Source organism: Cryptomeria japonica, chromosome 4, assembly GCF_030272615.1.
Source record: "Cryptomeria japonica chromosome 4, Sugi_1.0, whole genome shotgun sequence".
Lineage (NCBI taxonomy): Eukaryota > Viridiplantae > Streptophyta > Pinopsida > Cupressales > Cupressaceae > Cryptomeria > Cryptomeria japonica.
The window spans coordinates 413,751,604-413,823,692 of record NC_081408.1 but is presented as its reverse complement, the minus strand read 5'-3'; positions in this window follow the sequence as shown (position 1 = coordinate 413,823,692).

Sequence of the window (72,089 nt, the reverse complement as noted above, 5' to 3'; positions counted from 1 at the left end):
CCATCCATGTTCAACTGGATGAACTCCTAACCAAGATAGAGACATCTGGAGTAGATGCATCAGAATATTTGAGCAAGTTAAAGGACAAGGAGCTCACTGCTAAGATGATTGAAGAGGTACAGAAGGCTATAGCTATTGGAAAAGTTAAACTTGTCAAATTTATTGTTGAGTTGACCCCTCAACTCAAGCACATTCTTTATTTATTTCAGAAACTTTGTACATTCTCTTTATTTATTAAACATATCAAGAATAAAATTGAAGTGATTGAGAAAGAGATCACCAATCTCTCTAATAAGTTCACCACTGAGCCTAATTCCATTCAGAATTTTTATACCAAGCTACAACAGCTCATGGCTCAACAATTGGAACTAAGGAATGAAGAACACAAGATAAGGATGGACATAGTGACACTTCAAACATTATTCCTTCCTCATCTTTCTTCCGTCCAAGAGCAGATTAGCAAGGCTCTACGCTATCCACTCAACAAGAGGGAAGCACATTAGATGGACTCATTTCACTATTAACTAACATTATAGCTCAGAATTCACTCATGGACAGTGTTAAGGATGCCCTCTCTACTGCTCTCACCGATGCCCGAACAAAGTACAAATCTATTTTTGACCAGTTGCCACCACCGAATGGTAACTAAATTTTGATGTTTGTCAAAAAGGGGGAGTGATATAGTATCAAAGCATCAAAGTATCAAACAAAAGGAGTGTAGTATACAAGGGGAGTATATACCAAGCAAAATAGAGTCAATTTTGATAAAGCAATGAACCAAGCAGTTATCACAGAACATTGATCACCGAGCATGCAAAATCAAAATTTTGTACAGTATATTGATAAGGGGAGTATATTTGAATATACTATTTCATTGACTAATGTATATACTATTTGTTTAGTCAAATTTTGTAAGTATATAGATTTTTGATTTATGACTTTGAAAGTAGTTTTGTCAAACATCTCAACTAATGTCAAAAGGGGAAATTGTTACTACTTATCAAGTTGTCATTAGTTTTACATCCAAAGTCATTCTATATAGTCTAGTTGGTTATCTCTACCGAAATATTCAGTCGATATGAATAGAACATTCGGTTAAAGAAGAAAGTATTCACAGAGCCCAGTATGCACCAAGTTGTCTACCGAGTATCATTCCATGTCTACTGAGCAACAAAGATGATACACCGAGTGAAACGTGTTACCAGATTCATTGAACCTGGACACACATATGAAAACATATTACAAGATCGAGGAACATAGAACCGTTATCACATTGGAAATTGCACTTAAAGATTGTGTATGATTTGGAGGTCATTTATCCAATGAAATATTTTGTATAGTTATTCATTCGATAAATCATGTTTGTAAGATCGAAGCAATGAATCAGATCACTGACATAAGAGATCTATTTATACAACATGGATTGAGATTAGATATATACATGTAGTGATAGATAGGGATATATAGAGGTGTATGAAGCAAGACATGTGTGATACATGAGAAAGCACTAAGTTTTATGACTATTACAGAGACACATAGGTCACCGAGAAGGATTTCAGAGAATAGTGAAAGAACAGAGTAAATAGAAGGGTTTACCGAGTTACTTTATGGGTTACTGAGGTATGCTATAAGCAAGGTAATCTTCTTTTGAGCACATAGAATCTGCTATAACATTCCAGATGTAAATTTGTAGATATTTGTAAAGATTTTATTGAAATATTTTGTAGTTGTAAGAGAAACCTTTAACAGGGTAAAAGAATCTAACCAAGTCTATAAATTGTAAAGCCTCTAACTATGTACAACATTTAGTTTAAGTGTTGTAAAATCCTTTAGCAAGGTAGATCTAATAGATCCTGATACTCCTAACAAGGTAAGCTATCAGAAATAGCTAAAAATGTAGCTCTAACCGAGCACTCTTTATTATTGCAGTAGTGAAGTTGTGGGTGCCATCCCCACCACAGTTTTTCTCTCTAATCAAGAGTTTCTGCGTAGCCAAAATATATGTGTTATGGAGTGAATCATGTATGATTGTTATTTATTTGTTTTAGCTTTATGTTATGTTGCAGAAATTTTTGGTTTATGCATAACAGTAAAGATATTGTTGTTAAAAGTATTCCAAGTACTGATTCACCCCTCCCCTCTCAGTACATTAGCTTTCCATATTGGGGCTAACAATTGTAGCAGAAAGAAAGAGAACAGATGGAAATGTTTATAATATGAAGGAATGCTATGAGTCCCAATGTATGTTAGGACAAGTAGATGAAAGTTGGTTGTGGCACCAAAGATTAGGACACATAAATTTTGATAACCTAGTTGCAATAAGCAAAAAGGGGTGTGTGAGGAATATTCCATACATCATCAAACTGGCAAACACATTTTGTGATTAATGTGTAAAAGGTAAGAAAACTAAAGTGAGCTTCAGGACAAAAGAGCACAACACCTCAAGACCACTTGAAATTGTGCATACAGATTTATGTGGTCCAACTTGAACAAGAGCTCTTGCCAGTGAAAGATACTTTATGCTCTTCATTGATGACTACTCAAGAATGATATGGGTCACCTTTCTGCAAGCTAAATCACAAGCATTTGAAAGATTCAAGATCTTTCAGAAGATGGTGGAAAAAGAAAGTGTGTACAAGTTAAAATGCCTAAGATCAGATAGGGGTGGAGAGTTTACATCAAATGAATTTGAAGATTATTGTGAAAAAAATAGAATTAGAAGGCAAGACTCTGCTCCTAGGACACCACGACAAAATGGTGTGGTAGAAAGGAAGAATAGGATAGTCAATGAGATGGCCAGAATCATGTTAAATGAGGCCAGTCTACTAGACACATATTGGAAAGAAGCTATTCATACTGCTGCATATACTTTGAACTGGGTTCAATTAAGAACAAACAACAGGATGACACCTTATGAGTTGTGGTATGATTGGAAGCCATCAGTCAAATAATTCAAAGTATTTGGAAGGAAGTTCTTTATCAAGAAAGATATGGATGGTCTAGGAAGTTTTGACTTGAGGAGTGATGAAGGAATCTTCCTTGGTTACTCATCTAATAGCAAGGCCTACAAATGCTACCATAAAAGACTAAGAAGAGTCATTGAGAGTGTGCATGTAAAGTTGATGAAGATATGCACAAAGTATGTCAACCACAAATTAACCGGTATGATAACTTCGGTGATGAAGATGATGAAGTTCAGTCAGATACTGAACCAGAGGTAGCATCCAAGAAGGCTCCCAACCGGTATGTACAACTGAATCACCCAGAAGAGAAAATTCTGGGAAATAAGAGTGATGGTGTACAGACTAGACGAAGACTTACCCAGAATGATGAACAAGTCAACCTATGCCTCATGACTGAAGTTGAACCCCAAAAATTCAATGAGGCCAACAAAAGACAAGAATGGATGGATGCCATGGAAGAAGAACTGTAGCAGATTGAGAGGAACAAGACTTGGGAATAAGTCCCTAGACCGGAAGATAAGAACATCATTGGCACTAAATGGGTCTATCGGAACAAGATGAATGAAGAAGGTAAGATTGTTAGGCATAAAGCTAGACTAGTGTGCAAAGGATACTCTCAAGTAGAGGGGATTGACTTTATAAGAAACATTTGCTCTGGTAGCTAGATTAGAAGCAATTAGAATGTTTCTAGCCTACTCTACCTACACAGGCTATAAAGTATACCAAATGGATGTAAAATCTGCCTTTCTAAATGGAAATTTGGAAGAAGAAGAAGTGTACATGGAGCAACCAGAAGGGTTTTTGCTACATGATGATGAGACATTTGTGTGCTGGTTGAAGAAGGCCTTGTATGGTCTAAAGCAAGATCCTAGAGCATGGTACTCAAGATAGATTAGTATTTGAAGGAGCAGGGATTCAAAAAGGGAAGTGCTGATAGCAATTTGTACATAACGAAAGATGGGAACCACATGATCATTGTGGTTGTGTATGTAGATGACATCATCTTTGGAGGCAACAAGGACACTCTCTGCAAAGAATTTCTTGATCAGATGCAATCAGAATTTGAGATATCAATGCTTGGTGAATTAACTTACTTCCTTGGTTTGCAGATATTACAACAAGATAAAAGAATCTTTATCTCACAAATCAAGTATGAAAAGGAGATGTTGAAAAAATTCCAACTGGAAGATTGTAAACCGGTAAGTACCCCCATGGTGACTAACAACAAATTAAGAAAGAATAATGAATCACCAGTGGTGGATTAGACTTTGTACATATCCATGATAGGTAGTCTATTGTATCTCACCGTTTCAAGACCAAATATAGTTCAGGCAGTGTGCATGGTGGCCAGATTCCAAGCTACACCAAAGCAGTCACATATGAATGTTGTTAGCAAAATTTTTAGGTACCTACAAGGGATGCTCAACTATGATTTGTGGTATCCTAAACAAGGAGATTTTATCTTAGAAGCATACACTGATGCTAATTGGGTAGGTTGGATTGATGATCAAAAGAGAACAAGTGGTGGTGCATTCTTTCTTGGTGATTGGTTGGTCTCATGGCAAAGCAAGAAGTAGGAATCAGTCTCTCTATCTACTGCCATAGCTGAATACATTGTTGCTCTCAGGTGCTTTGGATGAAGTAGACTCTCAAAGATATACAGGTGGACATCACTGATCCTATTCTCATCTGGTGTGACAATTTGAGTGCAATCAACATAGAAAAGAATCTAGTCATGCATTACAGAATAAAGCACATTGCTATCAAGTATCACTTTCTCAGAGAGAAGGTTGAAAGATAGGAGGTAAGGATGGACTATGTTCCTATTGGCGAACAAGTAACAAACATCTTCACCAAACCATTAGTGGTAAGCACTTTTGAGTACCTCTGAAATAAGTTGGGAGTTGTGTCATCTGTCTAGGAAGGCTTTATGTGATTTAGGGGGAGCTCAGTATGGATCAAAGGGGGAGTGCACAATACCCTTTGTCATTGTTTCAAAGGAAGAGAAATGTACCGGTATAGAGTGTCTTGTGAGAAGTTGACATCAATGCAAAAGGGGGATATTGTTGGCATTTTGGCATTAAGTTGTCATTGATGTCAACCGACATGATGGGTATTCACATGAATGTGAGTAGACAAAATGAAGACTTACTAGTAAGGCATAAACCGGTCTGAAGGATAACTGCCTATTTATGATGAAGAGGCAGAATGTTAAAAGTTGTCACAAACTACTGAAGGGGAAGATGTGTTACCGGTATAGTGTGCACTACCCGTTAGCAGAAGAAGAAGATCCTACTAGTAAAGGCGTGTATCGGTATGAGTTTGCTGAATGATCAAGTTTGAACCGACTGTGTGTCAGTGAGAAAAGTGATTGACTATGGTTATGTCATGTGGAGCCAAGGTGGAAAATAGGTAGAGGTTGGTAAAACCATCATCGACACGGTTGGTGAAATTGTCTGTCAATATAAATGAAATAGCCACAAATCATAGGATTGTATCTGACCGTTGTGGCTCGAGGAAGAAACAATGACAAAGGAAGATCAGGGAGTAGTTGGTGCCAAGATCAATGCAAAGGAAATCCAATTCCGGAAGACCTCGAAAAGGAAACAATTGAAGCATTTTATGTGTCAATGGATTTCAAGGAAGGAGATCTTGTTCGAGATTGGTATTTTCAGCAAATATGCATTGGATAATGGAAACCATGTATAGATGCATCCTTGAAGGAAAAGTGATCGATCCAAGATAAGATGGATTAGATCTCATGAAGATTGTGTCGAGAAGAGGAAACCCTAACCGCTCCAAAGTTTGAATTGCTTTCTGGTGGGAAATCACAGGATAAAAGAGGAGAGCTCGAAATATAGTGTGTTGATGATGTGAAGAAGAGGAAGAGAAAAGAGAGAGTTAGTGAAAGAGAAGAATTGCTAGCCTTAGAAATAATTCTAAGAAAGTTGCAGTGTAGGTGAGCAAGCATACTTGTGAGAGGATTCTACCGACATAACTATAGTCTTGCATTTGAGTCTAACCGACAAGGTGTGGCAGAGAAGGCAACATCCAAGTGTGACACAGTGTGTTGAGAAACTGTGTGAGAGAGGGAGAGAAAGATAACAGAGGCCGAGAATCGGAGACAATAATCTCACAACCGGTAGTGTGAGATTCAGTGGAGGAGAAAAGACTGTCAACCGACAGTGAGTTATTTGATCAAAGAGTTGCATAATTCATTTGCAACAAGAAGCCTTAATTGTATTCAAATAGTATTTCAATATATATCGCAAAGTTGAAGCTTGGTGCAGGGGTTGGTGCCCTAAATATTTGTAATTCAGTGTTTTACCTATGAGGCTGGATTGGAGCAGTAGTCTCCAACAACTTTTATCATCGAGGTTTTTCCCACATTGGGTTTTCCTCATAAATCTGGTGTTGAGAGTTACATTTGTGTGAGTGATCTCTTTGGCTTCCTTTCTTGTTCTACTGGTTTGATTGTTTAGTATTTAAGTGAATAACTGATATTCTAAAGTTTATTTGAAAGTCAAGAATGTTAGGAACCACTGATTTACCCCCCTCTCAGTGGTACTTCATGTTCAACAAAATGGACACACACACACACAAAAAATCACACAACACACAGATTTATGAGGAAAACCCAAGTGGAAAAACCTTGGTGAGAATAGTTGCTGGAGTCTATTGCTCCAATCTATCCTCACAAAGAAAATCACTTGTACAATATGTTTAGGGCACCAACCCAAGGAGCACCAACCCCTGAAAATTTAGAGCACCAACTCCTATTTTGATCACCCACTCAGAGAAATACAATAACATCAAGTTTTTACAATGCAATGATAAAAAATTGTTACAAATTTCTCATACCTTGAGAATGCATTTCCCTACCTGTTGATGTTCTTCCATTGTTTTATCTTCTTCCTCTGTTTGATTGTCTTCTACTCTTTGCCTCTACTTCACCTTACTTAATGTTCTCTACACTCTCTCTTCACTCTTTCTACTTATGTAGCTTCTTAAGTTTTTCCTTAGCGGCAACTCTATCTTCATCTATCTATATACTCATAGTAGTCTTGTTGAGATTTTTATTTCCACCTCTATCTCTGTATTGACAACCCAACTACTTCAATCAAATCACATTTACTGCCTTGCTCAATCATCTCTGCATCAAAGAATGTTTTCCCTCCAAATCTACATTTTAAAATTAATTCATTTTGTCTCTTAGAGATCTAGTCTATAGTAGATTAGATTTTCTTTCTTGGATCAAACATCTACATTAAATTCCTCTTCTTTGATTTCCTGAATGTTCACTATATTGAGTTTCTATTTTTAGAAAACTCAATCTATCAAACATATTTGATTCTGCCTCTATTGATTACCTTGAGCCCTTCAACCATCTGTAACTGAATCACCATTAAGGAAGTCTCCATCTTATTGCAAGGATTGGATGAACTCTCCAGTCGGTTATTCGATCACTTGGAAGCCACTTGTCTTCATAAGCATCATCCAAGTCACCTAGTCGACTGTATTCAACCTTCCACATGGTCCTCTAAGTCTATTGGGCCACCAGCATGTTGACTGAAACACCTCTATTAGTCACAATGACTTTAAAAACTTTTGCATGTATTCTTGCAGGATCAACCTTATCGTTATGACTTTAGATTGCTGGTGGAAGGAAATAATAATCTTGTCGAAGTTTAGTGTTATGTCAAAAAGAGAACCTTCATCAACATGATATGCACACCATCACAATGACATCGACATTGGCATGTTGCCATAGTTTTCATTAGCTGAAGAGAGGAGGTAAAGGTCATACCAATCAACTGAGTTACACTGAAAAAAAACCACATCGACAAGACACTCAAGTAACTACATTGAAAAAGAAGGGTGATATTGGTATAAACCAAAGGCGTAGCCAAAAGAATAAAGGGTCTTTCCAAAAGGGCAAGTCATACCAAAATGCCTTTTTTCTACCATACAACGCAAGGCCCCACATGAACACATCACTGCTTGCATGGACAAATCACCACATCCCAACAAGATTCCTCTTTATTTCCTTTTGTCACTTTTAAAATGAACAACCAAGATCATTGTGCAATAGTGCGATTAGATAAACTTGCACAAAGAGGTTAATGCCGTAATACCACCATGAGCCCCCCACATAAAAGGGTCACATCTTTGACCAGATCAACGACTTGCATGGGCATGTGATTGCATGATGAAAACAAGGTGTTAGATAAGGATAACTCCGCTACTGCGCCTTCCTACTTGGCACTGGTTCCCCCAAGAATATGACATCACCAATGTGGACTATTCAACTGCCACCACCAAGATTTCAACTAACACAAGAGAAAGTGGGGACCATGTGAATTACAACACAACATCATATCAAAGGATTGAGTTGTCGGAGGAAATAGGAAAGTAGGAACAACACAATTGGAATGGGTGCTACTTTTAGTTTGATTTGATATCACGATAGTCAACTTGAGAGAATAAATCCATAGTAGCCACATAGTCATGGGTCCCTCACAACACATCACTACCAAGAGAACCAATTAGAGATAACCAACATGACATCTGTAAATGTTGGAAGAATCATGGGCCCGACTATTGGAGATCGGAGGTTAGCCAAGAATAAAAAACAAGAACAACTTCCACTTTTCCAGTTAGATGCGATATGTCGATAAGAGGATTTTCACTGTGGGGTCCCACTATATTGGTATAACACAAAGAGGCCAATAAGAGGTGAAAAATCATTCACCAAAACACCAAGTCATGTAAAAAATAAACAGCATCAGCAAGACTTCAAGGGGCCACCCGATCATAAAATTAGTCTCCCCAAAAGGAAAACTCAAATCAAAATACACCATGTCGGCTAGACAATAATGTGGTCACACCGAACAAAAGATCATTTTGCCAAGACCATTAACCTGTCATGCCAAAATCTGTAGAACATGAAACTACCTTGTGTACACCTCTACACTCCATTTCATTTCACGTATTATACTGCAACATTTGTGTAGCATAACATGACGTGTTATGCACGATTGCATAACCTTTATGTTATGTGCTTCACATGTCTGCAGTCATTCTCTTGTTGACATCAATGACAATCTAATTCCAACACTTGGAAATCAGGGCTCCAAGTTTGGGGGGAGATTGTGAAGATGGTGGAAAAGCATGTTTGGTAGCTTATGTGAACCCTTCAAGCAGGCCTTGAAAGCCAAAGCATGAAAGTGAGGTCCAAGTGAGGACAAAATTGTAGGTAAGTACAATTTAGGATGCTACACCTAGATCCAATAGCTAGGATATATTTAATTCAAGCGTAAAAATTACTTCCTAATTCCATTAGATTGAAACCCTTTTATGTAACCTGGTTTAATTTATTGATAAGTTAATTAATGCCAAGGTGGGGGACTATGTCATTAGGCACCAACAAACTAAGTTGTTTCTTTATATATGAACGTGATCCTAAAAATTTCAATTGCTTAGTTATTCTTTAATTATAATTATCTATTTATATTGAATTATTATTTTCAATATTTTATAGTAAAATAATTAATTGTCAAGGAGATAAATAATTAATAAATGTTAATTATTTGTTTAAATTTTTTTGATAAAAGTGACCAATGTCACTAATTTTTTTTATTAATATTAAAAGGAAGATTACAAAGTAAGCTTGTATGACAAAAGAGCATAGTACAAAGATGTGCATGCAACCCAGCCAAGTAACAAAGGTAACCCAAAAGAAGCAACAAAATAAAGCCACCCACCAACCCCCATACTAAACAAAGTGAGTATGATGCACAATAGTTACAAAATGATAATATGCTAACAAAGTATCCATAAGCTCGATCAAGAGTCAGAGCCAGAATCTAAGGATGAAGAAGGGATAGAAAAATCTTCCATAGGATCCACCGAGCTAAACTAGTCATTTGAAGAATCATAAATTACATCCAATTCCATACAAGAGAGATCAACTCCCGAAGACAATTCAGAAATAGGTTGAACATCATCCTTAGATATAGAGATATGATCCACATTATTACCCACTGTAAGAGCAATATCTTGCAATGGAGGAATGACCATTGGGTCCACGCCATCGCATTCACATGGGTGATTAAGCAAAGTAAAAAGCCTGAGAAAGCAATCAAGGGTAGAAGACACCATAGAAGGAGAAACAACATCAATTAATTCCCCAAATTCTGTAATAACATTACTATATGAGCCCATCTACACACCAAACCTAACAAAAACAAGAAGCTTATGAAGACGGGTGTTAGCCATAAAATTTTTAAAATACACAAGACCACCAATGGGGGCAAATCCATCTCTAACTTATGAGAATTTAACAATAAATAAAGATCATCTTCATCCACAAGATCATAATTCACATATCTATTAGCAATAAACTAAACCAAAGGTATATCTAATAATAAATCCATGATAACCATAAGAAAATGGGAAATAAATTAAGTGAGAAGAGCATAAGGATTATTTTCCAACCAAGAATTACCAATGAGAGTTTGAATGACCTCTTGAATGTGAGTACAACTCATGGTGAATGCCATTGAAAGTCTCTTTGAAGAATATTTTACCTCCACCCTTACCTTCTAGGAGTGTTGTGGAATGCCAATTCTGTATTCCATATTTACAATCAGAACCCAAAAATTGAAATGAAAAAGACATAATACAAATGAAACTAGAATGCAAGAATAAATATATATCTTGTCCAAGAAAAGATTTCAAAGGAAACCTTATCAATGCCATAATTAATGTTCTTCAGCTCACATAGGTGAAAATGAGCCCACACAAAAGAATACATATTATCAATGACAAAGCCATATTATTTCCCAAAACAAGCTAGTACCAATAAGTAACACAATTCATGTAGAATAATCCTTCTAAGTCAGAAACAAAAGAAATAGTGGCGTTCGAAACAAGAAAGATGATATCAACCATCCAAAAGAATCACTACATGGCAGCCAAGTACATCACAATTAAAATGCTTAATAAGTATGAAGTCCCAATACCAATAGAGGTTGTACCATGAACAAGATACCGACACTGCTAAAACACACATGGAGTACAAGAATAACATGAAACCTAACATGAGTGAAATATTAGCGCATGCAGAGGTCATACCACCACCAAAGTCTAAGTACTACCAAATCATTCCTGAGGCATATAAACTATCAAAGAAAATCACTCCCATACGAGCCCAGATAAAGGCGGTAATCAATACCAAACTACAAATTAAGATATAGCTGAAAATATTAAAAGGACACTCTCTTAAATGAGTATAGTATTCATCATGCCACATCACCCATGCCAACTTGTTGGTCTATTTTTCATTGTTGTCATTGATGTCATAAATATCATTTGTTATCCAACATGTATGTGATCTAATCTAGAAAGTTTGCTTCATTTATTCAATATTGTTTTTTCATGTATGCACAATTTTGACGTCTGATATTCAATGTTATCGGAAACTATTTTTGGGTTTGGTCTTATCTGAACATGGTGATAGCACATGATTCAAGATGCACTAAGATCTGGTCCTATCTAGATGTTCTGGTGTAGACACCTAAAATTGTCATGTCTAATTAAATAAATATTTTATTTATTTAATTAATTTAGCTTAATTCTTCTATTAATTAAATAAATCTTTATTTATTTAATTAATTCATTTATCCTCTTCTAGCCTTATTTCTCATTTAAATAAATATATTTATTTATTTAAATTATCCTTTTCCTAAATTAAATAAATATCTTATTTATTTAATTGATCTCACCCCTTCTATTAATTAAATAAATCTTTATTTATTTAATTAATTCATTAACCTTTTCTACCCATGACACATGTCATTCATCTCTTAATTCCTACACTACCTACCCCTTTCATTATTTTATTATTTCTTTTACCTACCCTCTAATCATAGCCGACCTCCTTTTACACCTCTCAATCTTATCCCTCCATTTCATATAGTGTCTTCTATATAAGGAGATGCTTCCTTCATTATCAAACCCTAATCGTTCTATGCATTCTAATCATCTTTTATGCAATTGACTACACTACGATCCTACTTGCAACCACATTCCGTTCTTTGTTGAGCTCTTGTGCACATAGAATCTGAGAGCAAATATATCAAGCAAGATCAATGGAGATAGGAAGAATGGAGATCCAAACCCTATTAGACATGTGATGGTATAATCTTTGTGATTTCGTTTGATTTGCATCATCTTAGGCAATCTTCATATGTTATGGTGGATCTTTATTGTTGTTAGGCTAGGGTTTTGTGGTTGAATTCATTTAGCCTTTCAATATTGTTATTATTGTTATCCATTTTCACCATATACATTTTGGCACGCCCGGTGGGACTCTTGTCCCTTTTGCATTTAACATCCTTATTGCAGATTTTGTATTTTGAAGTTGCAGATCTGACGTTTTTGGTAGCATTTTGATATTCCAGCGTTTGCGCACTTTCGGATCGCGTTTTTGTTTTTCTGGCGCGTTTGCGACATCTGGAATCGCGTCTGTGTTACTGGCAATTTTTTTTGTTTTGCAGGTTCCAGGAAAGCGCGCTTGTGTTATAAAGCCGCATCTGAGATGTTTTTAGCTGCGTCTGTGTCCTGAAGTCACGTCTGCGTTTTGTAGCCACATCTGTGTCTCACAGAACCGCGTCTATGTCACCAAGTCGTGTCTATGTTGAGGGTAATCGCGTCTGTGTTCACCAGTTTCAAATTTTGGGTTTTATCGATTCAGTTTTGGAATTTTGCATTTAGGGTTTTAGATCTGGTTTATTTTGAGCTAACATTTTTAGATCTAGCTAACGAAATTGGTGCAGCTTGTCTTGAAAGCAAAATCATTTGGTTGAAGGCCCCTATTTTCACAAATTCTTTTTGGGTTTAAAATTTACCTAACTTGTGTGCTTGCAGGAAGGGGTGATTATTTGAAACAATTCAAACTACTAACAACTCTTTGGTGCAGGTCCTTGGCAAGGGTTTTTGGATTTTTATTGTGTGCCTTGTTTTCATAGACTAGCAAACACTTCAATTGGTGCACTAAAATTGAATCATTGTCTTTTGTGTCTTGAGCAATAGGCTCTTTTTTTTTAATCTTTAGAGGGCCTGTCTTCCCGTATGGTCATTAGGACTACTAGTGAGAAGAGAACGACCCAAGTGGTAGCGAGGAAAACCCACCTCTTTCGAACCACTATAAACAAATGTATTCATGGTGAAAACTATGGATAACGTGTGCTGATTAGTTCATACCGACACTATGTCTCCCCATAAACCCGTTTGATCAAATTTATTTGATCAGTTGTAGGGCGTAACCCCTACCGGCTAGGAGCCTTCTGTATTTATAGAGTTGAAAGTGCCGCATGTATAGCCACACGAGCGGATGCCCTTACTAGCACCTTTTTGTTTTAGAAGCCCAAATCCTTCTAGTTGTTGGGGCAGGAGGTCGGACCTCTGGTAGCGGCCCACACACATACGGTTCTTAGTAGAGATACAAAGTTCGCCACGAAGAGTTTTCATGGGGACTGATGCTTGTCTGACCCGAGAAGTGAGTGCCGAGGGTGGAGCCAGTGAGGTCAAGCATCTAAGTATCCACTCTGAATAGCATAGCCTCGGGGGTAAAACCCCATGTGGGATCAACAACTATTGTTTTGGCCAGCCATAAGAATTGTGCTTGACTTATTTTAAACATTCAAAACATTCAAAACCAAACAGAAAAATATTGTGTCTTTTGTGTCTCCAAGTGTATGCAAAACAATTTTACATCAAACAACACACTTTTATTGGAGTCATTTTTTGAGTCTAGACACTTGCAAAACATTGGGTCTTCATCAATACTATGTCCTTTTGTCACGAAAAACAGTCAAATAGTCAGATTTGGTCACAACAAAACAACTTCACAGACTGGAAAAAATTGCACAAATTTTGCAGAAACGCGTCTGTGTCTGACATAATAGCGTCTGTGTTGTATAACCGCATCTATGAATGACAGAAACACGTCTGTGTTCCCAGAATCAACATTGCAATTTGCACAAAATCCCAGAAACGCGTTTGTGTTAAACAGAACCACGTCTGTGTCAAGAAATCGCGTCTGTGAAGTATACAAGCGCGTCTGTGTTCAGAATTGACAAAACTTTTCCAATCCAGCAAACAAACACAGTCAGTTTTGGAATTCTTGAGCTTCCTAGGTCATTTCTCCAGGGTTTCATTTAGCATTCAACCTATCTTTGGGTATCACAAACTCCATCATTGCTTCACATCTCACTTTACATTCACATATGTCTAAACTTGAGTCAAAAGGTCACTTGCTTGTCCTCATCATACTTTGTCAACACACTACATACAACAACACTTTGCTAGGTGGTCCCTCATCAAGGTTTCTTACCTTTGGGTCTCATTTGGTCTTACTTAGAGTCAAGGTCAACTTACCTCATCAAGAGAAACTATCCTCTCTTTGGAAGTCACACCTACTCTACTACATACATACTTGGTCTTACACTTTGGACATCGCAAATACACCTCAGATTCATTTACATTTCATCCAACTCTTGGTCTTCCATACTTTTTCCATTTTTCATCTAGTCTCACATATCTCGGTCAATACCTAGTTCATGGTTGAAACCCATCTTCAAAAATCTAGGAGAGAAACTAAAGAGGCTCAAGAGTCTGCAAACATGAGTTCTTATGAGTATGACAATGATATCTTTTTCAATTCCGATCATACTACATTACCTGACATGGATGCCTATAGAAACATTCCAAATGTTGAGAACATGGACACTACAAACAACAATGCTACACATAATGACAACATGGACAACTTTTCCATACATTCAGCAGATGTGGAAGAATCCATTATGAATCCCCATTTCAATCGATTGGTTGAGGAAATAATGAGAAGGGATAGACAATACTTCTTACAAATGATGGCACAAAGTGGAGCCAAGATACCTCATGATTTTGACATGTCTCAAATAATGGAACATAGACCTTTGCAACAACCTCACTCCAACATGGATCAAAGGAGACCTAATAGTGGAGGCAATAGAGGACCACATATGGTACTTGAATCACCATCATCTTTGTTTCAAAAACCAGAGGTCCCATACACACATGGTCAAACATATGATACTCACCTTCGCAGACCTTTATGGAAGTCTTATGGAGAGAAATATGCTCAATCACATATCAACACTAAGGATCAACCACCAAAGCAATTGGATATTCAAAGGCATGCTCAAAATTTGGACACAAGGAAACCCCGTGTCAAATTTGGGGGCAACACATTAGAACATGACATGCCTGTAGAGTATGGTATACATGCACAAAATAGATATGGTGTTCCTCAACATGAATCTATACCAAGTGGTCCATATACGTAGCATCACTATAGACCTCCTCCATATGAACATGTGTATGATCAATATCATCTATATATGCAACATGCTCCTCCTCCAATTGGCGCCTCAAACATGGGGTATGGTCCAAGAAGTCAATCTCCACCTAAGAGAAATTTGGAACAACAAATCAGGGACTTACAAAAGAAAATGGAGGACATAAATACACCAAAGCCAACATACACAATGAGAGACATATGTCCTTATCCATTTGACAAGAGCATTCCAATTCCTCCTTTTCCTACACATTTTGTGACACCTAAATTTGATAAGTATAGAGGAAAAGGGGATCCTAAGGCACACATAAGACAATTTTTCATAGCTTGCATTGAGGTAGTAGCAGAAGAGACATATTTGATGAGATTATTCCCACAGAGCCTAGGTGATCAAGCTATGGAATGGTTCTCCCAACTTCCACCTGGTATTAAGTCATGGGGTGACTTAGCAGAGGCATTTATTCAACATTTCTCCTACAACATAGAGACAGACATATCAGTCACTACTTTGTGCAACACCAAGCAAAAAGATGGAGAGTCTTTTGCATCATTTTTACAAAGATGGAGAAATTTAGCCAGCAGATGCTCTTGTGAAATTCCACAAAAACAAATGGTAGAGATGTTCACCCAAAATGTTAACAAAGACATTGGCTATGATCTAAGGAAAGCTTGTTTTTCCACCTTCAAGGACATCATTGAAAAAGGCTTAGCAACAGAGAAGGTCCTAATTGAACAAGGAGTTATTAAGATATTCAAGGAAAACAAAGATGACTTTAAAGGAAAGGACAAGCCAAGATTTTCGAATAAAAACAAGAACACAGTCAATGATGGTGTGGTGGATGCCAACATAGTGCGACCCAAATTCATCTTTTTGGGATCAAGTTCTACAAACAATCAAGTGAATACTCAAACAACTTCCAGATCACGAAGGAAATAAACTCCATTGGGAGAACCACTTGAGTCAGTCTTCAAGAAGCTAGTGGCAAACAAGGTAATCACAGTTCTAGATTTTCCTCCATATGAACCAAAGGTTAAACCAAATTGGTGGAATGATGATGAATATTGTGAATTTCATAAGAGAAAAGGTCATAAGATAGGAAATTGCCATCGACTGAAGAACATTATACAAGATCTCATTGATAGGGGTGACATTGAAATTGAGGGACACTCATCTAATCAAGAACATGAGATGTTTAAGGAACCATTCCCAAAACATGACAAGGGAAAAGCTAAAGCCACAGAGGATCAAACCAACTATACCAGAGCAACCTATAACTATGATTCAACTATCAATCACCTTTCAATGGACAATTACATCTCTACCATTATCATCAAGGACAAAACGTCTGAGAATTCTACCCAGAGACCCAAGATTGTCCTAAAAGGTGTTGGATCTTCTTCTGAACCTACCTCTGAATGTCATGTTACAACCCGCCGAGGTAAAGTCACTTTGCAAGGTGCTCCAACTAAAAACACCACTTCCTCATCAACCAATCCTGAGTATGACCTTGTAGAACAGTTAGGGAAGACACCCGCACTCATCTCCATCCTTGAGCTATTACGCATATCCCCCACACATAAAGCTATTCTTGACAAAATCTTGAGAGAAACTGCCGTCCCTACTAATCTGAACGTGGACCAGTTTCAAGCCATGGTGGGATACCTTTCTATTCCACATTCGCTTACATTCACTGAAGTTGATGACGCCTCCGTAAGTCAGCCACATAATGCACGGTTACACGTTGAAGCCTTCATACACAAACATCGAATAAAAAGAGTCCTGATAGATGGAGAAGCAAGTCTAAACATTTGTACATTGAGCACTATTAAACAATTGGGATATTCTAATAAAGCTGTGAATTCTACAAATCAAATCACCATCAAGGCATATGATGATGAAGAGCGTTCGTCCAAGGGCACAGTCACCCTACCTCTCAGAGTTGGGCCAGTTGCAAAGGATGTGGTTTGTCAAGTCCTAGACCTGGATCTCACTTATAACATATTACTAGGACGTCCTTGGATTCATGAAATGAGGGCAGTCCCATCTACATATCACCAATGCATTAAGTTTCCTCACAATGGAGTGGAAGTAACAGTTAACGGTGATCCTAATCCATTCATATACTGCAATAACCTGAGATCAAAGACTGAGACCATCATTCCCAGTAATCGTGAAGCTATTCCTTCTTTGGCATATATTGATCCTGAGTCATTAAAACCTTCGACATCAGAACAAGGTGAGCTTAAAGGCAAGTTTCAAGACAAAGGCATGGGGGAATACACTTTAAATCAGACCATGTGCTTACGACAAGTCATGAGTTCCCCAAAAGAATATGGAAGACCAAATCCTAACAAGCAAGTACCCGTCATGATACTCAAATGGGACCCTACTACCTTTCAAAGATGGGGTGAACTGGAAGAGGAAGACTTGTACAAAATGCTTTACAAAGACAATGAAGATGACACACAAGATTACATTAGTCTACCATGTGAGAAATATGGCAAAGGCTTCAAAATTCTACAAAAATTCAGGTACGATGGAAAAAGCCCTCTTGGGTTACGAAAGGAAGGCATCATTGAACCTTTACAACCTGAATTGACTTTCAAAAAGGAATGCTCAAAAGGACTTGGTTTCTTAACTTCCAAGGTCCACACCCAAAGGACAGAAGAAGCCTTGCAAATCAAAGCTGCCAAAATTCAACAAGAGGATTGCTATTCCACAGATTCCAATGAATGGGAATGGGGTTCAGACAAGTCCTCCAGTGACTACGAGCTCACCGAGACATTCAGAGAGCCAGATGAACCCACAGAAGAAGAGGAATTCTATAACAAGTTCAGAGTTGGTCAAGAAACAACCCATGAGGATTCCACACAGTCCTTGTCTCAAGGTCCTAGGTTGAAATCACATAGGATGAGAACACATGTCCAAGAATGCGCTACTAGTGATGATAATTTGGATTCGTTTGCGATCAAGACTAATGAGGAGAGTGCCATCGATGACCTCGATAATTACCTTGACATACCTGAATATAACTGCATCTTCACTCTTAGCCCCGCAAACTTCCAAGACATTAAAGGCCTTCCCCTTGTTCACCACCAACTCATTGACTGGGATAATGAAGGACCTGCACAGTTTAACACATTCCAAAATGATGAAGCTTTTATTGACTATCATGGCATACGAGGTGATCTTCCTCTAGGGGACCATAAGGCGGGATACACTATAGAACTCAACAACGTGGCATATTTTGGTGGGGGTGTCGGACCTTCCAGTCGGAAAAATGTGAAAATAAGAACAAATCAAGGGTCTTATGGCGAAAACCACACTGTGGCACTGTCTGACCCCCAAAAAAGTAAAAAGAAAGGACGTATCTAAGGGCGAAAACCTCTCCGAGGCACCCGAAGATGGAAGGCTCGACATTCTCCCAGCATCATATGAGGAAAAGTCATCCATGTTGGTAGAGGAGACTATCAAGACAAACATTGGTACAGAAGAGGTTCCACACAACATATTCCTAGCTCAATCGTTGACAGAGTCAGAAAGGTCAAAATTCATAAGTTTCTTCAAAGAACGACAAATCAACTTTGCCTGGTCATATGCTGATATGCCTGGATTAGACTCGGATTTGGTAATGCATCATTTGATAGTTAAACCGGGGGCAAAACCAGTGAAACAAAAATTAAGAAAGATGCATCCACAAGTGGCATTACTAGTCAAAGCAGAACTTGAGAAATTATTGGATGTTGGATTCATACGCCCAATTGATTATCCTGAATGGATCTCCAACTTAGTGCCTGTCAGTAAACCAGATCGCAGCATCAGAATATGTACAGATTTCAGAGACATCAACAAAGCTTGTCCAAAGGATGACTTCCCATTACCAAATATTGACTTGATTGTTCATCTCACAGCAGGTCATGAAATGTTATCATTAATGGATGGATTCTCTGGTTATAATCAAATAAGGATCGCGCCCGAGGATCAACACAAACATCATTCACTTGTCCTTGGGGAACTTTCTGCTGGAATGTCATGCCCTTCGGGCTAAAAAATGCAGGTGCTACATATCAAGGAGCCATGAATACTATCTTTCATGATCTCATGCACGTAATCGTGGAAGATTATGTCGACGACCTCTTGGGAAAATCAATAGTCAGAAATACACATTTGGACATACTTTCAGTCGTCTTTGATCGGTTGGAAAAATACAAAGTAAGATTAAACCCCAAGAAATGTGTCTTTGGAGTAACCTCCGGGAAGCTTCTAGGATTCATTGTATCCAAAAGAGGAATCGAAGCTGATCCAGCAAAAGTCAAAGCCATCTTGGAGATGCAACCACCAAGAAATATCAGTCAACTTCGCTCCTTACAAGGCAGACTCCAATCCATCCGAAGATTTATAGCGCAACTTGCAGATAAGTGTAATCCTTTTCAGCACCTGCTACATAAAAACATCAAATTCAAATGGGATGATAACTGTCAATAGGCTTTCCAGATGCTCAAAGATTATCTTCTAAATCCACCAGTTCCAAATCAACCTTTGTTACTATACATATCAGCTACTCCAACAACACTGGGGGCACTCTTAGCACAACAAATTGCTGAGGGCAAAGAAAAAGCAGTATACTATATCAGTCGCACACTAGTAGGACATGAGCTAAACTGCACGCCAATTGAGTGTGCATGTCTCGCCATGGTCTTTGCTTCACAGAAATTATGACATTACATGCTCACTCATAAGACTAAGTTAGTTGCAAGGATACTGGGCGACTAGCCAAATGGGTAATGATCCTGAGTGAATTCGACATCAAGTATGTGGATAGAAAAATAATAAAAGGACAAGCCATCATAGATCAATTAACATATGCTCCCATGATAGATGATGTTCCTCTAAGTTCAAAATTTCCAGATGAATCTATTTTAACAATGTCACATGCAAAGCCATGGCAACTGTACTTTGACGGCTCATACGCACAGCATGGGGCAGGAGCTGGCATCCTCTTTATAACTCCTCAAGGGGATTCTATACCAAAATCATACCGCTTATCATTTCCTTGCACTAACAATATAGCGGAATATGAGGCATTAACAATAGGATTACGAATTGCAGTTCAATGGAAGATCCAGGAACTTCGTGTTTTTGGGGACTCCCAACTTGTCATCCATCAAGCAACTGATGATTACCAAACAAAAGATGAAAAATTAATGCCGTACAAACAAATGGTGGATGACCTAAAACAACACTTCACAAAGATAGATTTTGAGCAGATACCAAGAGAGCAGAATCACGCCGCAAATGCCATGGCTACAATTGCTTCACTGATTGATCTACCTCCAAACGAGACCCGCTATGAGTTCTTGGTGGATAACCTTTTGGTTCCTTCATATGAGATCATGCCTACTGAGATGATATGCATTGTCGGTCCCGAGTCTCAGTTATATGGTTCCATTTTCACATACCTACGTGACAATATCCTACCTCCTGATCTATCAAATAACCAACGTCGCACTTTCATTCGCCAATCCTCTCGATATGTCATCTTAGCTGATATCCTATACTGGCGAGGTCTAGATGGCACTCTTCTTAGATGTTTAGAAAGTGACGAAGCTTAGATTGCGTTACATGAAGTACATGAAGGGATATGTGGTCACATGCTAGTGGTCCTACCTTGGCCAAGAAACTCATCAGGACTGGATATTATTGGCCCAATATGGAAAAAGACTCATATCAGTTTGTCAAGAAATGTAAGCAATGTCAAATTCATGGAGACCTCATACATGCCCCAACACAAAAACTTCAACCAATTGTGTCTCCTTGGCCCTTTTGTCAGTGGGGACTCGATCTCATAGGAAAGATTCACCCTCCTTCTTCCAATGGTCATAAATTCATTATCACTGCCACAGAGTATTTTACAAAATGGATTGAAGCCGTGCCTCTCACACAAGTCACAAGAAAACAAATTGCTACATTCATCCTCAACTATATCATTTGCCGATACGGTATTCCTGTTTCCATTATCACTGATAACGGGCATCCCTTCAAAAATCAGGATGTTCGTGAACTCTGTGACCGCTTCCATATTTCCCATCATTTCTCCACACCATATTACCCCCAAGGTAATGGCCAAGCTGAGGCATCTAATAAAACAATCCTCAAAATCCTAAAGAAGACAGTCGACGATGCTGGTCGTAATTGGCACATCCAACTTAATCCTGCACTTTGGGCTTACCGCACAAGTGTCCGCACACCTACAGGAGCTACACCTTATTCACTTGTCTATGGCGCTGAAGCTATCTTGCCTATTGAGGTCGAGCTACCCTCTTTACGGGTCTCTTTGCAAAACATCATCAGTGATGAAGACTATAGGGTCTCTCGCTTACAAGAGCTATAACTACTGGATGAATGAAGACAAACTACTTTTAATCATCTCAAGGCTTACCAACAATGAATGAGTCACAGCTACAATCACAAGGTCAAGCCTCACACATTTGAGGTAGGTGATTTGGTTCTCAGAGAAAACCCCAAAAATCAGCAAGACAGAGAGAAGAAGGGTAAGTTCGAACCAAATTGGCTTGGTCCTTATATTATCACAACAACATATGGATCTGGTGCATATCAGCTATCAACTACAGAGGGTGAACCTTTGGAGGATCCTATCAACAACATGCACCTTCACAGGTTCTACACATAGCTCTTTGGAATATCCTAATTCAAAAATACAAAAAATTCAAAAAATTCAAAAATACAAAAAAAAAAAAAAAGAAAAATTGGAAAAAAGTAAAGAGAAATAATTTCGTCCAATGGTGAAAACCACTTCGGTGACACCCTGGGCAAGTACCATGGTGAAAACTAGGTCACCAACGCCATGTGTAGAGACATTTCTCCCCCCTCCTTCAGGATTCACTTTCATCCTTTCACTTTGCACACACTCACAACCTATTCGTTTATAATAAACTTACCCATTCCCATCATGGCTTGTTATTGATCTACCCAAGATTGGTTCACCATTCATAATAAACCTCCCTTTTCACTTCCCTTTCCATCCATAATAAATCAGATCCTATCTGTGGCTAAGGCAAATTCTACATCTAGTGATGGCTGTGGAACTAAGAACATCACATGTTTCGAGGAGTACAGTCTCTTCCAGCTTCCTTCCGTCTATCCGTGCCCAATCCGCAATAAGGCAGCATTTGCATCACAGATCCGCAATAAAGTTTCATCTTCTCCACAATAAAGTATCAGTTTCATGGATTCAATCAGTTTCAGATAAGACACAGTAGCGACAATGGGCTTGAAAAAATCAAATCTTTCAACAGACTCAGACAACATTATGGGTCAATGCTATCTATCCTTTCTGTGAAAGTACACATTGTGACCACAATCAAATAAGACTTATACAAGTGACAAGAGACACTAAACTTGAGGACTACAGTGGATGTTGGTGTCGAGTCTTGGTTTTCTTTTGATTTCATCTTTTTTGGTGACATGTCTTTTAGCTTTTCCGAGATGTCTCTGACTAGAGATTCTATCTCCAGGATGTGTTTGACTAGAAAGGCGAGGATGGGGTATCGTCGCCTATTTTTATTTTCTGTCTGTGGATTGTCTCTTAGTAATGCTATGACTTGTCCAAGGATATGAGGACACCGTGAGTCTAGTGTGAACTGGGGCATTCCTTGTTTGTGACTGTCTTATCTCCATGGAAACAGGTACAATGACTTTTTGGGTCGAACATATGCCTTGATTGTCATAACCTACTTGCCATAATAAAGCTCAATGATGATAACGCACAAGAAGCTCTTTCACTTTCATATCTTCTATTTTTCATCCCCCTTTCTTGATTGACTTCCATCATCCTTCTTGAGTCCGTGTAGCCTGCTATCACATGACTGAGTATAATGACACACCAAAAACATTTGCATTTCATATAGTTGCACCTGCATTACCACATATAAGCATTTCATACATACATATAGATGTCACAATTGCATCACATCCTGCACACAACACATATTAGCACAATTTACATTTGCATTATCATATTCATCTACATTACATACATTCACATTTGCATCATGCATACACATATAAAACATAAAAGAAAAAAAATAATGCATTGCATCATATACATATTTGCATCCATAACATAAAACAAACATCACATAGAAACATCTCATCACATAGGTACACATGCATATAGCTGCCGCAAAGATGAATCATCTCATATATATATATATAAAGTGTCATGATACAATGATGTCAAAATCATATGGCTACAACGCACTCGCAAGTGTCTACATCATCATACAAAAATGATACAATACTGATACATAGGGAGCCCTCTACGGCTATGATGAACTCCCTCCCTCGGAGCTGCCTGGCCTCGATGGAATCTGAGCCCCTGAAGGACCCGCCCCAGGATCATCCCTCCTGTCCCCTCCATCTGGTGGTGGTGGAGGACCCATAACCCCACCACTCGATGCTTGTCTCCTCCAGCTCCCTCCCGTAGCTGTCGCTGTACGCGACGGTCTATGGAAGCTCCTCGCCCGTTGATCTGCTGGCACTGCACCATAATAGAGATCTCGCTAGTAGGCAATCTCCTCCCCTGCCCAAAGGACATAAGCATATCCTACCCCTGTATCCTCCCACTGCCTGTCTCCTAGCCCTTAGTGCTGTCTCAGCCTCTGTATACCACTGAATAGCTTGAGCCCACTCTCGCTCAGTATCTCTGAGCCTCCTCTTGAGCCTATCCCTCTCCCTCTCCAGCTCCTGGATGTCATCTGCCTATCCTTGTTAGATCTCCCTTAGCTCTATTAGCTCATCCTCCTCTGCATCAGCCCCCTCCGGCTCTGCCTATGGCTCCCCCTGTACGAGTGCCTGCCCCTGTGCCTATGCCTGTACCTATACGGGTGCCTGTACTGGTACTTGTACCTGTCTCTATCCCTATCCCTATACCTATACCTATCTGGGACCCTGTGCTACTGGCACCTGTAGTGGCAATCCACCGCAAGCCCTCACCACTCGAGCCTGCCTCTCCTCTCCACCCTCCCTCCATGGTGCAACCCTCCGCTCTCCAACTGCTCCCCTCCTCCATCGGCCTCTACCCCCATCACCTCCACCATCATCATCATCCCCACCCCCATCTCCATCCAATGGCTCTCCCGGATCCGTCAGGCATGAGAATGGATGCTTCGCCCAGTATGCTAGGTACTCGGCATCCATGCCGACATCCTCAATCTCTGGCCACATGTCCCAGGGTAGTGGCATCATCTCTACCAGCTGCGTAACAACCTGATCATATGATAATAGGGGCCCAAACTGCACCTGATCTCTCATAGTCTATGCATACATGCCTGAGCCCCGTGGCATCCTCTGGATCCTACCAAACTGCCTGCCAACCCTGTCCACTAGCTACCTCTCCAGCACATAGGGCGTCCGCGCAATCAGATACCTCCTCTGGAAGGTGTAAGGAAGCTCAACTGCATCATCCTCCCACTGCTCGCATCCCATAGATGGCCTCCATATGACCACATCAATATCATCTATCACCCGCCGCCAGTGCTCCAACCTGCCAATCCGTGGCTGCGATGTGATCATGTCATACAAGTGAACAAAACTATGTCCATGACCTCTACTTCTGAAGTGTATCGGCCTTGTCACTGGCAGATGCTCATAAGCCCACACCTGCAGCAATGTCACCCTACAGCCCAATCCCACTGATCCATGATATACGAACTGATGCAGCTCATAGTAGAGGTGTGCCAGCACACACGGTCCCCAAGCACATCTCGTGTGTTGTGTCACCAGTGTCTCCAGTGCTCCTCCCCAGCCTACAACCAACCCCCGTGTCGCTCTATCCAGACACAGGAACCCACTGATCGCTCCTCCTACCACTGCTGGCAGCGCTAGCCCTGTAGCTGTCATCATATCCCATGCCACATGTCCAACCCTCATCTCTAGTCCCAGGTCCTGGAAAACTTGTCTCAGGGCCTCCCTATCTCCATCTCGATCATATGGGATCAGCTCCCCATCAATCGGTATCCATAGAATCCTATATACATCATCAAGGGTGACTGTCATCTCACCCATCGGCAAATGAAATGTACATGTCTCAGAGTGCCATCTCTCCGCCAGCGCAGTCAACAGTCCCATGTTTGCCCGAAACTCAGGCACATATAGAACATGTCTCAATCCCATAGCCTTGATAGTAGCTCGCTCCTCGGCTATCAGCTCAGGTCGCAATCTTTGAGTCGATGGGAATCTCTCCCGTGACTCCAGATTGGCAAATACTCCTGTAGTCCAGCAAATCAATCATGTCAGTCATAGTGGCATTCCTTGTTTATCACAAAATGCTACTTTTTATCTAAATGCATATGGCATTCTATCCTAGTGACGCTCACTGTTCATCACAAAGTGTTGCTTCTATCCTAGTGACACTGACTGTTCATCACAAAGTGTTGCTTCTATCCTAGTAGTACTCCCTGTTCATCACAAAGTACTACGTGTGTGACACTCACTGTTCATCACAAAGTGTTACTCACATTTTGCACTCACTGTTCATCACAAAGTGCTGCCTACATTAGTACTCCCTGTTCATCACAAAGTACTCTATCTTGGTACTCACTGTTCATCACAAAGTGCCTAGATCTATCCTAGTCTTCCCTAGAGGACCTGCTTGAGTGTATCCTCTCAGCAGCTTATCCAATCGACAGCGTATGTTCATCACAGAACTGCCGATTTGACCTAGAAGACAAAAATTCACATTTTTTTAAACACAAACGCACTTACCTGACATAAATACACTTAAAGACTGCACAGACGTGCCTGACCAACACAGACGTGCCTATGCTCTGCATAGACGCACCTGGGTGACATAGACGTGCCTTTTTGGCACAGATGCGCTTAAACATCACAAACGCGACTACATTGGACACAAACGCGGTTTCAAGCACAGACGCGCCTGGCACAAACATAGATGCGCCTCGCGAGCATAGATGCGCCTGGACATTTTTGGAACTTTTTTGGACCCTAGTCTAAGCACATTTATTGCCCTATCTACCATGCATTAATGACAATATTAAATGCGTCAAAGTACGAGGAGGTTTGGCGGTACTTACCGGCTCTCCTGCCTCTGTTGGCCTCTGAAATCGGTGAACGCGTTCGAATCTATGAATGAAGGCCATCACTGCTGACTGCTGCTGCTCTATTTTCGCTCTGCACTCTGCTCTCGTGAATGTGTAGATGACAATGAGGATGTTTTTACCCCGTGGTCTATCTTATAGACTACCCTACCCCTAGCCCTCATTTCCCGAGTCAGTCTTCATTATCTCGTGACATTGTCACTTTATCCGGTTAGTCAATTCTATCTCGTCTTTCTTATCAAGAGATTGTCTGTGATCTTTTCAAACATTCTTTCATCCAATCTCTCGAGGGGGCATATCATTCCCATCTTGAGGCAACTCTGTATCAGTTCATCTTATTTTCTTTGAAACAACGCGACAAGCCGCATTGTCTCAAAGAGGGGCAAAATGTAGACACCTAAAATTGTCATGTCTAATTAAATAAATATTTTATTTATTTAATTATTTTAGCCTAATTCTTCTATTAATTAAATAAATCTTTATTTATTTAATTAATTCATTTATCCTCTTCTAGCCTTATTTCTCATTTAAATAAATATATTTATCTATTTAAATTATCCTTTTCCTAAATTAAATAAATATCTTATTTATTTAATTGATCTCACCCCTTCTATTAATTAAATAAATCTTTATTTATTTAATTAATTCATTAACCTTTTCTACCCATGACACATGTCATTCATCTCTTAATTCCTACACTACCTACCCCTTTCATTATTTTATTATTTCTTTTACCTACCCTCTAATCATAGCTGACCTCCTTTTACACCTCTCAATCTTATCCCTCCATTTCATATAGTGTCTTCTATATAAGGAGATGCTTCCTTCATTATCAAACCCTAATCGTTCTATGCATTCTAATCATCTTTTATGCAATTGACTACACTACGATCCTACTTGCAACCACATTTCGTTCTTTGTTGAGCTCTTGTGCACATAGAATCTGAGAGCAAATATATCAAGCAAGATCAATGGAGATAGGAAGAATGGAGATCCAAACCCTATTAGACATGTGATGGTATAATCTTTGTGATTTCGTTTGATTTGCATCATCTTAGGCAATCTTCATATGTTATGGTGGATCTTTATTGTTGTTAGGCTAGGGTTTTGTGGTTGAATTCATTTAGCCTTTCAATATTGTTATTATTGTTATCCATTTTCACCATATACATCTGGAATGTATGATCTACCAGTCTACTTGTTGTTGGAAGCCAACATCGCATGAATACACCTAGTTTGTGAGAAAATTCAAATGACTGGAAGACAATTGAGAGGGGGGGGTGAATCAGTTGTCACCAGATTACTAGAACCTTAAGAAATTAAAAATTTAATACCAGAACACATAAGATCAATATTGGAATGCATAAACCAATTACCGAAATAACAGATATATAAATTAAGCATAACCAACAATAAGAGAATAAATACCATCCACATAACACCAAGATTTGTACATTGAAAACCCGATAAAGGGAAAAACCATAATGGGAAGCCTACCCATAGTCAGATAATACTTCTGCAGTAAGTATGTGATTACAAATTGAGGGGCATGCACTTGCAGGAAGGCCAAAAACCTAGAGCACACTTCTCATTACAAAAGACGTCTCATTGACTACATAAAAAACCAGACTACAATCCAAAAGAAAGAATGAACTACAATGATAGCATCTCCTATGTCTGAATACAGTTCCGGTTAAGCTCAATACCAGAGGACTTAATCCTCTTATATAAACCCAACTCGATCACCAATGATCGACCAAATCCTCTGCATGAATTATTATTACATTATTCACTCCTATACATCCTTATCATTATCCCTTACATTCCATACTAATGATCTACAATGAGATCTTACATCATATATATACAAACCCTCAACCATAAACAATAAGGTCGGGAACTAGACAATAAATCAATTACATAATTTCAAAAAATGTTGGTCTGAGACCAAACAAATAATATCCAACCCATAATACATCCTAGAAACACATTGAGAAGTCCAATCAACACGTTACATTAAGCTGGGCCAAAACCTAGATAGACCCAGACCTAATTTAGGTCCACATACACTAAATCAATGATCCCAATCAGCCAAGTCTCGAACACAATCACCATCAGCATTCTAATTCTCTACTAGAAGCCGTACCAACACCACTTATGCATAACATCAAAATATCTTCATCAAAGCTCTACCGGTGAAACCTTCACTGGGTCAACAAACCAAGCTTTACCAACATATAAGATAGCATCTGATCACCAAATCAAAACCAACTGACTGAACATGAATCTGAGTAGCATGAATAGCAGATCTAAGACAATTCTATAAACCAAAGCATACCAGAGTATATCGGATCATCATGATCTAATCCAACTAGAAACCAAACAACCTACTGGGACCAGAAGGATACTGGTAAAGCAACCAAAACATCTAGTGTTGACATAAATGACAAAACATCAATGCAACACATAATCAATTCCTCCAAATGGCCAACAATCTCCCCCTTTGGCATTGATGGCAACACTAGATGTGAAATGTTGGCATATGTGCAGAATATGTTGACATGATGATATTGTGTTGTCATTGATGTCAATATGCTCAAAGAGAATCGATATGATGTTGTGAACCGACATATGTGAAAAAGTGAAGTGGTATGCTTGTTCATGTGAATCAGTATGATGTTGTGAACCGAAACCAGTATGTCAGACCAAGAACTAATATAAGGAATGTTTTGTATCTAGGGTTCATATGGCATAACTATCGGTTGGTAGTCTCAGCTTCAGGATTTTCGGTTGAAGTGTTTCAAGCCTGTGTGTTTCAACCAATGGCATTTTGTGATGAGTTAGCATTGTAATAGAGATCAGTTCATGATTGCCATGTTAGCCTCGTGCACGTGAAGGATCTTGCATGAAGGAGATTGATCCTATCTACCTCGGGAATGTGTGAAGTCTCTGCAAATGGTGGAGAACGCGTGATGGGTTATCACCTCCAAGGAGTGGCAAAGAAAGAACGATGGAGAATATATTGAGATCTGTTCAAGACCATTGTATTCAAATGAATAGTGTTCAATGGTTAGGATTGAACCGACTAAATTTCTCAACCTAAGTGTTTAGGGTTTAGGGTTTATGCTACTGACCAAATAGTTTCCTATAAGGTCGATGTGATGTTTCATGCTAAGGTTGTTGGCAAATGTTATGTGTGTATCTATGTGCAGAGATACGTGATTCTTGCCAGACTAGTTGAGAGGATTGATACCTGCATAGTGTGTGTGCAGAAGGAAGGAACTAAAGTGGATCTACTTTGGCATTGAGTGCTATTACCAGATCATTGTAATACCTGTTGATCTCTAATCACTTCAACAGTTGAAAAATCCCTTAACAGGGTAGCTTTAACTAGCTTGCTGTAAATCCTTTAACAGGGTGACTCAAAACCATTGAGTTCATAAAATCCTGTAACAAGGTAACCTCTAAAAGGGTTTAACCCTTAACCAGGTATTCTAGCCATCCTTTAACCAGGTGATCCCTAATAGGATTGGTTCCTAATAGAACTTGTTGTAACAATGTTTAACCGGACTAGGCTTCTAACAGAGTGGACTTCTAAAGAGTTCAAACCAGCTTGTGGGTACTCATCACCACCGTGGTTTTTCCCAGTTGGGTTTCCATGTGAAAAATATGTGTGTCATATGTGATGTATTTTTCATGTGATGCTTTGTTGTTTTTTGTCAAGCGGTGAATCATGTTGATCTAGCTAGTTATTGTATCTCTGATGATAGATTATCTATTTATACATAAGGACAAAGTGGAAATGAGAGAGTAGGTTGTATGAAAAGTTAAGAAGATTGATCGGTTCATATCTTTCATAGTTGCACTGTGTTTAACCAGTAGTAATCTGGTATGGACTGGTGTTAAGGATTGCCAGTAGTTTTTAGTCTGTAATCAAACCGGTTCAGGAAAAGTTTTGTGCCTGTACTATTTCACCCCCCCCTCTCAGTACTGGTTTGGTACTTAGTTTTCATCATTGAGTTATCATGAAAAACATCCAAGTGCCAAGAAATACCAAACAAATCTCCCACACAAGAATATAGAAATGAAGTTCTGATCCATACTCTCCCTGTAGATGATATCTCTTTAATTTTTTTACATGAATATCTCTCCCCCTTTGACATCAATGCCAAAAATCTGACAAAAATATCAAAGCACAAACATAAACCACTGAATCACAAGGCTAACTACTCCCCTTGAGTAGTAGCATCACCACATCAATCTGAAATGAATAATATCTTTGGTAATGCATACGGGACTAATGCCAAATAGAATCAATTAGTTTTCCGCTAGGGACAGAAACCCCTAATCTGTCTCTGAGGTACTCAAATGATTCTTTAGGCAAAGGTTTAGTGAAGATGTCTGCAATCTACTCTTTAGTGTTCACATAAACTAATATAACTTTATTTTCTTCCACCTTCTCCTTCAAAAAGTTATACTTGATAGATATGTGCTTTGCCTTAGAGTGAAATACCAGATTCTTTGATATGTCAATAGTAATAGAGTCATCATAGTGAATAACTACCAGTCTATTGCAATGCACATTTATGTCCTTCAACATTTGCTTCATCCATAGAACTTGTGTATAATTAGTAGCATCAACAACATACTCAACTTCAACTGTAGATAAAGAAGTACATGATTGTTTCTTTCTGATCCATGAAATAACTTTCTTTCCAAGAAAGAAAGATCCACTGGAAGTACTTTTCCAGTCATCAACATCACCTACCCAATTTGCATCTGTATATGCACATAAAGTAAATTCATAATCTTTAGGGTACCACAAACTATATTCAAATGTTCCTTGTAAGTATCTAAAAATCCTTTTCATTGTACTCTCATTATTTTCTCTAGGATCACTTTGATATCTTGATGCAATGCAAACAACATTCATTATATCCAGTCTAGTTTGAGTCAAATATAGCAGACCTCCAATCATAGACTTGTATCTTGTAGGATTTACTGGTGCAGATTCATCTTTCCTTGTCAGTTTCTCACTTGTAACCATAGGAGTACTAACTGATTTAGAGTCTTCCATACCAAATTTCTTCAACATCTCTCTAGCATACTTAGTTTAACAGATGAAAATACCTTTATCAATCTGAGTAATCTACAAACCTAAGAAAAATTTCATTTCCCCAATCATAGACATCTCAAATTCTTTCTCTATATTGTTAGAAAATTCCATGCATAACTTATCTTCACCTCCAAAAATAATGTCATCAACAAAGACCTCAATAATCAGTATATCATCATTAGTGACTTTATAATACAGATTACTGTCAGTATTACCTTTAGTGAAACCAAGCTTCAAAAGATATTTGTCCAACCTTGCATACCAAGCTCTAGGTGCTTGTTTCAATCCATATAAGACTTCCTTTAACCTACAAACCATGTTTTTATCATCTGAAAATGAAAAAACCATCAGGTTTCTCAATATAAACTTCCTCATCAAGATCCCCATTTAGAAAAGAACACTTAACATCCATCTGATAAACCTTGTAGTTTTTATGTGCAACATAGGCAATAAATAATCTTACAACTTCAACCCTAGCTACAGGTGCAAAAGTTTCACCATAATCAATTCCTTCCATCTGAGAAAATTCTTTACAAACCAATCTAGCTTTATTCCTTACACCTTGTCCATCTTCATTCAATGTATTCCTAAAAACCCATTTAGTTCTAATAACATTCTTAGTTTTAGGCTAGGGAACTAAAATCCATGTATTACTCTTTTCTATCTGATCTAAGTCTTCTTCCATATCTTTTATCCAACATTCATCTTTACATGCTTCAATTACTGATACTAGTTCAACTTGAGAAATTAAGCAAACCTCATTAGCTACCAATCTCCTTCTTGTCATCACTCCATTGTTCTTATCCCCAATGATCTGATATTCTAAATTTTTTGATACTGTTGGAGTAACTGGTTCAACATTCTGTTCTCATAAAGGTGTTACTGGTTCAATTATGATCATTTTCACTGCCGGTTCTTGCTTATAAATTCTGATTTGATTTCTATTCTGGTCATCCACCTTGACATTAGCACTCTCAACAATTCTCTGCAATCTCTTGTTATAACATCTATATGTTTTTCTTTCATTAGAATAACTAATAAATATTCCTTCATCACATCTAGGATCAAATTTGGGCCAATTAAATCATCTCTCCTGATATAACATTTACTACCAAAGATTCTAAAATACTTAATTGTAGGTGTACTGACAAACCATAGTTCATAAGGTGTCTTATCGGTTTCCCCTTTGATATGAACTCTATTGAATGTATAGACTATAGTGCTCAATGCTTCTCTCTAGTAGATATGAGGTAGATTAGCTTCCATCATCACGGTTATAGCAACATCCAAGATAGTTTTGTTCTTCCTTTCCACAACTCTGTAAGGCCTTCCCCAAACCAGGCTTTGATTAACTTAGTTGATCATGTTTGACCCTATTAATAAATGCCTTATAATTCAATAAAATGGACTGTGTTAGGCAGATAGGTTTGTGAGAAAAGTAATTGAACCAAGTTATAGAGTTATCGCACCTTGTGGTGTACATTTTGATGTGTTATGAATTTGAAATCCTAAAAGATCCATTGATTTGATAATCTTGATTTAACGTATGTCAGCTATGTCTAGATGTAGAACTTATATGATTTCCTGATTGGATAACATGGATGAATGTTGATGCTTCATTTATATGCTTTACGATAAAGAACTCTATATGATTCTAGAATCGGATAAATTGGAGATGAGGTATGTCATTATTGGATTTGCAGGACTTTAATTATGATGAAAGAGTTAAGATGTATGTTTTATGGGTGAACCAAAATTATGAGAATTATGATAATTGCTTATGTGGATTTAATTGCATATGAGATATATTGCATTGTTCAAATGTAAATTGTATGCGAAGTGTTTGGTGTGTATTCTAATTCATGTGTTTAATATTATACGAGGTTATTGGAAATTACTAATGTGTATTTGAGTGGCGCAGGAAAAGATATTCATGTGACCATGGAAATATTACGGAGAACCAAACCTAGACCTATGTATGTTCGTAAAGCCAGGGTTTGTCTATTTGGAGAGACAACACCCCGTTTGTGTTGTATTTTATTCATAACAGTAAATGATGCATGTGTGTTAAGTGTTATTTAATTGGTTTATGTAAAATCCACAAGAGACGATTTCATGTATAAATTTGTAAAAGTACTTTCTTTGTGTCACTTGACACATGTGTGGATTTAAGTTTGAATTTTTAAATTTGTCTCTTGGTGGGAATTGTTTAACTATATCTTTTTCAATTAATGTAATGAGATTCCATAAATGCCTTGGGTAAAGAATCTTTGGGATGGTCAACATAGGTTTGACATGAAAATAAACTTTAGAGGGGTTAAAAAAGGGTTAAATGGACACCTAGGGGTAGTTTAATCAGGTTTCCTAAAGCCCAAAAGGTATACCTAAGGGTTAGGGGTAATTTAAGGCAAATTTCTACTCCCATGTGACCTTTTTGACACCCTAAAAATTGACTTTTCTAAGTTGTGCGAAAATTGAAATTAGAAGACTTGAACCTAGTTGTAAACCTTCCTTTTCGAATGAGAGTTCCCTTTCCCATTTTACCTTACCTTCCTTTTTAGTTTTTAGAAACTTGTGAGAACTCTCACAATGGGCTTCTTAAGCAAGAATTAGAAAATTTGCATGTAATCACCCACTCTCCATTTTTTGAGACAAAAGAATTTTGAAAAGAAGAAGCTAGACTGTTGAATAGAGAATTTTGCTAAGGGTAGAAAGAGAAGTACCGTGGAATTGGGCTGCTCATCCTCAACAAAACTAACCTACCTTTGGGCAGTTTAAGGTTGGTTGTATTTTTCTTATAATGATTTTCTTACTACATGTGTTTTGAAAGTAATGTTTGTGTAAAAGACTAGTTTTCCGTGCATGTTCTCTTGGAAACTTATTTGGTATTTTATGTTTATACATTGTATATGTTTTGGGAGTAATCAAGACCTTCTACTCTTGGGAGAGAGAAGGATCTTGTGGGTGGTAGAAGTGATAGCCCTCAAGTGAGAGACTCTCGTTATGAGAGCGATCACAAGGGAATTTATGTGACCCTTGCTGCATGGCTTGTTTATGCATTGGGGGTCATAAGGAGGGAAATAAGGCATGAATGCCTTGGGGGGCATAAGGAATAAGGGGTTGATTATGTTATACTTGATGTATTTGGTTTGCCATGAGGTGGCTATTTGTTTAACCATACTTGTAGTCTCCTCAGGGTACTTGGTCCACTACCACCCTTGAAAAGACATCACCAATGTGTGGTGTAGTGTAGCCTGGGTTTGTGAGTGTGTTTTGAGTTTGTGTGTATTTTGTCTTCTGTGTTGCATGTTTGTTACCTGTCTAGGGCTTGGTTCTTCGAGCTCGGGGGTGGCTACCAGTTAGCCTAGGCTGGGAGGTGAGCACTCCATGGTCATAGCCTATGATTTAATTGTAGGTTGTTGAAAAAGAAAGAAAAAAAGAACAAGTAGAGGTTGCTGGACTTTTGTGTTGCAGAAAAAGAATCGGAAATAGAATAATTTATATCTTAAATTGCAGCAGTGGTGAATGGAAAACTATATATTGTAGTTAGAAAAGATAACGTATTTATGTTAATTAAGGATCCTCATTTAATAGAAATGAGAGGTCCCATTTGTATTGAAGGCTATAATGTATTTTAAATGTACTCTAAAGAAATGCAGTATTTTTGTAAGTAATATTTTGTTGCAAAAGAAATATGTTTATCTTGAATAAGTTCCCTAAGGTTACTGAAGTATTGTAGTATGCATGCTAATTTTGATAATGGATATTTATTCTACATGTTAATTCTGGAATCTAAACGTTCAGTCTATTTCCTTGTTAAATATCTCTAAGGTTAAATCCAAATAACTCCAGATAAATAAAGTTACTGTTTAGAATTTATTAAATTCTGTCATTTTGTTCATTTGCAGAAAATAAAATCTAGAGATAAATAGACTATTGATTTAAAATAATTTCATGTACCTATAGTTGCTGTGTAATTTTATTAACACTATCATTTGTATATGTACAGAAAATAAAATCTATAGTTAAACAGATTAAATGAATTAATTAAAATACTAGAGTTGCTGTTTTAAGTGAATTAATTCTGCTTTTTACCTTATTTTTGCTGAAAGTAAATCAATCTTTAAATGACTTATCTAGATTCTTTTAGCAATGAAGATTTTAATCAAAAGAAATAAATATAATGTTATCTATCTGAAGAAAGCATCTAATCTATTAATTATGTTTCAGAATAAAAAAACCTGCATATTTATTGCATAGAAAATTTATGCCCTAGTTACAACATATAATTATATTTAAATTTATATATATAATTATAAATATATGTTTATATACATATAGTTATATATAAATAAATTTGCATGCCTATATATTATGAGTAAAGGAAATCATTCTTAAAAATAAGCGAAAATAAAATTATATATATATATATATATATATATATATATATATATATATATATATATAAATATATAAATTCATAAAACATCCACCTACACTTATATATATATATATTTGTTCTTTTGTATTTTTTATTTAATAAACAAAATACCTAAAACAAAAAAAATAAAAAAAATAAAAAAATATATTTAAAAAAAGGGGTTTTATAGGCTATCGACCATTGTGCTAAGCATAGTGGACGGCGGAAGAGCTGAACCACTGTGCTTAGCATAGTGGACGGCGAGGCTGGGAGCCGCCACTATGGGCGACCACAGTGGGCGGCGCCACTGTGGGCGACCACAGTGGATGACCCAAGGGCCGCCACTGTGGGCGTCCACAGTGACGCCGCCAATGTGGTAGTCCACAGTGAGTGGCGCCCAGGGGTCACCGCCGCCACGCTTTCAATCTCTGCCTCGCTTAGATGTATGGCCGCCGCTCCAGGGTTCGGCTGTCCTCCGCCCTGCTCCACATTGACAAAATAAAATAAACCTAAAATACAAAACCCTAGCCCGGGTAGGGCTAGGGGTAGTATAGAAAGGATTATAGAATTAATAAAGTAAGGGGTACTATATAGTACTCATTCTAGGTTAGGGTTGCTGGAAGAGATAGAAATATGAGGTAAATAATACAAGTAATACAATATATAGCTACAGAAATATATTAATATATATTTGTAGTTATATATATATATATGTGTGTGTGTGTGTGTGTGTGTGTGTGTGTGTGTGTGTGTGTGTGTGTAATATTTATAAATGGAGTTGGACATTATAAGAGGATAAAATAGATTTAGATTTAATATTTATTTACGCGATATAATTTATATATGTTTTATTTTAACATATGGTTTTAATTAAGGTAGAAATTGAAATGTTTAAATTTAAAATTCTTATGAAGTTTAACCTTGTAGAAATTTTATAATAAATTGCTTTATAATAGGTCCACCTAAATATAGGTGTTAGATGAGATAATCTTTATAGAATGAATTTTCATTATAATTATGATTGACCCTTTAATCTATTTAGGTTGTTCATAACTTAATTATCGTTAAAATATAACATGGACTTCTATATAACTAAGTGTCAGAACTAATTTAATTAGTTCTTAGGATAAGTCAATTGGCTTTTGGAGATTAAATTTTACCTTTGTTAATTAATTGACTGAATTAGTTCATTTAATAAAATCGATGAGACGATGAAACTAATCAAATAAAATTTTGCATCTAATTGCTACCTATTTTGATTACTCGAGTTAGTAGATAAAGTCAACTCCTAACATAGTTAAGACAAAAACTTGCTAGTGCATTTCGTATTAGCAAATTTAGTGTTAATATTCTATTATTAAATTTTTTTTTATCCCAATCTTGCCCTAAATTTTGGGCATGACATTTTGGTATTAGAGCCCTAGGTTCATACACTGGTGAACATGGGCTACATTCATAACTTAGTTGAAAACAAACTATGGTTTGAAGTATAACACCTAGGTGGAAAACTTGCAAAATAACAAAGTGAAACATAAGTGAAAATTCTTGTCGATCAATAGATCAACACATATCAATTCAAGCGGTTCCAAGGGTCATTAAAAACCCTGGAATTTGAACTTATTAGTCATAATTTTTATGGCTTAAATAAAACCCCAAAGGCTGCGAAATATTCAACTAATTATTCATATGAAGTAATTTCACTATTATTAACGGAATTTAGTTCTTTAGTACGTATGAGGTTACCATTCAATTTGAACCTAAACGCAATGATTTCCCTAGTCAAATCAATATGAGGAGTTAATTCTTCAGTAAAATACCTCAAATGGTAAACTAACAGGATGCCATTAATCGAGATATGTACTTGACATGGCAAGTCAAACAAGATAGTTAGACCTAAGATGAAGGCACCATAAACAAGATAAATAAGAATCGAGATAGTTCAAAATAAAATTTTAAGCTATGTGAAATTATGGTGGTTAAAAAGATCAAGGCCGCCATTGGAGACAATAAGGAAGGAGAGTTAAGAGGTACTCTTGCAAATATTCGAAAGAAGCATTAACCTATCCAAATGACTAGGTACCTTAAGAAAGTGGTCATGATAAATTTCTTATTAAGAGCATTTGTTAGATAATGATTGTAGCAATATAGTGGAGCTAGAGTTGGATAATCCTGCAGGTAAGAACTAAACTGATGTATGACAATCCCCTTGATCAGAAAACCCTAGTAATACTATAGGTGAGTTAAATAAGAAGGGAGGAGGCATGAACTTCTTGGGTAAAAACACGTATTTACAATAAACCCTAAGTTCATCTAGGGTTATATAATTAGGGAACAAGCAAGTACAACCTCAACTAGTTTCCTTTATGAGGAGATAATCTTGAAGAAATTAAATAATGGAAGAGAGAGTAGAGTTGACTTAGGAATCATACAAAAAAAATCCCCATTGAAGTGCAAGGAGTGTAAAAGTATTAGGATCCTATAATCTAGGAATGTGTAATTAGATGTCGTTCAGAAACTAAGAAGGAAAGTGCAACCCAATCATGGTTAGTCGCTAGGTACAAGACAATATGTAACACAATTTAACTACTAGGCACCATCGAAGAAGCTTTGCAATTGATGGCACCCAATGTAAAGGTATGCAGAAAACATTAAGTATGGATGGAGTAACATGCAGATAGAAATGGCTTATGGAAAGTTTGTATAACGATAATATAATACTGAAGTTTTAATGAGAATTAGTTGGCAGTAGAAAATATTTTATGAGAACATTGATAAGGAACCGGATTATGTGGTTAGCAAAGGGAGAGCTAGGAAGGTTACGGGAGTCCTAAGACATTGGTAATTATTGGACATCCTTATGTTATACCGTAAATGGGTAGCTGGATACTAGGATGGTAAGATGGTTTATTTAGATTGAAGAGATCGAAGGTGTGATATGCCAGATTTGGCTAGTAAGTAAATATAAATAAGTAATATGGAATGAGATAACTTCCCTTTTTACTAAATTTTAATTAAAAGGATGGGTGTTGGCCACTTTTCAAGTGCACACCCCCTTGATTTCAAAGTTGCTTAAGTAAAGTAGGAGAGAATAAGTCCACTCTTCGAGTTGTTTGAATTATGTCATGAAATGTGTGGGTTGGAATTGTTGTCAACCATTATTGACCTTACTTAACAATAATTCCACCCCAAATGGCTCTTAACCATAAGTGTCAGTAATTTTGGCAACAAGCTCCCATCTAATGAAGGCAAGTGAATATTAGAGGTGAAAATATAAGGAGTTGGCATAAGATGCTAAGAAAAACAAATGATGTCCCTAGTAAAATTATATGATTACATTATACAAATCCTTAGTGGACCTAAGTAAACAAGTGTCAATTTTGGTACCGAACTATCAACCGAGTGTGAAAGACATGAAAGTGTCGATACTTGAGCTGCCACGTATCATTGAATCAAGGTTTAGCATATTAAGATAATTAATAGGAGCCATAATAAATTAAGTTATTAAGGAAGTATGCATTAACATGATGGAGGAAACTGGATATTTATTAAATAATGGATATTGAACTAAGTAACTATATAAAATGTATATTTAGTAGAAGATGGCCTAATTAAGTACTATTAAATGCAACTGTAATGAAATAGACTTTTGAGTGAAATTATAATTGCCCTTATTAAATTTATTCGATCCACTTGAGAATAGGAGTTATCGTATTTGTTACGTTAGTAATTTTCTTAATCCTATCGCCTAGGAGTTTTATCAAGACCTAAGGTTTCGTTGGATCAGCTTGTTAAGCTTTAACTTCTAATTAAGCATAGATTGCGTATAATTAAGTGTTGAAAAGGATTAGTGCAAGAGGAATGGACGGAGAATGGTAGAGTTAGTGCAAACACCTATTAGAATATAATTAAGGATGTTAATAACCCTGAATAGATAGTGGATTATATCGGAAAGTGTTGCTTGAAATAGTAAGCACACAAAGGTTAAAATGGAACATGATTTATAAAAAAAACCAAAAAAAAAACCGAATGGGATCTCGTGTATAAGAATGTACTTCATAAATTGATAAAGGATTTTAAAGAATCTAAAATCTCAAGCGTCTAATAATCACTTCCTAACACACTCTAGACGCGTGATCTTGGGTGATGTGCTGCAGTTACTCCCTATAGCATGGCTAGAATGGTCATCTTGTTTCAAGTTTGATTCAACATTAATTTTGATTTTCTTTGAAAAGTATATTGTGACACTGGGGCTAGAACTTTCTTTTTATTATTTTGTTTATGAAGAGAGGACCACTAAATTTATGCTTTTTTTTATATGAACTATGGCACTTGCCATGTTTCTAGTTTTAATATTTTTCAATTGCCGGCATTTTTCTTCTTTTTATTGGACTTGGCAGAAGTAACTTGTATTTTTGAAAAGTGTCAAGTGGTCATTTTGATGGTTGATATAACTAGCCCTAGTGATGTGATTTGTGTAATATCTATCATGTTCATGGAACCACTGATAGCATGTCGAGGGACAATACTGCAAGGAGTGAAATTAGGCACAAGAATTAACAAAGAAGGTGATTTATCAAATTAAGATAAAGGAAGGAATATCCTCTTAAGTAAAATTAATTGTGAGTAATCTGAAAGAGAAAATTTATAACAATAGTGTGACCTAGACCTAATGAATTGCGAAAGTAATGATTGTCGATTGGTAAAGTTGGCATGGGTATGGAGATGATTGCATGGATGATATCTTAAATAAGTTTTAATAACTTCCATCTCCCTTGGAATGGGATTGTTGTATACCTTAATGTTTGGAAATGGCGAATGATGCTCCCTATAAAACTTAAACCTTGGAGCCTAGAAATATAAAAACATTTTAATCCCTAGTGGTAGAAAACTACCCTATATAAGGGCGGAATTGAAGAACATAAATTTGTTTTTGCCTTGTCACCTAAGAAAGTTGGAAGAAATTATGCACCTAGGACGATTTTGCGAATATTATATTAACACCCTAATGAGGTGCCTCGAATGTAGAATAAGTAGATTCGTTGTGGTTAAGTGTGATGTCAATTTTCTTAAGTAACATGCATGGATGAGAATACAATAGGATAAACATGCTTTTAAACAAATCCTAATCAAAGTAGAACTCCTAGAAAATTCTATATGTGTAACCTTGAATTATGATTTGGAGGGTGCAATAATGTAAGTCGTTGAAAGATAAAACTTTGCAAACACCTACCTGAGATCGAAGGGAAATGTAATAAAGATAATAAGAATTTAACCTTGTGAAGATAGTAAGTTAATTACAATAATAAGTTGATTTTGGTATTTCATCCTTCTAGTAGGCAAGTTAAGATTCTGAGTAACTCATAGAAAATGTGGGAAATGTTATGTCCCTACTTCATAATTCTACTCATGCGACTTCTAGGAGTAAGTCAAACTCTAGGGGAGGAGGATGTAAGGCCTTCTCCAAACCAAGCTTTGATTAAATTAGTTGACCATGTTTGACCCTATTAATAAATGCCTTATAATTCAATAAAATGGACTGTGTTAGGCAGATAGGTTTGTGAGAAAAGTAATTGAACCAAGTTATAGAGTTATCGCACCTTGTGGTGTACATTTTGATGTGTTATGAATTTCAAATCCTAAAAGATCCATTGATTTGATAATCTTGATTTAACGTATGTCAGCTATGTCTGGATGTAGAACTTATATGATTTCCTGATTGGATAACGTGGATGAATGTTGATGCTTCATTTATATGCTTTATGATAAAGAACTCTATATGATTCTAGAATGGGATAAACTGGAGATGAGGTATGTCATTATTGGATTTGTAGGACTTTAATTACGATGAAAGAGTTAAGATGTATGTTTTATGGGTGGACCAAAATTATGAGAATTATGATAATTGCTTATGTGGATTTAATTGCATATGAGATATATTGAATTGTTCAAATGTAAATTGTATGCGAAGTGTTTGGTGTGTATTCTAATTCATGTGTTTAATATTATACGAGGTTATTGGAAATTACTAATGTGTATTTGAGTGGCGCAGGAAAAGATATTCATGTGACCATGGAAATATTACGGAGAACCAAACCTAGACCTATGTATGTTCATAAAGCCAAGGTTTGTCTATTTGGAGAGACAACACCCCATTTGTGTTGTATTTTATTCGTAACAGTAAATGATGCATGTGTGTTAAGTGTTATTTAATTGGTTTATGTAAAATCCACAAGAGACGATTTCATGTATAAATTTGTAAAAGTATTTTCTTTGTGTCACTTGACACGTGTGGATTTAAGTTTGAATTTTTAAATTTGTCTCTTGGTGGGAATTGTTTAACTATAGCTTTTTCAATTAATGTAATGAGATTCCATAAATGCCTTGGGTAAAGAATCTTTGGGATGGTCAACATAGGTTTGACCCGAAAATAAACTTCAGAGGGGTTAAAAAAGGGTTAAATGGACACCTAGGGGTAGTTTAATAGGGTTTCCTAAAGCCCATAAGGTATACCTAAGGGTTAGGGGTAATTTAAGGCAAGTTTCTACTCCCATGTGACCTTTTTGACACCCTAAAAATTGACCTTTCTAAGTTGTGCGAAAATTGCAATTAGAAGACTTGAACCTAGTTGTAAACCTTCCTTTTCGAATGAGAGTTCCCTTTCCCATTTTACCTTACCTTCCTTTTTAGTTTTTAGAAACTTGTGAGAACTCTCACAATGGGCTTCTTAAGAAAGAATTAGAAAATTTGTGGGTAATCACCCACTCTCCATTTTTTGAAACAAAAGAATTTTGAAAAGAAGAAGCTAGATTGTTGAATAGAGAATTTTGCTAAGGGTAGAAAGAAAAAAACCGTGGAATTGGGCTGCTCATCCTCAACAAAACTAACCTACCTTTGGGCAGTTTAAGGTTGGTTGTATTTTTCTTATAATGATTTTCTTACTGCATGTGTTTTGAAAGTAATGTTTGTGTAAAAGACTAGTTTTCTGTGCATGTTCTTTTGGAAACTTATTTGATATTTTATGTTTATACATTGTATATGTTTTGGGAGTAATCAAGACCTTCTACTCTTGGGAGAGAGGAGGATCTTGTGGGTGGTAGAAGTGACAGCCCTTGAGTGAGAGACTCTTGTTATGAGAGCGATCATAAGGGAATTTATGTAGCCCTTGCTGCATGGCTTGTTTATGCATTGGGGGTCATAAGGAGGGAAATAAGGCATGAATGCCTTGGGGGGCATAAGGAATAAGGGGTTGATTATGTTATACTTGATGTATTTGGTTTGCCATGAGGTGGCTATATGCTTTGGTTTTCCATGAGGTGGCTATTTGTTTTACCATACTTGTAGTCTCCTCAGGGTACTTGGTCCACTACCACCCTTGAAAAGACATCACCAATGTGTGGTGTAGTGTAGCCCGGGTTTGTGAGTGTGTTTTGAGTTTGTGTGTATTCTGTCTTCTGTGTTGCATTTTTGTTACTTGTCTAGGGCTTGGTTCTTCGCGCTCGGGGTGGCTACCAGTTAGCCTAGGCTGGGAGGTGAGCACTCCATGGTCATAGCCTATGATTTAATTGTAGGTTGTTGAAAAAGAAAGAAAAAAAAACAAGTAGAGGTTGCTGGACTTTTGTGTTGCAGAAAAAGAATCGGAAATAGAATAGTTTATATCTTAAGTTGCAGCAGTGGTGAATGGAAAACTATATATTGTAGTTACTTAGAAAAGATAACGTATTTATGTTAATTAAGGATCCTCATTTAATAGAAATGAGAGGTCCCATTTGTATTGAAGGCTATAATGTATTTTAAATGTACTCTAAAGAAATGCAGTATTTTCGTAACTAATATTTTGTTGCAAAAGAAATATGTTTATGTTGAATAAGTTCCCTAAGGTTACAGAAGTATTGTAGTATGCATGCTAATTTTGATAATGGATATTTATTCTACATGTTAATTCTGGAATCTAAACATTCTGTCTATTTCCTTTTTAAATATCTCTAAGGTTAAATCCAAATAACTCCAGATAAATAAAGTTGCTATTTAGAATTTATTAAATTCTGTCATTTTGCTCATTTGGAGAAAACAAAATTTAGAGATAAATACACTATTGATTTAAAATAATTTCATGTACCTATAGTTGCTGTGTAATTTTATTAACACTGCCATTTGTATATGTATAGAAAATAAAATCTATAGTTAAACAGATTAAATGAATTAATTAAAATACTAGAGATGCTGTTTTAAGTGAATTAATTCTGCTTTTTACCTTATTTTTGCTGAAAGTAAATCAATCTTTAAATGACTTATCTAGATTCTTTTAGCAACGAATATTTTAATCAAAGGAAATAAATATAATGTTATCTATCCGAAGAAAGCATCTAATCTATTAATTATGTTTTAGAATAAAAACACCTGCATATTTATTGCATAGAAAATTTATGCCCTAGTTACAACATATAATTATATTTAAATTTATATATATAATTATATATATATGTTTATATACATATAATTATATATAAATAAATTTGCATTCCTATATATTATGAGTAAAGGAAATCATTCTTAAAAATAAGCGAAAATAAACTTATATATATATATATTCGTAAAACATCCACCTACACTTATATATATATATATATATATATATATTTGTTCTTTTGTATTTTTTATTTAATAAACAAAATACCTAAAAGAAAAAAAATATAAAAAATATAAAAATATATATAAAAAAAAGGGGTTTTATAGGCTATCGGCCACTGTGCTAAGCACAGTGGATGGCGGAAGAGCCGAACCATTGTGCTTAGCACAGTGGGCGGCGCAGCTGGGAGCCGCCATTGTGGGTGACCACAGTGGGCGGTGCCACTGTGGGCGACCACAGCGGACGGCCCAAGGGCCGCCACTATGGGCGTCCACAGTGAGTGGTGCCCGGGGGTCGCCGCCGCCACGCTTTCAACCTTCGCCTCGCCTAGATGTATGGCCGCCGCTCCAGGGTTCGGCCCTCCTCTGCCCTGCTCCACATTAACAAAATAAAATAAAACTAAAATACAAAACCCTAGCCCGGGTAGGGCTAGGGGTAGTATAGAAAGGATTATAGAATTAATAAAATAAGGGGTACTATATAGTATTCATTCTAGGTTAGGGTTGGTGGAAGAGATAGAAATATGAGGTAAATAATACAAGTAATAAAATATATAGCTACAGATATATATTAATATATATTTGTAGTTATATATATATATATATATATATATATATATATATATATATATGTAATATTTATAAATGGAGTTGGACATTATAAGAGGATAAAATAGATTTAGATTTAATATTTATTTAAGCGATATAATTTATATATGTTTTATTTTAACATATGGTTTTAATTAAGGTAGAAATTGAAATGTTTAAATTTAAAATTCTTATGAAGTTTAACCTTGTAGAAATTTTATAATAAATTGCTTTATAATAGGTCCACCTAAATATAGGTGTTAGATGAGATAATCTTTATAGAACGAATTTTCATTATAATTATGATTGACCCTTTAATCAATTTAGGTTGTTCATAACTTAATTATCATTAAAATATAACATGGACTTCTATATAACTAAGTGTCAGAACTAATTTAATTAGTTCTTAGGATAAGTCAATTGGCTATTGGAGATTAAATTTTACCTGTGTTAATTAATTGACTGAATTAGTTCATTTAATAAAATCGATGAGACGATGAAACTAATCAAATAAAATTCCGCATCTAATTGCTACCTATTTTGATTACTCGAGTTAGTAGATAAAGTCAACTCCTAACATAGTTAAGACAAAAACTTTCTAGTGCATTTCGTATTAGCAAATTTAGTGTTAATATTCTATTATTAAATAAAAAAATTATCCCGATCTTGCCCTAAATTTTGGGCATGACAAACTCCATCTGCTAAGGTGTCCGGGGAGCAAAAATTGTCTCCTTATACCATGCTTCTCACAAAATTTATTAAACTCACCGGATGTGAATTCTCCACCATGATCTGACCTTAAGAACTTAATCTTCAATCATGTCTCAGTTTCAACTTTAGCTTTAAAGATTTTAAAAGGTTCTGAACTATTTTCCCATTTGACATTGTTTACATACCTGATCTTTACCATGCAATCAAAATTCACATGACATAGCCTTTTATGTCATAGACAACTCTCATCAATTTGTACAATCAAACATGTCTTCTCACCCGAATTCAAATAAAATATATTACCTTTTGTCTGTGTACCAGTTGCAATCTCCAATCCAAACTTATTAATGATTTTGCATTTTCCATCCTTGAATTGTAATTGAAATCCGTTATCCACCAATTGTCCTACACTCAAAATATTATGCCTTAAAACTTAAACATAATAAACATTATCAGTATTGTGCTTACCATCTAATGATATAGTTCCTTTTCCTTTGATCATGCATGCTTTGTCATCTCCAAATCTAACTAGACCGCCATGAAATTCTTGCAAAGATAGAAACTTCCTTTTATCTCCAATTATATGATTTTAACATCCACTGTCAATTACCCATTCATCCTTATCTTCAATTTTAGCAGCAAGGGCCTTCTCTTCAGGTACATTCTCTTCCAATTCTAGATCATCTTCCTTGATAGCCAAGAACACCCATTCCTTTTCATTGTCGAAAACACTAGCAGAGTCTTGTGCCGGTTCATCATCATAATCAGTCACACCTTCCTCATCCGCAAAGTAGCATGACATGTCTCTGTTTTTCCTATATTTATACTTGTTCTGATATCCAGGGTTAGGCTTAAAAGATCCTCTATCTCTTTCTTCAAATCTTGAATTCCTTTCAGGACATCTAGATGCAAAATGAGCTATCTTATTACATGCAAAACATTTAAAAGGTTCTTTTCCTTCATACTTACTTCCTACCGGTCCTTTAGGTACTCTTCTAGAAAATTATTCATCTTCTCTTCATATCATCCAATTCCTTTGCATACAAAGCTTTCCAATCTTGCTTGTCAGTTGAAGGTGTAAATGCATGAAAAGTAGGTTCAGACTTCATAGCTCCAGAAGGTCCAAATTCTTCAAGCTCAAAAGAAGATAATTTCCCAACCAAGGTATCTCTATTGACAAAAGTATTAGCCATTGTTATCAATTCATTAATTGTAGTAGCCTTCATCTTATAAGCCGGTGGCAAAGCTCTCAAAACTTTAGAAACTATTTCATCTTTACTCAAAGATCCACCACAATATTGAATTCCCATGACAATTTCATTTATCCTTTCCATGAATGCAGTAATCCTTTCATCTTATTCTATCTTCAAATTTTCAAATCTCACCCAATAACAATCAAGTTTAGCAATATTAACAGTAGGGTCACCCTCATTAAGAGTCTCCAACTTGTCCCATATAGCCTTTGCTGATTAGAAAGTGCACACAAGAGGGCTTCACTAGCTCTACAATCATTCTCAAGCTCCTTATCCAAGTTTTTCAGAGGAGGATTACTAGATGCCGGATTAAAAGGAGTAACTCCATTCTCAGTGATTTCCCAAATTTCCTTATCAAGACATCTCAGATGAGTCTCCATTCGAATTTTCCATACTATGTAATTTATTCCATCAAGCCTAGGAATTTCTCTTTGAAAGACAACAATAGATGAACTAGATGAACTTGAACTATTAGTCACCATAGGATCTTCCTCAAGTAGTTAGAATTTTGTAGAGGGACTAGAGCTCTAATACCAATTGTTAGACAGTTCAAATAACCGGAAGACAAATGAGAGGGGGGGTGATTCAGTTGTCACCAGATTACCGGAATCTTAAGCAATTAAAAATTTAATACCATAACACATAAGATCAATACTAGAATGCATAAACCAATTACCAAAATAGTAGGTATACCAATTAAGCATAACCGATAATTAGAGAATAAATACCATCCACATGACACCAAGATTTGTACGTGGAAAACTTGGTAAAGGGAAAAACCATGGTGGGAAGCCTACCCATAGTCAGATAATACTTCTGCAATAAGTATGTGATTAAAAATTGAGGGGCCTGCACTTCTAGGAAGGCCACCAACCTAGAGCACACTGCTCATTACAAAAGGAATCTCACTGACTACATAAAAATCCACTATAATCTGGAAGAAAGAATGAACTGCAATGATAGCATTTCCTATGCCTGAATACAGTTCCGGTTAAGCTCAATACCAAATGACTTAATCCTCTTACATAAACCCAAATCGATCACCAATGATCGACCAAATTATCTGCATGAATGATTATTACATTATTTGCTCCTATACATCCTTATCATTATCCCTTACATTCCATACTAATGATCTACAATGATATCATACATCATATATATACAAACCCTCAATGATAAATAATAAGGTCGACCACCAGACAATAAAGAAATTATATAATTACAAAACATGTCGGCCTGAGACCATACAAATAATATCCAACCCATAAGACATGTCGAAAACACATCGAGAAGTCCAATCAACACGTTACATTAAGCTGGTCCAAAACCTAGATAGACCCCGACTCAATTTCCCAATAAGCCAAGTCTCGAACATGATCACCATCAACATCCTCAATCTCTACTAGAAGCTACACCAACACCACTTATGCATAACATCAAAAGATCTTCATCAAAGCTCTGTCGGTGAAACTCTCACCGAGTCAACAAACCAAGCTTACCAGCATATAAGATAGCATCCGATCACCAAATTAAAACCAACTCACTGAACATGAATCTGAGTAGTATGAATAAAAGATCTAAGCAAATTCCATAAACCAAAGAATACCAGAGTATACTAGATAATCATGATCTAATCCAACTAGAAACCAAACAAGCTACTGGGACCAGAAAGATATCAGTAAAGCAGCCAAAATAGCTAGTGTTGACATCAATGACAAAACATCAATGCAACACATAATCAATTCCTCTAAATGGCCAACACGATTGTTGTAGTGTGTGGATAAGTCCAGTCACATCCTTTCTGGTTGAGCCAACTTGTTAATTAATATGATGCGGACCTATATATTGTCAATAATATTATGTGTTAGAGGCATGGTTGTTGAAAACCAACTATTTTGTGTACTATATGTAAAAGATTGTGGTTGTGTATTATATGCAAATTGGGTATAGAAAATTAATGAGACAAGTTATGCACTTCAAGGGAACTGTATTCCATGCTTATGTTAGATGTAGCTACAACAATTCAATTTTATATACTTTGTAATCCAACTGTAAGCCCTCTTTTGTATATCGGACAATGAGCCAAACCGGTGGTGAGCCAAACTAGCAGTGAGCCACCCCTTGTACTATGTAACCGGTTACATATTATACTATTCCTGAGAGTGTCATCTCTTTGTGGTTTTTCCCATATTGGGTTTTCCACGTACAAAATCTGGTGTTATGTGTTATGCCTCCATTTTGTTTATTGCATTAGAATTATGTTATGTGATTGGTTGATTAGAGGTTTAAATAAGTTCAAGGGAATGTTGATTCACCCCTCCCCTTTTAGTATTCTGGTTATTCAACACAACTTACATCTCACTACTTTAGAGAAAACATGCCATATTTGTTAGATAGTTCAAATAACCGGAAGACAATTGAGAGGGGGGGTGAATCAATTGTCACTAGATTACCAAAACCTTAACCAATTAAAAATTTAATACCAAAACACAAAAGATCAAAACCGGAATGCATAAACCAATTACCAAAATAGAAAATAAACCAATTAAGCATAAACAATAATCAGAGACTAAATACCATCCCCATGACACCAAGATTTATACGTGAAAAACCCGGTAAAGGGAAAAATCACAGTAGGAAGCCTACCCATAGTCAGATAATACTTCTGTAGTAAGTATGTGAATTACAATTGAGGGGCCTTCTATGATGTGACCTGCCAACAACCCCAAGGAATTACACTAACATACCCACCAAAGGTGGACTAATTTTTTTCTCTTAACACTAGGTTTTAATTACATTATGAAAAGAAATCCTAGTAAATGTAACCATAAGTTATGTAGAGGATATCACTTGCACATGAGGTAAACCTATGATGCCATAAGCTATTCTATACTTTCCTTGGGGTAATTGGTGTCACTACGCGCCTCCACGAAAAATCTGCTAACCAAGATTTGATGCATTGAAGGGCATTATACCCCAAGGTATAGGGTATGTTTTAGGATGTTCAAGAGAGTTAATCATTAATTAATATAAGAGCATAGGTTGCTGCCCTATACTAAATTATGGTTAAATTTAGGCCAAAAGTTATCTTAATGAGAATATGAATGGTCAAGAAGCTTACTAAGGCTTCCTTAACAAGTGGTTGATCTTTTAATGTTGTTTAGTTAAGTTATTATAAAGGGGCAGATTGTTGCCCTCATGATTTTGATTTCATTCATCCATGTTTAAAGGTTGTCTTATAGGTTTAAAGTTCTTTATTTTATTACATGTATAGGTATATCTCAAATGAAAGTAAAATTTTAAGTTTAAGTATTGATTAAATGTTGGTTTAATTTCACTATATGTTGCCATGAAATACATGTTGTAGTAAATAATCCATAAGGTACACTTAAGCAATCGAAGATACACCAAACACATTTTACATCTCTAAGTTCTCATATTTTTCTTCTTTCACCACAAGGAAGTGATTGTACATTAATTACATCCCAAACTTTCACTGGTAAAGATCTATACTGAAATATACTTACATATCAAGAGTACAAGTACTTCAACTATTACATGGCTTCATCAAATTACAATATTTCTTGCTAACTGACTCTCAATGAATTATAATGTTGAACAACATACAAGAGTACATCATGAATGTATACAATAATGACCAAGAGGTCAATGAAATATAACATATCCAACTAAATAAAGTACAACATATAAGTCTGCAAGAATGATCAAGACTAGTTGTTCCATGAATCCAGAAGATAGACTGAACTCCAACCACAAACAAGAAGAATAATCAACATCAATAATGGAAAACCCAATGGTGACAAACCTCCAACCACCCGACCAAACGTGGAACCAAAAAGGTTCCACCCCCCGAGCTGGGAGATGTCGCTAGGTTTCCCTCATAAGCACTAGACCAAAATGATACTCTACTATAACAATACTACATACAAGTGGAACACTGAACATATAACATGAAAGCAACACACAAGGATTATTGGAGGATCCAAACACAAATGACCACAATGATGCAACATATGAGACTCATGCAAGAGGAGTGTCATCGCATGCCAAAATATAATAATTAACAAGAGGCATCCAACCTGGGCATGTAAAGCCATCTCAACCTCTGAGAGTTTTCGAGGGAGATTTAGCTTACCATCGCCATGGTCTTCTCATGCTAGCTGCATGCATACACTCACTGGCTACATCATGAGGCATCAAGAGTTCTTTTCTTATCTTTTTAGTTCCTAACTGCCCTTTTCCCATTCATTTATTTAGTTATCACTTAATTATACATAAGAAAACTCTCAGGCGTCCAAGGGCCTAGATTCCATGCATCCTTACAAGGAACCTCATGAAAGCCAACTCTCACGACCATTGGTACGCAGGAGAGCCCACTCCTCTACATGAACTCAATTAGACAGGAGGTTCAACAATCACCAAAACCACAAACAAATGCAACAAAATCAAACCCACGTGACTATAGTAAAACATAGTAAAACAACATGAACCTCCTGGATAGTCAAAAGAAATCTACCTTGTGGCATGGGTCCTCACGAGGGAGCATCTAAATGCCAAAACACATAATCCAACATGTACATTACTTGTCCAATTCACATGACAACATTATAATGTTAAACGGATTCCCAGTTGTCAAAACACAAGTTACAACTTGACTTAGCATAAACGAACAAAAAGGGGGCAGAAAGGAACATGTTGCTGCCCTGTACAAGTCAAAAGGCAAAATGACCAACAAGAGACATACACACATATACTGTGTTTCACTACGCACTTGTGCAAAAATAAGGAAGTGCACATACAATTTTAGTAGACGAACTTAAAGGAAGGAGCCATATATCACATGCTGAAAACACACAATTTATAGCTGTAAGTTCTTTAATATTGGTTTACAAGTTTTTGTTTTATCTCATTTGTCTATCTTCCTCATTTATTTTTAATGTATCAAATTCTGAATTTTATTATCTAAAATTCACAATATCTCTTTAATTTGGTAGCTGGATTAACTTTCTTAATCTAATATGCTTCCTTTTATATGCATGCGTGCGCGCGCGCGCGCACACACACACACATATTATCATTTATCATGTATCATGTTATACATGTCATATTAAAAATGGTATTGATTGATGCTTCTTTAAACATTTATATTATAGTCTCTTGAAGTTACAAAAAATCATGTTGAAGGTTGCAGGGGACATATCTCATGAGCCAACAGTTGGATCTTACTGAATTTGGGATATGTTAGAGATAACCAAGTTTCCTAGGATCTAACCGGAGAGATTGAGTAAATTTGGTTTGGTTAAAAACTTATACATGACTGTGTATAGATCTATCAAAGAGGCCAGCAACTTCTTGTTTTTTATTAAAGTAAAAGCAGGTTTTGAAGGGGCCTTGAAACCCTTTACAAAATGACCTTACAAGATAAAAGCATTAAGAAACAAGAGGAACAAAAATAGGAAAACCAGCAAAATTACTAGTAAAAACCAGCATAAACGAGCCAGACCAGACAAAAGGAACTAATTTATGTTTTTCAAGGCATTAGCTAAGTTACTGCTAATCCCATATAGGTTTTTGATATTATCCCTAAGATTAGGGATTTCCTTAGCAGACACGGCAGCAACTTTCTTAACACTCGCTCTAGTTCTCTTTGTAGCTCCACAAGGTGTAGCTTCCCCACTTCCAATCTTGATTGCGTCTTCATCCATGTCGAGGTCCACCACCGGTTTGGGAGAGCTAGAGTTATCGAGGACCTTCGAGATATCCTCTAGGTTATTTGTAACAACAGACAAGATATTCGGGATCAAACCCAACAGGTTTTTCATCGCCACTTTCCCTTCTAGCAGCTTCTTGTTTTGACAGAAGGTATTACTAACTTTATTAATGGTAAAGATTGGTATTTGCTTGAATACATTTTTTTAAATGTTGTTCACAACACAAATCAAAATCACCAAAAATAATTTCACAGTATACAAAGCATATATAAATTATATGCAAATTTATGTGTATCTCTGCTGAGAATGAGAATAATTTCTTAGCAGAGGTATATATGAATTTTCATATATCCATTTTATTTTCCCAAATTTGGAAATTTCATTCAGAGAATGAAAGGAAAAATTAAAAAATTACAAGAACACATAGGAATATGGGTTTGCACATATGAATCTAAATTGCCCATTTTTTTTTTCCAAAACTAGGGCACAATCGTTTTCCCCAAATTCATAAACAAAAAACTCAACTTTTTACAAAATTCAACTCACAATCACAAATGCAAATTTTAGAGAATTTTCTCATTTGAGTAACCAAGAAAACATGCCCATAAAAAAATTAAAATACCCCCAATTTCCAGATTTCCTACCAATTAACTATTTCCCAAAACAAATTTCTTTACAGACAATTTGCACAATCTTTTTCATAAAATTCAACAAGGAAAGAGAAAGAGTAACAAATTCCAACCTTTCCCTGAGTGATGGCTAAGAGGGATTGAGTTTGGATTTGGGAAATCTCCTTCCTCCTCTTCCTTCAGCCACAATCCTCCTCCAAAAATTTCAATTTGCCAAGCCAAAATCCACCCAGCCAGGATTTCTGAACCAAAATTCCAAATGCAATTTCCCAGAGAATGCCCAAGGAGGATCCAAAAAAAAATTAAATTCTTCCCAAAAAAACTTCACAAGGAAGAGCTCTTATTCTTCCTCTACACATTTCCATGACCTAGCTTCCATTTCATGCAATGAAATGTGAGGATTATTTTTTATTTATTTTTAATTCTTCCCCATAGTTGGGATTTTTGTCCCAATTTCATTCACAAAAGTTGAACTTATTTTACTCCCAAAATGCATATTGCATTTTATTTACATTTCTTTATTAACTTTATTTTATATTAATTTAAAATTCAACTTTCCATCTTAATAGCTTACTCAATATTAATAATAATATCTATTATTATTATTATTATTTAATCACCATTTAAAACTCAACACTTAATTTAATATTACTTTCACTTAATCTAATCCTCTTAATAATAATAATGATAATTTTCCAAATATTATTTTATGAAAATCAACTTGATAATTTAATATCAATAATTTCATCATTATTTGATTAGGTGTTCACTTTCTTGACTCAAAACATAGACATTTAATGAAAATCAAAAGATCAACAACTACAAAAGAACCAAATGTTGAACTCACCAAGATAATCATGCAAGAGTGACAACAAAAGGACGACGCACATGAACAAGAGCTATCACACAGACCTAGAGGTATGAAGCCAGTGACATCTCCATCCACAAATCGCCATTGGGGAGAGGCACGCTTGCACCTATCAAGCCAGGGGAGCTGTACCCAGTTACCCGAGAGGAATTGAATGTCTTTACCTACAACCAAATCATCATACATGTGCATATACCATATATATAAATCAAGTACAACAAGCAGATGGGGATGAAATATCACAACAACGTAGGGTGCTCGCAAAGGAGTGATACATCGTCAATCGACCTCCCCACAAAAAATTGAACAAGAAGATAATTAGAAAGCATAGATCATATATAGGAATCTACATCTATGGGGTTAGTATCCAATGCAATAATAAAACATGATCAGTAAGTTAACAAGTACATAAAAGAAATCATTACATTTGCTAATCTATCAGGTGAACGCAACATAAAATGATCTATATCATCCATCGTATAATGTGTATAGAAAAATAACATCCAGAGAACATGAATCCATATCAACATATGCATGTAAGCATGGTAATCCATCCATCACAACAAAATGAATAATTGATCAAGTTCAGACATAACAAAATCAAGATTCCACTCAAGAGTGGGCATGACACCTACACTTGTAGGAAGGCCAATAACCTAGAGCGCACTGCTCATCACAAAAGGAGTTTCACTGACTACATAGAAATCTAGAATACAATTCGGAAGAAGGAATGAACTGCAAAGGTACATCTACTATGCCTTGATATAGTTCTGGTTAAGATCAATACTAGAGGATAAAATCCTTTTGCATAAACCCAACTCGATCACCAATGATCAACCAAATCCTCTGCCTGAATGATTATTACATTATTCTCTCCTTACATATCCATATCCTATACCATGATGATCTACGATGAGATCTTACATCATATATATACAAACCCTTGACTATAAACAATAAGGTTGGCCACCAGACAATAAACTAATTACATAATTATAAAACATGTTAGCGAGAGACCAAACAAATAATATCCAACCCATAAGACATCCCGAAAACACATCGAGAGGTCCAATCCACATGTTACATTAAGACGATCCATAACCTAGATACACCCAGACCCAATTTAGGTCCATACACGCCAAAGAAATGATCCCAATCAACCAAGTCTCAAATATGATCACCATCAACATCCTGAATCTCCAATAGGATCCGCACCAACACCACTTATGCATATCATCAAAAGATCTTCATCAAAGCTCTACCAATGAAACCCTCACCGGAACAACAAACGAAGCTTTCTAGCAAACATGATAGCATCCGATCACCAGATCAAAACCAATTGACTGAATATGAACATGAATAAGCCAATTCCATAACCTAAACATACTAGAGCATACCGGATCATGATGATCCAATCCAACCAGAAACCCAACAACCTACCGGGACCAGAAGGATACCGATAAACAACTAAAACAACTAGTGTTGACATCAATGACAAAAAATCAATGCAACACAATTAGTTCCTCCAAATGGCCAACAATATCCCCCTTTGGCATTGATGGCAACACTAGATGTGAAAAACATCCAAGTGCCAAGAAATGCCAGAGAAGTCTCCCCCAATGGAAGACAACCAACAATCTCCCATACCAAGATATAGCAATGAAGTTCTGAAAGAAAGACCAAACTCCCCCTGTGAATGATATCTATGTAAAGCTCTATTTTTCACATACATCTCTCCCCCTTTGACACCAATGCTAGAAATCTGACATAAATATCAAAGAAAAAACATAACCCACTGAAAAATAAGGCTAGCTACTCCCCCTTGAGCAATAGCATATCCACCTCAATTCCAGAATGAATGATCTATGATAATGCATACCAGACTGATGCTAAATAACATCAATCAATTCTCTGCTGAAGGGGAAGAAACCCCTAATCCATCTCTCAGGCACTCAAATGATTCCTTAGGCAAAGGTTTAGTGAAAATATCTGCAATCCACTCTTTAATGTTCACATAAACCAGTTTAACTTCATTTTATTCCACCTCCTCCTTCAAAAAGTTATAATTGATAGATATGTGCTTTGTCTTAGAGTGAAATACCAGATTCTTTGATATGTCAATAGTAGCAGAGTTATCACAGTGAATAACTACTGGTCTATTGCAATGCACTTTAATGTCCTTCAACATTTGCTTCATCCATAGAACATGTGTATAGTTAATAGCAGAAACAACATACTCAGCTTCAACAGTAGATAAAGAAGTACATGGTTGTTTCTTGCTGATCCACGAAACCAACTTCTTTCCAAGAAAGAAAGCTCCACCAGAAGTAATTTTTCGGTCATCAACATTTCCTTCCCAATCTACATCTGTATATGCACATAAAGTAAAGTCATCATCCTTAGGGTACCATAAATCATATTTAGATGAACCTTGCAAGTATCTAAAAATTATTTTCACCACACTCTCATGATTTTCTCTAGGATCACTCTAAAATTTAGATGCAATACAAACACCATTCATTATGTCAGGCCTAGTCTGAGTCAAATATAGCAGACCTCCAATCATAGATTTGTATCTTGTAGGATTTACCGATGCAGAAACATCTTTCCTTGTCAATTTATCACTTGTAACCATAGGAGTACTTACCGATTTAGAATCTACTATACCAAATTTCTTCAACAATTCCCTAGCATACTTAGTTTGACAGATGAAAATACCTTTATCAGTCTGGGTAATCTGCAAACCTAATATATTTTTTGTTTCCCTAATCATATACATTTTAAATTCTTTCTCCATATTCTTAGGAAATTCCATGAACAACTTATCTTCACCTCCAAAAATAATGACATCAACAAAAACTTCAATAATTAATATATCATCACCACTGACTTTATAATATAGATTGTTGTCAACATTACCTTTAGTGAATCCAAGCTTCCAAAGATATTTATCTAACCTTGCATACCAAGCTCTAGGTGCCTGTTCCAATCCATATAAAGCTTTTCTTAACCTGCAAACCATGTTTGTATCATCTAAAAGTGAAAAACCATTAGGTTGCTCAACATAAACTTCCTCATCAAGATGCACATTCAAAAATTCACACTTGACATCCATATGATAAACCTTATAGTTCTTATGTGTAGCATAGGCAAGAAATAATCTTACAGCTTCAATCATAGCTACAAGTGCAAAGTTTCACCATAATCAATTCCTTCCTTCTAAGAATATCCTTTACAAACCAATCTAGCTTTATTCCTTACAACTTGTCCATCTTCATTCAATTTATTCCTAAAAACCCATTTAGTTCTAATAATGTTCTTATTTTTAGGCCGGGGAACTAAAGTCCATGTGTTATTTTTCTCAATAACCAAGAAAAATTCCTTCATCACATCTAGGATCAAATTTGCCAATGAGATCATCTCTCTTGATATAACATTTACTATCAATTTTTTTGAAAGACTTAACTATAGGTGTATTGCCAAACCATAATTCATAAGGTATCTTACCTATTTCTCCTTTGATATGTACTTTGTTGAATGTATAGACCACTGTTCTCATTGATTCTCTCCAATAGATATGAGGTAGAGTATCTTCCATCATCATTGTTCTAGCAGCATCCAAGATAGTTCTATTCTTCCTTTCCACAACTCCATTCTGTTGAGGTGTTCGTGGAGTAGAAAATTGCCTCCTTATACTTGCTTCTCACAAAAGTTAGTAAACTCACTGGATGTGAATTCTCCACCATGATCTAACCTTAAACATTTAATCTTCAATCCCATCTTTGTCTCAACTTTAGCTTTAAATATTTTAAACTTTTAAAAAGCCTCGGATTTCTCCCTTAGAAAAGTAACCCACATCATTCTAGAATAATCATCAATGATTAGCATAAAATATCTATCACCTTGAAATTTTTTAACTCTAGTAGAGCCACACAAGTTAGTATGAATAAGATTAAAGAACATCATTAGATTTGTCTTGTATACTCTTAAAAGAGGCTCTTATCTATTTTCCCATTTGACATTCTTTACATACTAGATTATAGGGCTTCACAATCTTAGGTATGTCTCCAACTACCTTAGTTGAACTGATCTTTACAATGCAATCAAAATTCACATGACATAGCCTTTTAATCCATAGCGACCTCTCATCAATTTGTGCAATCAAACATGTCTTCTCACTAGAATTCAAATGAAATATATCACCTTTTGTCTGTGTACCGGTTGCAATCTCCAAACCAGATCTGTTAATGATTTTGCATTTTCCATCCTTGAACTGTAATTGAAGTCCCTTACCCACCGATTGTCCTACACTCAAAAATTTATGCCTTAAACGTTCAACATAATAAACATTATCAGTATTGTGCTTACCATCCAATGATATAGTTCCTTTTCCCTTGATCGTACATGCTTTGTCATCTCCAAATATAACTAGACAACCATCAAATTATTGCAAAGATAGAAACTTCCCTTTATCTCCAGTCATATGATGTGAACATTCATTGTCAATTACCCATTCATCCTTATCTTCAATTTTAGCAGCAAGTACCTTCTCTTTAGGTACATTCTCTTCCAGTGCCAGAACATCTTCTTTGATAGCCCGGAACACCCATTCTTTTCTATTGTCGGAACCACTAGTAGAGTCTTGTGTCGGTTCATCATCAAAATCAATCACACCTTCCTCATTTGCTATGCAACATGATTTGTATTTATGTTTTCCTGTACTTATACTTGTTTTGATATTCAGGGTTAGGCTTAAAATATCTTCTAGCTCTCTCTTCAAATCTTGAATTCCTTTCAGGACATCTATATGCAAACTGACCAATCTTATTACATGTAAAACATTTAAAAGGTGTTTTTCCTTCATACTTACTTCCTACCGGTCCTTTAGGTACTCTTCTAGAAAATAGGGCTTCAAGTTTCTCAAATTCTTCATCTTCTCTCTTCATATCATCTAATTCCTTTCCATATAAATATTTCCAATCTTGCTTGCTGGTTGATGATGCAGATGCATGAAAAGCAGGTTTAAAGTTCATTGCTCCAGAGGGTCCAAATTATTCAAGCTCAAAAGTAGATAACTTCCCAACCAAGGTATCTCTATTGACAGAAGTATTAGCCATTTTTCTCAATTCATTAATTTTAGTAGCCTTCATCTTGTAAGCTGGTGGTAAAGCTCTCAGAACTTTAGAAATTATTTCATCTTCACTCAGAGTTCCACCACAACATTGAATTCCCATAACAATCCCATGAATGCAGTAATCCTTTCATATTCTTCCATTTTTAAGTTTTCATATCTCAACCAGTAACCATCAAGTTTATAAATATTCACAGTAGGGTCACCTTCATTAAGAGTCTCCAATTTGTCCCATATAGCCTTTGCAGATGATTTGTCAGGTAATCTCATTATTTGTTGACCAGGAAGTGCACACAAGAGGGCTTCTCTTTCTCTACAATCATTCTCAAGCTCCTTATCCAAGTTTGTCGGAGGAGGATTGCCAGATGTCAGATTATAAGGTGCAACACCATTCTCTGTGATCTCCTAAATCTCCTTACCAAGACATCTCAGATGAGTCTCCATCTGAATCTTCTACACTCTGTAATTTGTTCCATCAAGCCTAGGAACATCTCTTTGAAAGATAGCTCTAGATGAACTAGATGAACTTGAACTATTAGTCACCATAGGATCTTCCTCAAGTGGTTAAGCTTTTGTAGAGAGGACCAAAGCTCTGATACCAATTGTTAGACAATTCAAATAACCAAAAGACAACTGAGAGGGGGGGGTGAACCAGATGTCACCAGATTACCAGAACCTTAAGCAATTAAAACTTTAATACTGAAACCGAAAAGATGAATATTGGAATACATAAATGAATTACTGAAATAGAAGATAAACCAATTAAGCATAAACAATAATCAGAGAATAAATACCATCCACATGAAACCAAGATTTATACGTGGAAAACTTGGTAAAGGAAAATACCACGATGGGAAGCCTACCCACAGTCAGATAATACTTTTGCACTAAGTATGTGAATTACAATTGAGGGGTCTTCACTTGCAGGAAGGCCAACAACCTAGAGCGCACTGCTCATCACAAAAGGAGTCTCATTGACTACATAGAAATCCAGACAACAATCCGAAAGAAGGATTGAACTACAAAGATAACATCTCCTATGCCTAGATACAATTCTAGTTAAGCTCAATACCGGAGGACTAAATCCTCTTACATAAACCCATCTTGATCACTAATGATTGACCAAATCCTCTGCTTGAATGATTATTACATTATTCACTCCTTACATATCCATATCCCATACCATGATGATCTACAATGAGATCTTACATCATATATATACAAACCCTTAACTATAAACAATAAGGTCGGTCACCAAAAAATAAACTAATTACATAATTACAAAACATGTTGGCCAGAAACCAAATAAATAATATCCAACTCATAAGACATCCCATAAACATATAGAAAGGTCCAATCCACATGTTACATTAAGCCGGTCCATAACCTAGATACACCGGGACCCAATTTAGGTCCATCCACGCTAAAGCAATGATCCCAACCAACTACGTCTAGAACATCATCACCATCAGCATCCTGAATCTCTACTAGAAGCCACGCCAACACCACTTATGCATATCATCAAAAGATATTCATCAAAGCTTTGCTGATGAAACCCTCGCTGGAACAACAAACCAAGCTTTCTAGAAAATGGGATAGCATTTGATCACAAATCAAAACCAGCTAACTGAATATGAATATGAATAAGCCAATTCCATAACCCAAACATACCGAAGCATACTGGATCATGATGATCCAATCCAACCAGAAACCAAACAACCTACAGAGACCAAAAGGATACTAGTAAACACAACCAAAACATCTAGTGTTTACATCAATGACAAACCATCAATGCAACACATAATTAATTCCTCCAAATGAAAAACAATATTTCCACATCAAAATTGGTGGGCGTTCAAATACCAAGCCCAACCTTTATGGTACAAGAGGGGGAAGATCTTTCTTCAAAAATTCAAGGTAAGAAACCTGATCATCAATTGCCGTATTGGCAAGCATGTCAGTGAAAAAATTTACTTCTATGTAGCAATGTCGAATATCATAAGAGGAAAATTTCTCAATTGTAATAAAACCTTATCCAACAAATATTGAAGTTTCCAAACATAGCACCTCTTTGAAATAAGAGCATGAAATATAAAAATTGAATCACCGTCAATAATTAAGTCTTTAATGCCAAGTGATACAACTAAATCAAGACCAAGGCTAAGATCCTGAAGCTCTACATTGTTGTTAGTCCCATTTGCAATGCACTTATGGGTAACTTTAACATTAGTTACATTGAAACACAATATCAAAAAACAAGTACCTGACTTGCCTGTGTTACCCCTCGAGGCCCCATCATAATTTACCTTAAATTTACCCACAGGAGGAAGAAACCACTTAGCTTTCTTTCTATTAGATTTCTTATCCTTACCATTGTCAACCGAACCATGTGAGGGAGGGTTTTTAAGAAGAGGCCAACCTTTAGTTATAAAATTATCCCATGAAGAGAAATCTTTGGGGTGATCTAAATTTTTAAAAATGAAGGACATAACCACCTCTAATATTGATTTTTCAATAGTGTACAAAATTCAGAGATAGAAGTGCTTTGCTTCTTAAAAATCTTCTTATTTCTTTCTAGCCAAATATTCCAAATGATCAAAGAAGGACCAACTTCCCAGAGGCATGAGAAAAGGGAGGAAGAGGAAGAAAACCAGATCAACCAACTCGAAAATTGAGAAACCAAGGAGGGACATAATGTAGAATACCATCCTATCCTTCCAAAAAACCAATACCAACACTAAGAGGAGAAAGGGAAATGCAAAAAAAGATGATTTGTTGAGTCAATAATGTGCCCACAAAGTACATAAGGAAATATAGTATTAATACCAAGGCGATCTAATCTAAGACTAGTTAGAACCCTATCTTGAATCACTAACCAAGCAAAAGAACCAGCCTTGGGCAAACATGAAGTTCCCCAAAATAATTTGCTAGAGCAGTTAAAAGGAAGATCAACCACAAAAATGGAAGGATATCCCTCATTAACAGTATAAGAACCAGATTTGGTATTTGTCCAAATAAGCTCATCATCTTTATCAATAAACACAATTTGCCTACTCTGCAATATATCATGACAGGCCTCCTTCAAATCCCAAGGAATGTAAAGGAATCAATTGACTTCCAACAAACAACTGGCATCACCCTGAATGATCAACATGAAAATAATCTGACACATGAACACCCCATTGTTTCATTGTGATATTAAGATAGGCATAAGTAGAGACCGATCCCTAATTTTGATCATAGAAGGGTAACCATTCCAAACTTCATCCCAAAACATGGCCTTATGACTGTTATATTAGCCAAGATAAATGAGGCAAGATCACGGATCAACAAGAAGAGATAAAAATCCAAATGGATGACCCTTGAGGGAGGGAGAAAGCAGTGAAAATGATTTCCCTATCAAGACCATGTTGATAATTGGAATACATGATTCTAACCCATTTTAAATCAGGAGACTGATATAACTTCCATACTAATTTGGCTCCAAGCGCTTGATTCTGTGATTCAAAGCCTCTAATACCTGTACGCCCCAAGTTCTTTGGAAGACAAACCCGATCACAAGCAAATAGAGGAATTCAAGATTTCCCTCTAACATTATCATTCCAAAGAAAACTTCTTAAAATTGATTGCAACTTAACAATAGAATTCTTAGGAGATTTAAGAACTAACATGATATAAATAGGAATAACTTTCAAGAAAAAATTCATCATCAAAATCTTACCAGAGAAAGATGACCATTTATGTTTCCAAGACATAATCTTGGTATAAATAAAAGAAATGACCCTTTCCCCAAAAAATTGTTTCTTAGAGCCTGCATAGAAAGGAAGACCCAAATATTTACAGGGAAAGGAGCCAACCTAAAAACCCCAAAATTGGGATAGCCTGCACTGAACTAAAGGGGAAACATTTAAGAAAAATATTTTAGATTTCTTCTTATTAACCAATTAGCCACATATAAGTGTAATCCATTATCACTTGCTTGATAACCTTAGATTCAGAAATGGAGGGACATCCAAAACTAAAAATTTCATCAACAAATAAGCAATGAGTTTGGGGAATCCAATATTCTCAATAGTAATACCTTTCCAAGAACAAAGTAGTCTCGTAGCATTAATAGCTCTAATTAGACCTTCAAACATAATTATGAATAAAAAAGGAGATAAAGGATCTCCTTGGTGAATCCCCCTAGAGGAAGGGAAAAAACCACAAGGGGACCCATTGATCAAAACTAAAAATCTAGCAGAGGAGATAGATATAGGCCAAAATCCATTTAACCCACTGACCAAAAAAACTAAACTTTCTCAAGACCAAAAATAAGATGTCCCAATTAACTCTATCATAGGCTTTCATCATATCAAGTTAAGGATCATTGTAGGAATTTTATGTGAGGAGATACAATGCAAAATTTCATGAGAAATAATAGCCCCTTCAGGAGGTTCTTTACCTAGAATGAAACCACCTTGCTCATCTGAAATTATTTTAGGAATAATCTTGGCAAGTCTATAGGAGATTGCCTTGGTGAATATCTTATAAAGAAAGTTACATAATGCTATTGGGTGAAGCTCAACAAAAGACTTGGGATTATCTACCTTGGGAATAGTTTCAATTAAGGTAGTATTAAGCTCTTTAAGAATAGAACTGTTTCACCTAGATTCTTCAAGTGCTAAAACCACATCACTACCAATAAAATCCCAACATTTATGAAAAAATAAGGTAGTAAAGATGCCCAGACTAGGAGATTTATCTAGAGCCATAGAAAAGACAACCTCTCTAAGCTCCTTTAGAGATAAAGGAGACATCAACATCTTATTATCATTTGTAGACACGAGATAAGTGATAGCATCTAGAATTGAATCATTAGAAGAAGTAGGCTCAATAGTAAGAAAATTTCTAAAAAATTCAATAGCCTTCAGAGCTAGAACCTCCTCATCCTCAATTAGAGACCCATTATTATCTATAATACCACAAGTTCTATTTCTTTTTCTACGAAGTTAATAAGAGGCATGAAAAAAATTTATATTACAATCTCCCTCATATAATCAAGTCTCTCTAGATTTATGTTTCCAGTCACACTCCTCTCGAAGGAGAACCTCATCTAAATCGGTGGATAAAGACTTTTGAAGTTCAAAGGAATTAGAATCCATCCCCTGAGAAATGATGATTTCATTGAGATCCTCCAAGGCCTTTTGAATTATAAAATTTTCAAAGAAAATATTCTTAAAATGTGTGACATTCCATTCTTTAATCTTTCCCTTAAGGTAAGAGAGTTTCTTGACAAGACGATACATTCTAGATCTCTCAACAAAAGGAGTTGAAGACCACCGCTCTTTCAATAGAGGTAAGAAATATTTATCCCTAAGACACATTGGCTCAAACCTTAAAGGAACCTTATAAGGAACTATATCCTCTAGAACAACATACAAGATGGGAAAGTGATTAGATCCCGGATAAGAAAGAACAACAAAATAAAAATCATTAACCACAAAGAGCCAATTGGAAGAAACCAAGAACCTATCCAATCTTTCTAAAATTTGGAAAAATCTTTTTTCTTGTTAGTCCAAGTGAATGGACCATTCTAAGACAAATAATCAATGAGATGGTTTGACTGAATAAAAGCTCCAAAATCATCTGTGACTCTTTTATTAGGTATGATACCCCCAAGTTTTTTAGACTCAAATAACACAACATTAAAATCACCCCCAAACACTACCATTTCATCACTCAATGGAGAATAAATCAATGATAACTAATCCCATAACCTTTTATTATTTAAGTTTCCCATGGGACCATAAACATTAAACAACCAAAACTTGAATTTAGAAAGCCTACTCCTAACCAGTCCAAGTATCCAAGAATATGAAGTTACCACCAAGGAAAACTCCAAAACCCAATCATTCCAAAGAAATGATAGCCCCCCAAAGGAACCCATAGGTGGGACCAAACAAAACTTCCAATACCCCCAACCAACAAACAACTCATTAGCTACTGAAGAACACAATTTAGTTCCTTGCAACAGAGCAATATCAAATAAAGCCACATCCAATTGACGCTCAATCAAGAACTGCTTGTTAGGGGAATTTAAGCCCCTAAAATTCCAAGAAAGGACCTTCATTGTCCTTGGGGGGAGGAAGATTCTCCCCTCTTCTTTTGATTTTTTATTCAAGTTTTAGTCCTTGCAACAAACTCACACTACAAGTTACACTTAGAATCCAAAGACCTAGTTGAAGGAGGGCTGAATTTTTTACTCTTCTTCTTAAAGGAACCAGAAATAATCAAATTTGATTGGATACCAACATCAATCTTAAGCTAGGTATAATAACTCTTAGACTTCCTCCCTCTTTTTAAAGGAGAGGAAAATAGAGAAGAAACAATACAGGACTGAATAATGGGAAGAGCTTAAACTTTCTCCCTAGGAACATGAACTTCTGGAGCAGCCTCTTTATCACACCTATACATTTGGGGTTGTTTTCTGACAAACTATCATCGAAATTATGACATATTAATGTCGTAGATCCGACAAAATGATGAAAAGATTTTTCATCACTCAAATTTCGTCAGAATATTCGACAAACAACTTTTTTTCAAAATTCCGACGCTATGTTCGTCGAAAATTGATACATACTGTGGTAGTCTAATTCCTCATAATTTTGACGAAGTTATCAAACCTCCGATGAACCATGCACACTATTGTCGTCGGTACATGTTGGGGCTTTCGTCAGAATTCCGATGAAAAATGGAACTATGCTTCGATGAGAATGATGTACCTATGATGAAATTTCTTGTCACAAGTACAACAAAACCTGTCAGAAAATAATGGGGATAACGTTGAAATTTCGATGACAAATGTAAGTAAGCTCTGACGAGAATGTTGTACCTGCAATGAAAAATTTCATCATAGGTACAACACTCTTGTCAGGGCCTGTGTTAGGCATTTCCATCAGAGTTCCGACAAATAGGCAATATTTAAAAAAAAAATGTCCATTCTACCCCCATATAACATGGACACACCAATTGCCATCAAGAAATATAAAGCATTGCAACTATAGAATATGATTTGATAAGCTTTCTCAAATATTGAACTACCCCTATATAACTCCTTACTTCAATAATAATGAAAGTCTTGGATCACCTCAAAATGGCTTCCACTTTTACTAAATTCCTAACGATGGTTGGATCTCAGCTACTTCATAGACTTAGCTATCTTTGATCTCAAACTTAGGCAACTATTTGGTGTATTTGGTGACTGCCCTTTTAAAAAGTTAAATGAATATTTTCAAAATTTTGATGAAAATGGTGGTTTCGGCACTAACCCTGAGTGTCTAAAGTGGAGAGAAGTTTATGTGAGTAGTTTGAAGAGGGGTTGCTTTGTAAAACATGCCTAATTGGGGCTCTTGCCTTATTAGGACAGGTGTTGGTCAGACTGACCAGTCCAAAAGAAACCTATCTAAGTTTGAAATATGTTTTAGAAGGCCCAAAAGGGTATCCTAATATGTCATTTGTTTGCTTGGTGTTTTGGGAGAATTGTGAGTTATTGCCCAAAATATGAAAACCTAGGGATAGTAGGATTGTGAAGAGTTTGTGAAGAACAAGGGTATAAAAAAGTTTAAGAATCACTTCCAATTCTTGAATTATGTCTCATAGGATGTAAGAAGGAATTATGTATGGGTGGTTTGGGTCTATGCCATATTGTTGGTGTTGATGGTATGATGAAAGAATAAGGATCTGGTCAACTATTGAGAGGGGGGTGAATCAGTAGATAGAAAAACTGATAATAATTTTCACCAATCTCAGAATCAACCTCTCAAAGTAAACTTAGAACTGACAAGTTAAACCATTGAACTATAAATGCAATATTACTATGAAGATAAATCAGTTGACTGTTACGACAGATTAACAGTAAACAACTTGAAACTCATAAACATCCAAATACTACACAAGTAAAACTTCATGTCATATTGTTGCCGATTATCATAGCATATCAAAGTGGATTAAGTAGTTAAGCAATTCAACGATAGAAAACATAACCACAAAAACATTCACCACTTGACACAATATTTTTGACATGGAAACCCAAATGGGGAAAACCACGGTGAGATGAGACTCACAAGTTAACTATCTGAACTCTTCTGAAGTTTGCCCTATTAGGAGCCAAGCCTGTTAAAGCTTTTACAAAAAAGTCTTGTTAAGAACAGATCCTATTAGGGACCACCTAGTTAAGGAATTGACTATAATGCCTTGTTAGAAGCAATACCTCATGAGGAGTAACCTCAGTAGAGGATTTGAAATCCAAGCTAATGGACCACCTAGTTAGAGGATTTGAATAAAACTGAGCTTGTTAGAGCTTACCCGGTTAGGGGATTTCAACTGCTGTAATTGTTAGAAAACAACAGGGGTTTACTGATATGTTTGAATAGCACTACACTTTCTTGTTCAGATCCTTTGCATGCCCCTATCCACCTTTACACAAAATGCAGATACATCATCCGGTTCGGCAACCACACACTCAACTGAAACTTTGCCAACACTTAAACAAAACAACTCATTAACCTTATAAACAAATCACTAGGTGAAATTAAGATAAAGGAAGGAATATCCTCCTAAGTGAAATTAATTACGAGTAATTTGGAAGAGAAAGAATTATAACAATAGTGTGACCTAGACCTAATGAATTGCAAAAGTAATGATTGTCGACTGATAAATTTGGGTATGTGTATGGAGATGATTGCGTGGATGATATCTGAATTAAGTATTAATAATTTCCATCACTCCTTTGGAATGGGATTGTAGGGTACCTCAATGTTTGGAAATGGCGAATAATGTTCCCTATAAAACTTAAACCTTGGAGCCTAGAAATATAAAAACATTTTAATCGCTAGTGGTAGAAAACTACCCTATATAAGGGCGGAATGGAAGAACCTAAATTTGATTTTGCCTTGCCACCTAAGAAAGTTGGAAGAAATTATGCACCTAGGATGATTTAGCAAATAGTGTATTAACACCTTAATGAGGTGCCTCAAATGTAGAATAAGTAGATTCATTGTGGTTAAGTGTGATGTCAATTTTCTTAAGTAACATGCATGGATGAAAATACAGTAGGATAAACATGCTTTTAAACAAATCCTAAACAAAGTAGAACTCCTAGAAAATTCAATATGTGTAACCTTGATTGTAGGAGTTGATGGGTGTTATTGATATGATTTGGATGGCGAAATAATGTAAGTTGTTGAAAGATAGAACTTTGCAAACACCTACCTGAGATCAAAGGGAAATGTAATAAAAATACTAAGAACTTAACCTTGTGAAGATAGTAAGTTAATTACAATAATAAGTTGATTTTGGTATTTCATCCTTCTAGTAGGCAAGGTAATAGTTTGAGTAACTTATGGAAATGGAGGGAAAGGTTATGTCCCTACTTCGAAATTCTACTCATGCGACTTCCAGGAGTAGGTCGAACTCTAGGGGAGGAGGATGTAAGGCCTTCCCCAAACCAAGCTTTGATTTACTTAGTTGACCATGTTTGACCTATTAATAAATGCTTTATAATTCAATAGAATGGACTGTGTTAGACAGATAGATTGGTGAGAAAGGTAATTGAACCAAGTTATAGAGTTATTGCACCTTGTGGTGTACATTTTGATATGTTATGAATTTGAAATCCTAAAAGATCCATTGATTGGATAATCATGATTTAATGTATGTCAGTTGTGTCTAGATGTAGAATGTATATGATTTCGTGATTTGATAACATTGATGAATGTTGATGCTTCATTTATATGCTTTATGATAAAGAACTCTATATGATTCTAGAATAGGATAAATTGGAGAGGATGTATGTCATTATTGGATTTGCAAGACTTTATTATGATGATAGAATTAAGATGTATCTTTTATGTGTGGACCAAATTATGAGAATTGTGATAATTGCTTATGTGGATTTAATTGGATATGAGATATATTGAATTGTTCAAATGTAAATTGTATGCGAAGTGTTTGATGTGTATTCTGAATTCATATGTTTAAAATTATACGAGGTTATTGGAAATTACTAATGTGTCTTGGAGTGGCGCAGGAAAAGATATTCATGTGACCATGGAAATATTACGGAGAACCAAACCTAGACCTATGTATGTTTGTAAAACTAGGGTTTGTCTATTTGGAGAGACAACACCCCGTTTGTGTTGTATTTTATTCGTAATAGTAAAAGATGCATGTGTGTTAAGTGTCATTTAATTGATTTATGTAAAATCCACAAGAGACACGATTTCATGTATAAATTTGTAAAAGTATTTTCTTTGTCACTTGACACGTGTGGATTTATGTTTGAATTTTTAAATTTGTCTCTTGGTGGGAATTGTTTAACTATAGCTTTTTCAATTAATGTGATGTGATTTCCATAAATGCCTTGGGTAAAGAATCTTTGGGATGGTCAACATAGGTTTGACCCGAAAATAAACTTCAGAGGGGTTAAAAAAGGGTTAAATGGACACCTAGGGGTAGTTTAATAGGGTTTCCTAAAGCCCATAAGGTATACCTAAAGGTTAGGGGTAAATTTAGGCAAGTTTCTACTCCCATGTGACCATTTAGACACCCTAAAAAGTAGGTTTTCTAAGTTGTGCGAAAATTGAAATTAGAAGGCTTGAGCTAAGTGGTTAACCTTCCTTTTTGAATGAAAGTTCCCTTTTCCCATTTTACTTTACTTTCCTTTTCAATTTTAGAAACTTGAGAGAACTCACACTAGTGTCTTCTTAAGCAAGAAAGAGAGATTTTGGGGGTAATCACCCACTCTCCATTTTTGGAGACAAAAGAATTTTGTAAAGAAAAAGATAGAATTTGGTTTGAGAATTTTAGCAAAGGGTAGAAAGAGAAGAACCGTGGAATTGGGCTGCTCATCCTCAACAAAACTAACCTACCTTTGGGCAGATTAAGGTTGGTCGTATTCATCATATAATGGATTCCTTATTGCATGTGTTTGTAAGTAATGTTTGTGAAAAGGATTTGTTTCCGTGCATGTTCTCTTGGAAATTTATTTGGTATTTTGTTTTATACTTTGTATGTGTGTTTGGGAGTAATCAAGATCTCCTACTCTTGGGAGAGAGGAGGATCTTGTGGGTGGTAGAAGTGACAACCCTCGAGTGAGAGACTCTCATTATGAGAGCGATCACAAGGGAATTTATGTGACCCTTGCTGCATGGCTTGTTTATGCATTGGGGGTCATAAGGAGGGAAATAAGGCATGAATGCCTTGGGGGGGCATAAGGAATAAGGGGTTGATTTATGTTATACTTGATTTATTTGCAGGAAATTTGCTTGGAAAGAAAAGAAAAGGGACAAGCTAGAAGTTGCTAATTTTTGCTCTTGATTTGCAGAAAAGAGATGCTATATTCAGTTGCATAATTGTACATAAGAGTTGCATGTAGTATTTATTTTGAAAGGAATGTATTTATTTTTTTAAAGGTCCTCATTTATTAGAAATGAGAGTCCCATTGTAAAGTGACAATAAAGTCCTTGAAATATGTTTTTAAAGAGTTGTAATATTTTAGTATGCTTAATTGTAGAAAAGAAATATGTATTTTCTAGTTTTTAGTTTTCTATGGTTCTATATATATATATATATATAAAACATTGGTGTGTATAGTATGTTTTGAAAGAAAGAAAATTGCTTAATTCCCTTATGCATTTAAAACAATTTTATTAGAAAAGAAATGGAATTCATTTGCATGCATGTAGTAGGCTGGAAATTAAAGCAAGTAGATTTGTTCAATGAAAGAGCAATGTCGTTATATTTAATTCTGTATTGTAATTTATTTTCAGAAGATAAAGTCTAAAGTTATTATGACCATCTCTATAGCTTTATTTTTTATTAATTCTTAGATTTAATATAGTTGCTGTTTTTGCATTAGTTAATTCTATTTTTTTTTATTTAACTTTTATTGCAAAAAAAAGAAAGTAAATCCAGAATTAAATAGTCTAAATAATTTAAGTAATATAATTTTCATCTAGTTGCAACTTTAATTCTATTAAATTCTATCAATTATTTATTACAGGAATTACATCTAAAGTTATATAGTTATCTTGGATTTATGGCTTTTAAAATAAAATAAAAAATATATGCTCCTTGAATAAAATCAGAATATCGTTAAACAAATGGTTTTTAAGATTTCAAAAAAAATATGTATTTACTATATTTGTTTTGCATGGCAAAATTAACTAGATTTTTAAATACATTTATAAAACTATATATATATATATATTAAATTTAAAAAAAAAAAATTAAAAGTGAAATTTTTTTTACAAAAAAAAAACTTTATTAAAATTTTGGGGAGCTCGGCCCCCTCCCTCCCCGCACAAGGGGCGGCGACCCTCCAGCGGTGGCTGTAGCCGCCACTATGGGCCGCAACCCACAGTGGGGAAGGCTTCAGCCCCCCCTCTATGGGCGGCGCCCCATAGCAGTGGCACTGTCGGCTGTGGGCCACGTCCCAGAGCGGCGGCCAAGGCCATCCCCTGTG